The 72,089-nt window shown below is 31.1% G+C and overlaps 2 protein-coding genes, 1 long non-coding RNA gene and 1 pseudogene across 4 annotated transcripts in view; 2 read left to right on the top strand and 2 right to left on the bottom strand.

The window, feature by feature from the left end:
* Window positions 1-2,859: 2,859 nt before the first annotated feature.
* On the top strand, window positions 2,860-18,386 carry LOC139521068 (ubiquitin-like protein 7). Its single transcript, XM_071314319.1, has 10 exons — window positions 2,860-3,036; window positions 6,388-6,507; window positions 9,619-9,698; window positions 10,441-10,525; window positions 10,744-10,801; window positions 11,983-12,089; window positions 16,021-16,088; window positions 16,840-16,932; window positions 17,206-17,286; window positions 17,918-18,386. The coding sequence occupies exons 1-10, from the start codon at window positions 2,895-2,897 to the stop codon at window positions 18,041-18,043; spliced, it is 960 nt and encodes a 319-aa protein (XP_071170420.1). The 5' UTR covers window positions 2,860-2,894; the 3' UTR covers window positions 18,044-18,386.
* A 3,854-nt stretch (window positions 18,387-22,240) lies between these two features.
* Window positions 22,241-46,810, top strand: LOC139521069 (uncharacterized). Of its 2 annotated transcripts, XM_071314320.1 has the most exons (21): window positions 22,248-22,483; window positions 25,693-25,783; window positions 27,093-27,180; window positions 29,065-29,161; window positions 30,502-30,522; window positions 31,228-31,336; window positions 31,604-31,672; window positions 32,203-32,455; window positions 32,613-32,706; window positions 33,734-33,832; window positions 34,058-34,148; window positions 34,799-35,000; window positions 35,516-35,612; window positions 36,773-36,909; window positions 37,298-37,423; window positions 37,799-37,851; window positions 38,675-38,776; window positions 39,317-39,503; window positions 42,146-42,261; window positions 43,205-43,298; window positions 45,834-46,810. In XM_071314320.1, the coding sequence occupies exons 1-21, from the start codon at window positions 22,381-22,383 to the stop codon at window positions 46,116-46,118; spliced, it is 2,514 nt and encodes an 837-aa protein (XP_071170421.1). In that variant the 5' UTR covers window positions 22,248-22,380; the 3' UTR covers window positions 46,119-46,810. The 2 variants fall into 2 exon arrangements, with proteins under 2 accessions (XP_071170422.1, XP_071170421.1); XM_071314321.1 differs by lacking the exon at window positions 30,502-30,522 and having other exon boundaries at window positions 22,241-22,483.
* An 8,719-nt stretch (window positions 46,811-55,529) lies between these two features.
* LOC139521614 (uro-adherence factor A-like) lies at window positions 55,530-60,008 on the bottom strand (annotated as a pseudogene).
* Window positions 60,009-62,764: 2,756 nt separating this feature from the next.
* The window catches only part of LOC139521079 (uncharacterized), a 17,790-nt gene continuing 8,465 nt past the window's right edge, over window positions 62,765-72,089 (bottom strand). Inside the window, exons 2-3 of the long non-coding RNA XR_011663989.1 lie at window positions 66,257-66,361; window positions 62,765-63,769 (exon numbers count right to left, since the gene is read on the bottom strand). This is a non-coding gene — a long non-coding RNA (uncharacterized lncRNA). The remainder of the gene's footprint in view (window positions 63,770-66,256; window positions 66,362-72,089) is intronic.

Genomic DNA, 72,089 nt, shown 5'->3' on the forward strand with positions numbered 1-72,089 from the left:
ATATGGATTAAATTTTGAATGAGGTTATTTGATTTTTGAAGGTTTCAATCATTTTATAGGTTATTAACTGGTGATGTGTACATAGCCCCCTGTTTATTTAAAAATCTATGGCTTTCCCACATTTTGAATCATGTAGAGAATGAGGATGTGCATCAGAAAACAATTGTTTTACAAACTTTAAAATCATTTTATGTTTATATAATATGTTGATGAAGCATTCCAAAATAGGTCAGTTTCTCAGTTACTTTAAATGATAGGTAAATTATATTTGGTATTTAGGATGGTTGTTGGAGGTATTTGCCCTTCTGACTGGATTCATCTGACATTCCAATACCGGTATGCAAGCATAACCTTATTTCATAGTTTATGATCAATGTTGATCTTTTGGGATTTTACAACAGATTCCCAATAACTATGAGTTACATCTCAGTTGTATTTTTGTATAGAACCATAGTAAGGTGTAATTGGGAAAAAAATTGTATTAAATTTCATAAGTCTGAATCACTTTAACATCTAGTCCTATAATAAAAGACTGCATGTTCATATCATTTACATTTAATGTTTTTTATCAGATTTTTAGCTCACCTGGCCCGAAAGGCCAAGAGAGCTTTTCTCATCACTTTGCGTCCAGCGTCGTCTTCGTCGTTCGTCATCGTTAACTTTTACAAAAATCTTCTCCTCTGAAACTACTGGGCCAAAATTAAACCAAACTTGGCAACAATCATCATTGAGGTATCTAGTTTAAAAAATGTGTCCGGTGACCCGGCCAACCAACCAAGATGGCCACCATGGCTAAAAATAGAACATAGGGGTAAAATGTAGATTTTTGGCTCATATCTCTGAAACCAAAGCATTTTTGACGGTGGCAACTCTTCAACTACAGTACTATTATTCCTTAATTTTAACGATATTTTGCCGTTTTGGGTTATTATCTTCAATACTTTTATAGATAGAGATAAACTGTAAACAACAATAATGTTCAGCAAATTAAGATCTTCAAAAAGGTCAAAATCACCAAAATGGTCATTTGACCCCTTAAGGAGTTGTTGCCCTTTATAGTCATTTTTTACCAATTTTTCGTAAATTTTTGTAATCTTCTACAAAAATCTTCTCCTCTGAAACTACTGGGCCAAATTTAATCAAACTTAGCCACAATCATCATTGGGGTATCTATTTAAAAAATGTGTGCGGTAACCCAGCCAGCCAACCAAGATGGCCGCCATGGCAAATAATAGAACATGGGGGTAAAATGTAGATTTTGGCTTATAAATCTGAAACAAAAGAATTTAGAGCAAATCTGACATGGGGTAAAATTGTTTATCAAGTCAATATCTATCTGCCCTGAAATTTTCAGACGAATTGGACAACTGGTTGTTGGGTTGCTGCCCACCAATTGGTAATTTTTAAAGAAATTTTGCCATTTTTGGTTATTATCTTGAATACTATTATAGATAGAGATAAACTGTAAACAGCAATAATATTAAGCAAAGTAAGATCTACAAATAAGTCAACATCACCAAAATGGTCAGTTGGTCCCTTAAGGAGTTATTGCCCTTTATATAGTCAATTTTTAACAATTTTCATTAATTTGGTATTTTTGTAGTAAATTTTTACAAAATATTTTCCTCTGTAATGAAAAGGTTCAAGTTTATTATAGATAGAGAAAATTGTAAGTAGTTAGAATGTTCAGTAAAGTAAGATCTACAAACACATCACCATCACCAAAACACAATTTTGTCATTAATCCATCTGTGTAATTTGTTTAATATGCACATCGACCAAGGTGAGTGACACAGTCTCTTAAGAGCCTCTAGTTTTGGTTCATATCATTTACATTCAACAGAGGTTCAACATTGATATTAAAAAAAAAAAAATCTGATAAAAAATGAATGTAAATGATATGAACCTGCACTGCAGAGTCTTATATTATAGGACTATTTAACATCAGGAACGCTCATATCCAAATATTGAAAATGTCTATCTGAAGGTTCAATGATAATGTTAAGTTATTGGGATACCTGAAGTAAGATCTTGATTTTAAAGTTCATTAGCACAAATGCTCAATCCTTATCAGTAAGATAGATGAGACATCTGTATGTAGCAGGATGATGATAGGGTACAGAAAAATAAGAGATCACACAGAAAGCAGCATGAAACTACATACAGTAAGACTAAAGAGTGTTTAGTTTTAGAAGAAAACATGAAATTAAAGATACATTGTAGTAGGCTGAAATGAGATATTCTATTGAATATATCTATTAAACTATTTAATATAGTTGCCTATTGATTTCTCTCAGATAAATTAGGAACACACTGAACAAAATCCCTTATTGAATCATGATAACTTAAAGTATAAAGTATATGACTATCAATAGAAGAGAATATTTAATTTTAATTAATGGTTCAAATGGGATGTACAATAAAGCTGACATTTATTTATAAACACAAATACTGTATGTAAACCATATAGATTTTAATGATAACAGGGCCCAGTCTTCTTATATTAAGGTATGTACAGATCCTCTAAAAGGGGTAATTTAATAAAGAAAATCTGAAAAAGATGAATGAAAGCGGTGGCTAATTTAGCAATAATTAACTTTTATGCTTTTTAATTTTTAGTTGTTTGTCACCAGAGATAATGATGTGCTACAAGGCAGCGCTCTAACAGACTGAGCTAAAGAAGAATTTCCCCATTAAATTTTATTGTCCATAAGATTTTTTTAACAATACTGTCCATCTTTGAAAAAATATCAAATAAGGAAATTATTCTTATGTCGCCCGAATGAAACCGGTACTACAATACTTTTTTTTTAAATTACTGGTTCCTTTTTATTTACTTTGATTTTGTAACGGAGAATAGACCGTATAATACTAAACCAGTTTACAAAACAGCAATGGCGTCCCTAAAAATTTGTAACCGAACTGTACAAGGAAAAACTGACAAAATAACACTTAATTTTGTTAATCTGAAAGGCAACTCCTTGTTTTTAAAAGAGGAAGTTTCTAAAGTCATCAACTTACCTCCCTCTGACATCGGTAATGATGAGATTTCATTGTTTTGATCACATTTCTTCACTTAAATTTTCATGCTATGCCAGCCTATGCAATAATTAAAATAAATAAATATGATAAACACGGTGCCATGCTATCTAACACGCACAATAGTAGCAATTAACTGAAACCCTGTTTGGCACAACTTCAACCACAATTCACCAAATGTGGAATAATTCCATAGTCTGGCGAAATGATTACGTGTAAATTTTATTCAAATAATTATGACATCTTGAAAGGCTATAATTTGTCCTTGTAAATATTAAACAATGTAAATATGTAAGGGACACATCTCCATTAATCCCAAAATGGATTCCACTGTACCCTCGCAGCTCTCAATGGGTGCTCTGTAAACTGTTTTTGTCCCAGGTTAGGGGTCTGGGTTGGTTTCTTCAAACTAGTTTAACCCTGCCACATTCTATATGTGCTTTTCCCAAGTCAGGAGACTGTCATTCAGTTGTTGTTTGTTGCTGTTTCTCATATTTGTATAATTTTGTTTCTTGCTTTGTACATGAATAAACAGGTCAGGAATAACCACCAATTGGTGGATTATACCTCAATTGATGTATAATCCACCAATTGACGTATAATGATATAGACCAATTGGTGTATAGTTCTTTGTTTTTCAAAGCAAATTATTCCACCAAAATGGAGCATTGTTTTCTTAAAACCATATTATGGTATTAAAACTTGTCAAACATTCCTAGTTAAGTATAGTCACATAACATATTGCATTTAATCAATAATTGTATTTGCAGTTTCTTCTATTGTTATCTTGTCAATTCTTGATTGGTAAATTAACCACTAATCACCTGTCAATGGACATCAATACTGTGTGCAGTCATGTGATCATGAGTACAACTCCACAGGTGAATGGAGCTCTTTGTTAATACCTGACTTTCATTATCAAAAGTCAATCATGGTCAAAAGTACAAATGTTTTAACAAAAGAATTGTTGCACACATGCATTCTCAAGAGATGCATCAGGCTTTGACAAAACTGAAACTTTTGGAGCACTCAATAAGGGTCATAAAATAGATTGCAAGTTGCAAAATCATGCTCCTATCTCATACAAGCATTTTATTACAAAAAACCTGCATAATACGTCAATTGGTCTATACCCATATATGTCAATTGGTGGATTATACGTCAATTGAGGTATAATCCACCAATTGGTGGTTATTCCTGACCTGATAAAAGAGGGACGAAAGATACCAGAGGGACAGTCAAAATAAGGTTGTTAGTTTTAGTTTGAATTGATTTTCATTTGATTGGCTTTTAAAGCTGACATGTGATATGAGCTTGGCTCATTGTTGAAATAGGTACAGTGACCCATTGTCTTCAATATCTGTGTCATTTGGTCTCTTTTGGAGAGTTGTCGAATACACCTTTTCGCTATTTGTCCGCCATTACTGGATATCACACAGGTTCGGGACCCTAAAATTTTGACATCATAATACTAAATATCTTAAGCCACTATGAAAAAATTGATTGTTGTATGATGACAATAGTTCAAGCAGGACAGATTTTCTGATCAGACGTGAATAGCTATAAGATTGATCATGAAGATGTATTGGTAATCATATCAAATTTTTTTATGCCCCACCTACGATAGTAGAGGGGCATTATGTTTTTGGTCTGTGCCTCCGTTCGTTCGTCCGTCTGTGCGTCTGTTCGTTTCAGGTTAAAGTTTTCGGTCAAGTTAGTTTTTGATGAAGTTAAAGTTACATCAACTTGAAACTTAGTACACATGTTCCCCATGATATGATCTTTCTAATTTTAATGTCAAATTAAAGTTTTGACCCCAATTTCACGGTCCACTAAACATAGAAAATGATACTGTGAGTGGTGCATCCGTGTACTCACAAACTTGAAATAGAAAAAGGTCGTTATTTTAATATTAAACTAGAAAATAGAATATGCAAACTCTGTAATGAGGAAATAGAAGATGAGATGCATTTTCTTCTAACATGTAAAACTCTGGATAATGTTAGAAATCCCTTTCTAAGCAAAATATATAGTAAAAATAAAAATATTTCAAAACTTGATAACAAATCTCTTTTTATTTGGCTAATGGGAAATGAAGATAAAAACATTTTGATAATAATTTGTCAGTTATTAGAGGTTTTAAATATAAACAGAAATACAATATTAAATTAGATTTCTCTATATAAAATTATGTATGATCAAATATGCATTTACATAAGTTATTTCTTTTACATTTCATAAATTATTAGTATTTACTACAAGGTGTGCTGTCCAATAAAGGGACCATAATAACATACTATTGGTCATATTGTATTATATATGTTTATTATTTACAAATTGCCTACTTCATTTTCTTTAATATTATATCAATCAACCAAATCAAAATCAATCATATTATGTACTTTGTTTAACCTATTTTGAATTTACTCTACATTATGTTTGAAAATTATATTATAATTATTCTGCTCATTCTGGGCGCCGTGATTGGCAAATAAAATATTTGTTGTTTGTTTGTTTGTACTATGGACACATTCTTGTTATTTTTATATTTAGCGAATTTGTTGTTTCAGAATTGAAATACAGGCAACTTTTTTTTAAAAGGGAAGACTAAAACCTTGTGCTTGGCTTTAAGTGTCTCAAAAAATTGGAGACAGAAGCCAGGAAAATCCTGAAAAAAAAAATTCTTTCACTGAATCCCCCCAAAATAATCAGTTAATCCCAAGTCTTTATTTGTGTAAATGTGGAATTCCTGTGGAAATAAATGCACAATCCAGATACCCTTCCATTGCTAAGTATTGAATTGATTTGTACAAGAGATTACTGATAAAGAAGGACAATTAATATCATCATTAGAATTGAGGGATTGTTTCTCATTTTGTGGAATGTGTTTAATTTGATAAGTGACAACAGGAATCGCCATAAATACAACACAACAGCAACCAGCAACACCCAATCTACCCGTAAACATTCAAAAACAAATTTATGCTAACTATGACAACTTACAAATAGCTTGAAACTGTTAGGGAAACAAAATGAGATTTAAATTTGATGAATTTCTAAGGGGTCAGTACCGGTAAGTTATTATAATCATCCTACCATTGTCATGATTGTAAAGAAAGAACATTTGGCAATAATATTGCCAGGTAAAATAATAAGGAAGATTTAAAATCAGAAATGTACTATAAACTAAAAATAATAAGGAAAGTTAAAAATTAGTATTTAGCAAACATTCTGAAAAGATCTTGGATATACATGTACATACATGTATTCATGAAATTTATGATTTTTTTTCATGAAATTTCTCATTATCTTTACATGTATGTTTGATTATATTTGTTTATTTTTCAGAATTAATTTACTGTGGTAAAAAATTACAAGACAGTGAACCACTAGAGGGTGCTGGTTTAAAAGCTGGTGCTACAGTTTTTGCTTTAAAGAAATTTTTATCCGAAAAAGATGACTCACAGGGTAACTTTTCTTTAGAACATTACATGAAATGTGTAGATTATATCACATATATATCATTGCATGCAATGTGTAGATTATATCACATATATATCATTGCATGCAATGTGTAGAATATATAATTTTATACAATAGGCCCCTTCACAGTTACTTAGGCCATTTTGGAAAGGGGACAGATTTTCATAATGGATGTTAAAATGGTCTGAAAATAATGGGAAAAAATCATTGAACAGAGCAGTTGCTTGGAAAAGTCATGCATAGGATTTCTCTAAATATCAAACTATTTTCACCTCTTTCAAAAAAAAGATTTGCCGGGGCGGCCCCCTAGGCTATTTAATATAATAAATAATTTTATGTAATATATCCATATATCATTAGTACTGTAAATTGCAAATTGATTTATTTAAGGAATGACTGTAATATTTTTTCTGTCTATGAAGAAATAACATAAAAAATGCGGTGCACACTGAATAACGCGCGTAGCAGGTTATTTAACAGTGTGCACCATATTTTTATGCAGTTAAGCTGCATTATGCGAGCGCCCTAGATTTGTGTTCTACCCAATAAATGCTGAAATACTTGCCATTGTTATTATCTAGCTCGCTACTATGTTATATATAACTAATTGAACTCTTTTTTAATACTTTTTATTCTGGATTACAAAAAATATGACCAGAAAAACCTTAAATGATCGTCGATTTATCCAAATGTTTTGAAGTTACACATAGGAAGTAGTGCTTATTAAGAATACTTGTGTAGTTCATTATGACTTGTGCTTTTAGCTAAGATGTCAAAGAACAATTGTATGAAATATTTAATCGCCGAAAATCTCTTAAGACAAGTAGTTTAGATTTCCCAAATGGCAAAAGTCGTAGGGATATTGTTTGTCATCAATACGTAGTACAATTACGTCAGTAGACTATTATATAATAAGTTCAACTGTTCACGCTGTTGGCGGCAATTTCAAATTAGAAAAAGAAATTTTCGTAGCTTTTCAATTTGGAGTCAGGTGTGCAAATTAGCGGTGGTCCGAGGTCCGCCACCTTCCACTTTTGCAAGCAGAATTTCGACTAGGATAGTTGGTTTCTAGCTACGCCCGACGTAGTCACCTTCCACTTGAAAGAAAATAAGAAATTACTTTGCAAACCTTCCATGCAAGTCACCAAAGTCTCCAATTAAACGAGCTAAAAACTTATTTTTATCATTATTATTCATGACAGCGATGTTCATTTTGTTCAACCGCTAGCTTTATACAGAAAATCGCCGACAAATATTGTATAAATTCGAGTAAAATCGTATCTGATTGACAAAAACAACATTGTAAACACATAACAATGGCGGCCGTGAAGACAAAATTTTACAATATCGGATCCGATTCCGGAAGCGGATAAGGATAATTCCGGGTTTGGCGATCATTTACAAAATAAATCAAAGCAGGTGAAAAAATAAATCTATGCATGGTAAATGAATATAAACACTAGAATTGTTAACCAAAAGATATATGTAAAAGAAAGAAAAAGCAGAAAAATATTTTATACAGAAACTCAAAATTACTTTTTGACAAATTTTAATGTAAAAATCCAATACAACGTGACAGCTGGGAACAGTATATCTAACAATATACATGTTCATGGTCACAGTCGATTTTAATTCAAATGAAAGATAGGGGGAGTCCCTGAGGTCACTGTACACCCTTCTGTTTGAGAACTTGGAAATGGTCAAGATCCTTACCCCTAAACCATATATACTCATGTATGGGACAATATAACAAATCAAATAAAATATAGAGGAAGTCCCTGTGGTCACCCCAACCCTCCTGTTTGAGAACTTGGAAACGGTTGAGATCCCCACACCAAAACAATATATATTCATGTATGGGCCAATATAACTAATTAAATGAAATATAGATGGAGTCCCTGGGGTCACCCTACCCCTCCTGTTTGAGAACTTGGAAACCAATGAGATCCCCACCCCTAAACCATATATATTCATGTATGGGACAATATAACAAATGAAATGAAATGTAGAAGAAGTCCCTAGGGTCACCCTACCCCCAGTGGCGGATCCAGAAATTTTCATAAGTGGGGGCCCGCTCCAGTCACGCTTCAGTGATTCCCTATATAAGCAACCAATTTTTTTCCCAAAAAGTGGGGGGCTGCCCCCCTAAATCCTCTGCCTACCCCTACCTGTTTGAGAACTTGAAAACCGTTGAGATCCCCACCCCTAAATTATATATATTCATATGTATGGGACAGTCAGACCTCACCTTTGATCTCTGTTGTAGTGAACATTTGTCTGATTCGTGTCTCATAACTTTTGTACTATAGAACACAAACTCAGTTTTCTTTCCAGGGAAACCAGTCCATTCATACTATTACATGTTCATACTAAGTCAACTTGAACTTCTAGCAGTCAAATAAAACCAAGGTTTATAACTACCAAGTAGAACAACTGCAATCATTGGGAACTTGTACCACTGCAGACTCACCATAAAAAAATATACATTGATATATGCATTGCTTTTGAAACCTTGATAACATATAAATTATTTGCCTTAATAAATAAATCATTAGATAAACATGAATGTATTTTATACGAATGTTTAATGTTGAGGCAACATTGCCACAGTTTTCATAATAACGGTTGGCTTGGTTTTTGGTTAACTGCCTTCAGCGCTTACAGCGCTTTGATTTATGTTATTACGAATAGACACAAAAAATATTAGTCATTTCTTATAATTAAATTCTAAATTCCTTTTAAACTGGAGTAAACCATGAAAAAATGTTGATGACGTCACGGTTACATAACAATATTATGTCTATGAGCTGATAAACTAAACAACATCAGCCAATCAGAAGACATGTTACATCCAAAATTAAATTATTGTCAAATGTTTAACGCTTTAAGTTTATTTAAATTTATAAAAGCTGTAGAATAATCTAATATAAATTTGTGTAGCTTTGTACACCTACATTTGTACATCATGTACATTTCATAATTTTTTGTTGGAAAAAGTAAAGAGGTGTAAGTAAGCTTAAGAGAACATATGATTATATTTGCAATTATTAACAGTTTCTTACCTGAATGAAATAAGTGAAAATATTTTTTTTAAAGATATGATGGCAGATGTAGATGTTAGACAGTTGACACAAACAGTTAGAGCAGCATTGGTGACACAAGACTATTCTGCTATAGTAAGTATACATGTATATTATGTCATTGTTGCATCTGTCCAGGAGCATAAAAAACTTCCTGATTATAAATTTATGTGATTTGATCAATATTTTCCACTATTTTAACACTGGTCAAGTTTAGTTTTTTTAAATAGTACACCTAATTGCAAAATTAACTATGTCACTGATTTTTCAAAAATTTTGCAGACAACTTTGGCTTGTTAAAAAAAACTGTAACTGAAAATTGAAAAATTGAAAAAGTAATGCATTCATCTCTTTAGTTATCTGAAATATTACTGTCAGATTGAACTCTTTCAATATACTTGAACAGCCAATCACTTTAAAAAAAAAAGTCAAGTCTGCTGAAAATCCATAACATTTAAATTTTCTGCCTAATATTTGTTTATGTGAACAGTCATTATATTTTTGGATTTGATTTCTAAAATTGATGTTAGAAATAGCAGACTTTTTTATCAGGATTAAGAGCTTGTGCAATGTTAGAATTTAAAAAAATGTGTCATCTGTGTTAAATAGTAATAAAAGGATATTTGAGGTATACATCAATTAGGCAGCATTTCAACAACATTTCCTTTAAAACCCAGTCTATTTGATGCAAAAAAGAGGATCATCTGTTGACAGTGCAAACTTTTTGTCATACAATGCAAGTTGCTGTTATAGTAAGACCATTAAATAGTATATAAGTACTCGGGTGTTATTTTATACAACTTTTTTGTTAAGATTGATTTAGATTTAAATTTTGTAGGTAGAAAGAATGGTGAACAACCCAGAGACACTAGAAAATGTTATTGCAGCTTCTCCAGGCTTAGAGAAAGATCCAGTAGCTATTGGTACATTATCTACTAAGTTAACTAGTGTTAATTATACTTAAATACTGCTTATTATATATATGTAAACATACATTATATATAACATTATAATTTCACGAAATGAATAATTTCTTTAAGAACCCTTTTGCTTTGGTTATATTCTATGGATATTAAATTTCTCAGGTTAAATGCATTAATTATTAAAAAGAATTATTTATCTGTATGTTTCTTTTTTACAGCTATGCTTCAAGATAGGGCTTTGTTAGCTATTTTAGCTCACCCAGGAAATATAAGACAGTAAGTTTTGTGAAATAAAATAAAAGTGTTTAACGGTTGAATGGGAGTAATGACTTTACAGTTAAGTTTTTACGCTTAAGACTTGTCAAAATCTAGTTTATCTCATGTTATTTTCATAGATATAACACAAAAAAATCATTTGTGTTTTCATGCTAGAGATTGGGCAAAATTTTGATATTAAGTATGGATTTTATATGAAAGAAGTACAGTATTGATATTTGATTATAAAGAAAATTGATAGACAGAAATTTAAAGAAAATAGGAATGGTTAGATCTTACAAAATACTATCAGAAAAATAATTGCCTCCACCATTTTCTTGCTACATAACAGAAAAGATATTATACTGTACAATCTGTTATCGTTATGTACACACAAAAAAGTTACTACCATAATATTTATAAAAGACACGAATTTAGGCATTTATTTATGAAGCCTTCTATTATAGAATTGGCATTTTTCCCCTATATATTTTTATGCCCCACCTACGATAGTAGAGGGGCATTATGTTTTCTGGTCTGTGCGTCCGTCCGTCCGTCTGTTGGTTCGTCCGTCCGTCTGTCCGTCCGTCTGTCCCGCTTCAGGTTAAAGTTTTTGGTCAAGGTAGTTTTTGATGAAGTTTAAGTCCAATCGACTTCAAACTTAGTACACATGTCCCCTATGATATGATCTTTCTAATTTTAATGCCAAATTAGAGTTTTTACCCCAATTTCACGGTCCACTGAACATGGAAAATGATATTGCGAGTGGGGCATTCGTGTACTGAGGACACATTCTTGTTTAAAGTTTCATTGAAAACTATTTGTGGTCTTTTGCAATCAAATATTGTTTTGAATAACATGACATCTTACTGCATTTTTGTCTTCATCAGGTAGAGTTGGAACCCCTCATGTTTGGTGTAACACAAAACTAATGTTTTAGTCCAATTATGGAGCATTTTACTGTACCTGTTATGTTCATGTTTAATAGCGAAATATGGTCAATACAGTCCACAGAATCAAAATATTTCATTCAAATTTAACTTATGTTTAATTTAAAAGCAAACATAAAATTCTTTGTATGAATTACCACTCTAGTGGAAGGAAAAAAAAGATATGATGATAATGCTCCTTACTTCAACAAGGAATACATTTTTTTTGTTCAATCTAATTTGCATAAATTCATTTAAAAATATATTTGCCAGAATTTTAGAGAAACATCCAGCATTTGGCCAAGCAGCAATGATGGTAGCAGCAGCTGTGTGTGAAGAAGGTTCTAAGATGGAGGCTGGTGCAGAAAGATTAGCTCCTGGTAATTGTTTTCACTTTGAGCTCACCTGACCTATTAACCTACTGTCCTGGTATCCCATACTTTCTCATTTTCTGAAATAGATAATTCCATTATCTTGCTTAAGGGCATACGATACAGTAGAGATCCCTCGTTGATTTTTTCTTAAAATTTTGATAGAAGGTCAATTTCAATGTGTACTTTTCAAATATGCAAAGAAAAAAGTACCTTCATGACTTACTTTTTGAGATAATTTGGTTCGAAATTTGCATATTTGGAAGAAAATCCCTGAAATTTCATTAATAATGACTTTTAAAGAAAGTAACAATACTTTTGAACGAAAAGTCATAACTTAACCGGGTTTTTTGTAAAATATTCCCTTGATTCATGGCATCAACATGCTGAAACAAGTATAAGGTTAAATCAAATCATCATGTTCCGGATTTTGATTGCTATATCCGAAATAAAGAAATTGACCATCTTTTGTGTCTTTTCGGAAGTGCAGAAAAAATTTTGATCGTTGATTTTTTCCTGAAATTTTGGCGGAGTGTTCTTGAAACAGTACTTGATTGATTGCAAAAGAAAAAAATTGGGGTCCATGTGCTTGTTTTTTCAATAAAAGCCATATACCTTAATTTTTTACGACGTCTGTCAGTATGGCGCTAAATTACGTAAAATTAAGTTTTAATCGCAACAACGTCGTGTAATCATTCCCGCCGTACACGAGTTCGCTGTCAAGTATATGCAGGTGTTTTTCAAAGAGTTCATACAAAAATTTATAAGATGGTTAATCAAAAAAAGGGAAAAATATTTTTGCTAAACATTTACGAAACGAAATTTGGACAGGAACCTTTTCATAATATATAAAAAGACTATAAAAGGATTCTAGCAGATTGCTTTATCAGATATACGGCAAAAAAGAAAATCTGATAGAAGTATAAAGGTGCATCTCCGTCCGACATTAGTTCTAAATTGCTTCATGTACTGTAAGGGGATAGATAACATTATTGACATGACAAAATGTGAACCAACTATACATTAAGTGAGGCGATACCATAAATTGACAACAGTACAACCTTCAACAATGACAAAACCGATACCGTATCGTCAACTTTAAAAGGTTCCGACGTACTTTGATTTTCTTTTTTTTACATTCGAAAGATAGTCATCTTTCAAATTTGAATTATAAGCAGTACTTCTTGTTTTATAATAAGAGCTGTTTTGTGCAATTTAAATCATGCCATTATTGCCTCAATCGACCGAAAATGAAGTTGTAATATACTATTTCATAGGAAGTACAGTAGCCGGTATAAGAGAATAATATTGAACGATGTCTTTATCAATAGATAAGTTGCATAACCTTTTTTACGGCTTATACGTATGAATATTGGCGTATTTGTTTGTCTAGAAGTAGAGCTATATTGAAAACACTTTGTTCGTCTGTCCGATCGTCTAACTATACGACGAGTTTTAACGTGTGTACACTTTCTTATCTGTCTGTCTGCAATTAGTATACATTTGCCGTACTTCAATTTTTATCTCTCAATACATTGAAGTACAATAGGGACATGCTTATACAAATAAGTAGATGTGGTATGATTACCAATGAGGCAAATCTCAATCAGAAACCAAATGGCTAAACGACTATAGTACATCGGACGGCCTTCAACAATGAGTAAAACCCATACTGCATAGTAAGCTATGAAAGGCCCCTACATGACAAATGCAAAACAACTCAAACGGGAAACTTACGACCTGATTTAAGTACAAAACAATGAACAAAATACAAATATGATGAACGTGATACCAAAAGACACCATTTAATTACAAGCCCTTTGACAGTTTTTCTATATACACACACAATATTATATGTTTTTAAAATATCCGAATTAAAATCGGCTATTTTTTTTTATGAACCAATTTCAAGTCTAGAACAGGATGAGACACTCTCTTTATTTATTATTTTATTTACCCACCAATGAGGGTCTCACACATGCAGTCGGTTTTGTTATTTCATTGATAGTCTGTTAAATTTGGCCTTACAATGACAAGTCTCCATAAAATTTGGAGGCTGCCAAATGCTAAACAAGAAAAGAAAAAAAAGACACAAACTTAACTATTTTAATTCTGATGTTTTTCAATTCAAGATAGTATTATTTACTTCGAATTCATTATCAATAATTGAAAATAACTGTTCTCGTCATTAAAAATATTTCACAGCTGTACAACACGCCGTAGTTATGCCTTTTGTGTATGGATTTCAACACCAAACCCGATTCGGTCACCCAACGCGCCATACATTTTGTTAAATTTTTCTCATTAATCACGGGTTCAAACGTTAAGTTTTCTCATTCTTTAAGTTTCATTAAAATAACATTTGAATGTCATAAATATGCAATTATATATTTGCCGCTGGATGTTAAGCAGCTACCAATACTCATTATTAAATATTGCAGGTAGTTTTGTTCCGAATTGTGTTATTGGTAAAATGTTTTTCAGCATGTTACAGTTTAAGCAACGAATAGTAAGATAGACCCCAATTCCTTGAAATTTTTCTTTCTCTACGTTAAGCAGATTCCGCAGGTCCATGCTGTTTTGGCAGTTATTCAGTGCCAGACTAAAAAGCTCCACAATGCTTCTTCCGTCTTTCCATGTTATACTGTCAGTACTCTATTCTGTGTCTATCACCATTTCTTCAATTTCGTCATGCAAAATTGTATTTGATTTATTGTATTTCCTTTAATCTCACTGCTTTTCGGCGGATTTCTCCACCTTTTAGAAACGGCATGACCACTTTTTTAGCAGGTACTTTTTTGAAATTCGCGCAATCGAAATTTATGACGTCAGTCCGCGAAATATGACTTCTTTTTCAAGCAAAGTCGCGAAATGTTAACGTTCTGATTAGAAACATCGCGAAATTACAACGTTCTGGTTACAAACGTCGCGAAAACAACATGAACAGTTTTGAAAAAGGTTATTATCTGCCCCTGCTACTGTATCGTATTCCCTTAAGTGCAAGTTATATCAATAAATTTTATTAAAAAACGACCTGGTAACCTTTATCTATTAAAAATGATGAAAAATTGTTGGTTTTAGAGGATTATTTTTCCATGCATCCTAGGATAATCCCATTCTGGAGTTCAGATTTGATGATCCTAGAAGATATAATTCAATCTTGGGAGACAAAAGTGTCATAAATCATAAATGGGATAGTAAAACATGTAGCGTTTATTTCCTCCTCGCAATACTTCTATAAAAAAGAAGATGTGGTATGATTGCCAATGAGACAACTCTCCACAAGAAACCAAAATGACACCAAAGTTAACAACTATAGGTCACTGTACGGCCTTTAACAATGAGCAAAGTCCATACCGCATAGTCAGCTATAAAAGGCTGTTTTTGCGCTAGTACATGTCTGTATGAGTCAGAACAAATATTATATTTTCTCAAAGTTACCCAAAAAATGCATGAACCATTATAAAACATTTCTTAAATATCAATGCACTAGTCTAAGATTTCCATATTATAACTAATAACTATTTAATTTTGTCACAAAATATAATTTTAGCGCAGTGCATTCTTTTGAATTTGCTATGGAATATATACTGATATGTAAGATTGATTAATTGAAAGTATTTTGTTGTCTCTTTAATACATTCCCCCATTTCCATTTTCAATTTTATTTGATAAGAAACCATACAAAATAACAGTGTAACTATCTGAAACAAAGGGAAAACAAATTACAATTGTTAAAACTATATAGCTATAACATGTGAAAAGTTAAATAGTTTTATGTGTACCTGAAGTGAAACCAATCTTTGTACATAGATCTGATAGTAAATTCAATACATGAGCTCAGATCACAACTTTTATTTCATTTTAAAATCATTATTATCTGCTTGCCTTTCTGTATCAAACCTAATTTTATATAGAATATTTGATTTGTTATTTCCAGGTGCCTACTCATTTGAACAAATGTCGGACGATGAAGATATGGAACCACAAAACAGACAAGGAACTTCTGTAAGTATTATATGTCCGGGAGACCAAGAAAAATCCACAAGGAATATCTGTAAGTGTTTATATGGGGAGAACCACAAAATAGACAAGAAACTTCTGTAAGTGTTTTATTTTGGGAGTCCAGAAGACCAAGAAAAATCTACATGGAATTTCAGTAAGTGTTTACATGGGGAGAACCACAATATAAACAAGGAACTTCTATATGTATTAAATGTGGGAGAACAACAAAATGACAAAATATGCAAGGAACTTAAGCAATAATATCTATGTATTTTATGTTGGGGATACCATAAAATCAAGGAGAAACTGTTTATGTGAGGAGAAGTATGTATATTGTGGCCACAAAATTAATGTAAAAATAAAAGGAAATAGTATGCAAATGCTATTAAGACATCTGCTGAAGTTTATACATATAAATAAATAACTATTTAACTAATGAAAATAATATTTGAATTCAATCAACATGTAGATTCACCATATAATAGCAAGTGATTTATACCAATATTTCTTTGTTCAGTTGCTTGGATAAAATTTGAAACATTTTTGTAAAAATCAAAGTTTGCTTACAAGTTAAGAGATCTCATAAACTGACTACTAAGGGACGTCCAACACAATGTAAGGATACAGCCAGGCAAATGTCAACCTCGTTCAAAAGGCAGGTTTTATTGCTATTTGTTTTGTTTAACAACTTGTATGACAATCACATAAGGTTTTTGTAAATAAACAGGTGACTGGCAATACTTTGTTTTAACAGGTTCCAAGATCAGCAATAACACCAGCACAGTTAGCAGCTGCCCTAGCCTCAGCAGGAGGCCCATCTCAACCAGAAGCCAGTCCGCAACCCCAGGTATTGATCTATATATGTTTTCAGATTTAAGTTTACATATGAATATCGAAATGTAGTCTTCCTATATTTGTATATATACAAAAATTGAGAGGTTTAAAAGTGCAGCAAATTATGAAGTTTTAGATTAAGGAGTTACATGTAGAAACAGTAAACCATTGGTTAAGTTTCTAAACTTTACAAATGAGACTGTTTCAGATAAATTTTATACAAAATTTGTATAAGCTTGATTGAAAGTAATGAATACACCACTAAAATATTTGTTAAATATTTCAGGGTGGACCACCTATCATCTCTAGTGATTTCTTCTCACAAGCCATTGACCAAGCACAACAAAGAACGACTGCACCATCTGATGTAAGTATATCAGATCTATACCATGTTCAGTCACACCATGACCACTTATAAACAGCAATTTGGATGAAAGTAAAAAATTTGGACTGATTTTTATGTGTTAAAAAGTATAAGTATCTGATAGAAATAAAGACTTAATGAAAAATACAAAATTTGTTCCAAATTCCCATAGATCATTATATTGTCTATGCTGATGAAAGTTTGAATTATGAATATTTTGGTTTTTATCAGGGGGAAAAAAGAAATTGTGGAAAATTTGATGTAATAATTAGATGTTTAATATATTTTGTCATTAAAAAAACCTCATCAGTGATGCTACATTCAAATTTTGTACAACAACTCAAGTATACATTAATTGTTTAGAAAATTCAGCACAAAGTTTCTGTTTTAAATTCCTCATATAGGCCCTGGCCCCTGGATTGATGTATAAAATGTCAAACCAACATTGAAATAAGGACCAATTTAATTGCAAATTCGAATTACTCTACACTATTCTTATAATGTTGTTTTTTCTTTTAAAATTCCATAGATAGAAAAATGAATTGATAACCTTTACTGTTTCTGTATTTGTATATTATTGTAATAATAGATGAAAACTACACCCTTTCAATCAGATCATATTTGTGTTTTTCAGGATCAGATACAACAGTTACGTGATATGGGTATAACTGATGAAGCTTTAGCTAGGAGAGCACTACAAGCAACAGGGGGAGATCTACAAGCAGCTCTTGATCTCATCTTTGGAGATGGACATTTTTAAAAACTGTGATATTTATAATTTATTTTGTTGGGTCATAAAACTGTTATGTTTTGGCAAAGGCACAGGAATTAAGTACAAAAAAAGCTAATCATTTTCAAAAATTATTAAAATATTTATACTCTTTTGGTACGACCAAATTAGAAACAGAAACTTGTTTTGTTAATTTTCTTTCAATAGGTTTTTTTATGGAAATCGTCCAGGAAAACATTTTATATTTGACAATTATTTCCAGGGTGTATGTAAAATGTTTGTTATTTTGTTTATTTGTGTAATATTTGCATATGTAAAGTGTTTTGGAACAGAAAATATTGTGATGTCTACTTCATTAAAATTCTATAATTTATAGCTTTATTATTTACAATAAAGGCAAAGTCCGCAACTTTAGAATTATTTTAAGGAATATCTCTCAGAATAAATAAGATGCACACCATAGAGTCAATTAAGTGTGAGATGTTTTTCATATTTATTATGAACACATCAAATCAATATCCTTCTTGAAAAAAATGAAGCCAAAATAATAAGCTATTTAATTATCTTCTTTGAAACACTTTGGAAATCATCATGTGTTTCAGGGCTGAAAATGTTTAGTTTTGTAAATGTGAATTTTTCACTTGAAAAGTCTAATAGGATGACTAAATTTGGTATATGATTTCATTGCAATGTCAATATGTCCATCAGACAGAGTAAACCAGACCTCAACTTCATTTGATGGATCAGTGATTTAAGTAAAAGTTACATGAGTAGGTCTGTTTCTCATATACTATAATGGTGAATGATTATATACAGGTGTACATGTCTGACTGGTAGGTATCATCTGTCCATGACCTAATTTTCATGGTTCATTGATCAATGTCTGTGCATTCTTGTTTTTGTGTAAAACATAGTCTATATGCGGTGTTTATATATCTCAACTTGTACGATTCGCTCGTGTATGTAACAATGTTTTAGATTTTGATGAGAGAAATTTATGTATTACTGAAAAATTATTACACCAGGGTTTTCGATATCACAAACTAGTCAAAACATTTACTAAATTTTATCATCGGTATAAAGACATCATTCGTAAATATAGCTCAACATGCAGACTTCTAATACGTTCAGGTATTTCACATCCAATTTTTTATGGTAATATTCTTTATAAAGCACAAAGGTGTCAGTATTCACCTCAGAAACTTACAAAACCTTTGAATAGACTTATTAAGAAGGGATATAATTACGATACTGTTGTCAAGTCATTAAAGATTGCATATGTTGGCGTTAATATTGAGTCACTGATAAGGTCTTTGCATCGGAACTAAACACATTTATTCTAAAAACAGTTGTTGGCATGACACGGGTTATGTTCTTCTCATATATGTTATGATGGTATGATACTAAACCCCTAACGGGAAGGATTGTGCCTGATGTTCATATGATGAAATCATAATCTTTCAGTCAGTTTAATTAAAGTCTGGAGCTGGCATGTCAGTTAACTGCTAGTAGTCTGTTGTTATTTATGTATTATTGTCATTTTGTTTATTTTCTTTGGTTACATCTTCTGACATCAGACTCGGACTTCTCTTGAACTGAATTTTAATGTGCGTATTGTTATACGTTTACTTTTCTACATTGGTTAGAGGTATAGGGGGAGGGTTGAGATCTCACAAACATGTTTAACCCCGCCGCATTTTTGCGCCTGTCCCAAGTCAGGAGCCTCTGGCCTTTGTTAGTCTTGTATTATTTTCATTTTAGTTTCTTGTGTACAATTTGGAAATTAGTATGGTGTTCATTATCACTGGACTAGTATATATTTGTTTAGGGGCCAGCTGAAGGACACCTCCGGGTGCGGGAATTTCTCGCTACATTGAAGACCTGTTGGTGACCCTCTGCTGTTGTTTTTTATTTGGTCGGGTTGTTGTCTCTTTGACACATTCCCCATTTTCATTCTCAATTTTATAGAGAAAAACTAAAAACACAAAAAAATATCAGCAATACTTGATCAACTAAAAATAAAAGATTAAAAGTCATGAGTTATATTCTAGTCTAAAATATTTGAAAGGATCTAGTTGAAGATGCACATATATCCAGGAGAGCCACACATTTTACTCAGCCAGCATAGCAAGACAAAATTTGGTTTATTAACAATTATTAATGCAAATTGATTAAAAAAAATACATCAATGATAAATGTATTACTCGTGCAACTTATTAAAAAAGATGCCATGGTTGAAATAGAATCGGAATGAAATTTAAAAGGGACATGGACACAAATCAAAGGGGATATTGTCACATTTTTAATGCATAGGAAATTCATAGGTTAAAAAAAATTAACCTGTAAACCATAACAGTGAGTGACCTATTGCATGGCATTTTGTTCTAGGCAGGTAAAACTTTTCACAGATAAAAGAAGATGTGGTATGAGTTCCAATGATACAACTCCCCATCCAAGTCACAATTTGTAAAAGTAAACCATCATAGGTTAAAGTATGGTCTTTAACACAAAGCCTTGGCTCACACTGAACAGCAAGCTATAGCCTATAATGGGCACCAAAAATGACGTTTAAAACCATTCAAACGGGAAATCCAAGTCTAACCTATATAAAAAATTAGAAGAGAAACACTTATGAACCAAATCAACAAACAACAACTACTGAAAATTAGATTCCTGACTCAGGACAGGTGCGAACAAATACAGCCGGTTTAACAAAATAATACACAGATTTCATATTTAATACCAACTCAAGAGCATTCTTGGAAAGGTAATTATTATTATAATTATACAAAGTGAAAGATCAGTTATTGGTTGTTCCTGTTCACCTATGGAAAGAATGTCACATCTTCCTGTCTCCTTTTTAAAAAATATAATAATTTACCAGCAGATTTTTTTTTTTTTTAAAGTAAAAAAAAGTAAAAAAAGTAAAAAAAATAATTTCCACTGTACTATTAATGAACTGAAAATCATTAACTTTTTTTTCTAACTTTTATTTTCCCCCATTTGCACAGAAATCTTTTTCTTTTGTTATAGTTTGAGATGAGACTTTGAGTAACAACAGAACCAACATCAGAAACATTACATTTGTTAACGTTAAAACATATAATATTAGAATTGAAAAAAGGAATTGATACCCAGTTAGCATGAAATTACAGAACTTTTTGCTAAAGTTATGCATTATATTACAATTACATGTAATGCAAAAATTGCTGCATTACACACTTCATGCATATACTTGGGAAAATGTAATGCATTACCATGCATTACCATGCATTACAATTACAAAGGAGTAGGTTCAGTAAGACCCCTTTTTGGCCCCAAAATATAGCAGTTTTAGAAAATTGTGAAAATGTAATCTTTAAGCTATATTTTGGAAAGTAAAATGCTTCTGCTACATAGATATGAGCTGTTTTGGAAACTACAATGCACACATATCGCGTTCTTGCATCATTAAGTCATGCTAAATTACTGAAATCTTCAAAATTTTAGCATTTTGGTTAATTTTTAGACGATTTCCGTCTATAAAAATGAAAATGGCCGCATTCGTGTTCATTCATAACATTGAAATGTAAGTTGTATTTGATGATAATACAAAACATGTATAAAGGTTGAGGATGAACACGGGTGCGGCCACTTTCATTTTTGACAAAAACCATCCGAAAAGTGACGTTTTTTGGCATATTTGATAGATTTTTCATATTTAAGATTGAATCAGAGCGTTTTTAATGACTAGATCAGTTAAAATCTTTCACATAAACTTTTCGAATCAATTGAAATAGACACTTAAGTGTTTAAAAAGTGTCCAAAAACTTGCGTTAGATGAACCGGAAATTTGAGGCCAAAATCGGCCCTTACCGGACCTACTCCTTTGCATTACTCCATGTCTGATACTGACTTTGTCCCCTTTTTCAGGTAACACCTGCCTCATATTAATCTGTAAGACCAAAATTTGTGTTTCCTGAATGAATCATGATTGTTTTAGTCTCATTCTTATTTAACTAAACTATTTGAACATATTTTTTTAGCAATGGCTATTCGTTTTCCCAATTGATTCTTAAGATTTTAATCATTTAGTTGATTTCTTCAGTTTTGTTGTCTTTTGATTTTAATTTATGTCCGTTGCATTTCATTTTGTTATTAGTCTATTTGCGTTATATAGCTATATCTACCGATTTGTTTTCGACCGATTCGTCAGTCAAATCATCCGGAAGTAAATGCTACATATGCGCAGTTCAATGTTGTCAAGAAATACAAATATGGTGGAAGTTGACAAATATTTGGCGCACGCTTTTGGATTTTTGCATATAGCACTATTATGAGATCATTTTGTGAATTTTAGATACAAATTTACACATTAAACTTCAAAAATGGCGATGGAAAAACTGTATTCGATCCGTGATACTCACTCTCGGCCCATCACTGCAATCGGTTACAATCCTGCACGAAGGGAGATTTTGATAGGCTGCGAAGGTAAAGAGGGACGATGACAATGATCGCATTAGTTATGCAATTTATAACGTTAACGTCATTGTCAGCTGATCTTGGCAATTGACAATTTTATCACTATTTAAAAATAAAGATATTGAGCTATTTGTCCATCTTCTTTTTGGGATCTTAAGGGTTCCTTCTTCTTTATGTAACCAGAGGCAGCGTCAGAGAGCATGCATTATATTACAAAATTGCTTTTGTCTCATCTGGAATCTGACTCAGAACCTCATCGTTACAAGGCAACATGATCTATACTGTCTAAATTGAAGAAGTACTTCCTTAGGCCTAGCTCAAACGCTTACGGCTGACTATATATAAGTATCAATCACATTAACTAAGAGAAGCAATCCCTTCACACTTCCCCCACCTCAAAGAGTCAGTCATATTATTCTCTAATATGAGGCAGGCATTACCTGTGAATGGGGACAAAGTTAATAAAAGAAATGGAAATTCTGTTGTTAGGGATATGTTACATTATGACATCATATTCAATGTAAACAAAGGAAGCAAGTTAACTCGTACCAACGGAAACTCGTACCATGTTAACTCGTACCAAAAAAGTTAACTCGTACCAACTTAAAGTCGTACCACTGGGAAGTCGTACCATTAAAAAAAAAATTTTGTGGTGTTTTTTCTTTCTAAAATTAATAAAAAAAAAAAGTTGAATTACTGTAATTTTATACTGGATTTTAATGAAAACTTGGACAAAAATACGTTTTTTTTTATTAAGATACTAATATAAATGGTCTTAATTACCTGAATACCCTGCTAATTAATATACGATATTTCTTTGATTGTGTGATCAAATTAATACATTCCTTTGATTGTGTGATTATTGGTTGATTATTAACTAATCAACTTGTTTAATCATATTCTATATGTAACAATAGTGCCAATTAATATTATGTAACAATAGTGCCAATTAATATTATGTAACAATAGTGCCAGTTATCTTTGAAAACATTATTGTATTAATTTAATACCATGTGAAATCTCAAATGTAAAAGGATGATATAGATGTGAATAAAACATAAGGTGTATGTGTATCTCTTGAGAGAAAAATATAATAATAATTGATGTTTTGTTAATTTTTTATAGATGATTGTTATTGAAATTGTGGTAAATAAAGCATCAAAATGCTTTTTCAAAGCAATGCATATCTCACACATTAAATGAACATGACACTACTTAAAATCTTAATAGAAGTTGTCAGTTTCTCGGAGAGTAATAATTATCTTGTGCAAAATATTATATATAAAAAAATTCATACTTTTAACATGTTGGTCATAAACAATTTACAACCTTTAAAACACACTAAATTAATTCTTTCAGTGAATAAAATTCCTTCGAGAAACAAAAGAAAAGTACCCAAATCTATTCAATGTAACTGATTTGGAATGATTAAAAATAAAATCCAATGGTTATCAGCATAAGTTTAAAAAAGAATGATTCAAGGGAGACAACAAATCAAATCTGCCAAGGTATTGTCTATATCTAATACACATGGAACATTAACTACAGACTGATCATTTTACTTTCAAATTATATACATTTTACAAACTTAAGAGGTATTGAGAAAAATAACAGTATATATTCATAATCAAACACCAATCAAATGCATTTAAATAAGTTGGTACGAGTTAGCAGTGGTACGAGTTTACATTGGTACGAGTTATTTTTTAGTGGTACGAGTTAACGTTGGTACGAGTTTACATTGGTACGGGTTAACTATAATTCGTAAACAAAGAAACACTTTCATCAGGTAACATTTTTTCATATCAAACAGTTATTAAAAATGAATTGATATTGAGTTCCAATCCTATATTATACTAGACTGATAGATATATATTTTATTCAAAGTCTCATGCCAACAAGCTCCTAAAAGGAAGTAGATTTCAGCGCATAAGCGGGGATTTAAAAAAAAGTCTGAAAATAAAAAAGTTAATGATTTTGAGTTCATTAGTATATTGAAAAATTCAGAAAATTTTTCCAATTTTTTTTTTATTGACTTTTCTAGCTTAATAGGGGACTTCATCCCCATATAATGTTGATATCTTTGTTTTTATTGTTGGGTGCCAATGAAAATGGAGAGCATGATTCTTCTTACAAAATCTTTTGCTTTCACTGGAACTCAATACCCAGAAACTCTGTGTTTCAAGACAGCGCCTATAAAGACTGAGCTCAAGAAGTACTTCTATAACTCAACCGCTAACCATTTATAAATTTTAGCAACCCTACAGTGTACTGATGATATGATGCCTTGCACTGAAGTTGCTATCTGCCACATGCATGGTATCTTATTTATATGAACACAATTAAACATACAGGACACTCCCCAGATATTTCAAATACATGTAGCATCCTGGTAAAAAAGGAAATTTGAAATACCGTCATGTTTTTAAAATTTATAGCATCACATACATAACACAATCTATAAGATTATCAATTCAGATAGCAACACATTCAGAAATATATACAGTATGCATCACAATTATTATGACGCTAAAAGGTCCTGGGGAGAACACTAAACATATTCATGATATTTAAAATTAAAAAAGATACCTGGTAAATGATATTTACTTAGACCACCTTGGCATTCACCGTTGGTCAGCATCCTTTAACTTTTACCAAAATTTTTTCCACTGTAACTGCTGTGCCAATTGGAACCAAACTTGGCGACAATCATTATTTGAGTATCTTGTTTAAAAAAAGGTGTCTGGTGACTCTGTCTGTCTGTCTACCAACATAGCTTCAAATAGAACATACATGTACATGATGTAGGGACATTTGTTGTGATTGTATAGTGTACATGTCTGTCAGACATGGTTCATCTGACCTTATTATCATAGAACATAAGTTTATGTGATACTTGTATTGGAACCCTCATATTAGCAACATGAATTCAATGATAAGTTAGTAAAAGGCCAGATATATAAGCTTGTGATTTTTTGCGTGAAAAGAGATGGCTAGTTTTTGTTAATAGATACATATTATTGAAATTATTAGGGCTCCACTCATTCATTAGTAAAAGGCCAATACTTAAGTTGGAATTAATCTTGACTAGACGACTATTGGCCAAGGTCCAATAAAAAAAATTCTAAGGAGAGTATGATTGTTTTGGTACAATGTAGATATCTGCTATTTGTAGCATTTCATTTTATGCTAATTTCTGGTCTTTTATTATTTTTCAGATGGTGTTATTAAGAGCTATGAATCTGAAACAGGAAAACTATGCTCTGTGCAGCATGAACATAAAGGCTGGGTTACAGACTTTTTATACTGGTAAGTGCAGTGTTCTGCAAAATACTGTTGTTTGTAAATTAATTATTAACCATGAAACAAACTTTGCTTACTGACAGAAAATAGCATGAAAAAGTACCACCTTGGTTTGCTCTCATCTAGTTATATATGTAGATTTTTTTCATTAGTATCAGTAAAACTTAAACGCATTCAATGTCTAGCAGCATGCTTGGTGGCATCAAATTTGCTTGTCTGTTCGTCTTGAAATTTGTTTACCTAGAACTCTAACTAGTTTGCCATAAGTTGGGAAATTTGGGTGACATAACTTTCACCAGTCTCAAGTAGTCCCTCTTTATAAACGAAAAAAAAATGTGTTTTCTTCCTTCACTTTGCAAACGCAAAATCGGGAAATCGAAAAAGCGAAATCGAGAAATAGGGAAATCTGGAAATCGAGAAAGCAAAAACACGAAAACGAAAACACGACGCAAAATGAATTTCTCGATTTCGCGTTTTTGCTTTCTCGCTTTCCTGATTTCCCGATTTTGCTTTTTGATTTCCCAATTTCGCGTTGGAAAAGTGAGAGGAGAAAATGCAAAAACACGAAAAGTGGAAATGGCCGCATCAGGCCACCATAAGAAAATGATGTTTTCCCTCTATAACATCAGTTTACTGTGACCAAACAGTACGAAACTTATACACAATTCTTATTACCATTGAACACAGACCAAATTAAAATTTTGGTGGTATTTAGATTAAAGATAACTATAGTGATCATGAGTTACATAAAAATTTTAAACGTGGTGTCATTGTTGAGAGAATTATCCATCAGAGACCAAATGACTTGTATGATGTAATCTAAAGGTGACAATACAGCCTTTAACAATCAGCAAAATCCAATACATCATAGCAAGCTATTAAAGGCTCTGGCTTGACAACATGTAAAACATTTAAAATGAGAAAAAAACAATGTGATGAGGTTTAACATGTTTCTGGGTGGCCAACCCTTCCCTAACCTGGACAGTGATAATTTGAGAACAAACTTAAAAATCAGATGAAAAAAGTAAAATCACAAAATCAGATGAAAAGGACTTGACTGACTAGATTTACACATTTCACAAAAAACAAATGACACAAATCTAAATGTAAAAATTAGGATGTGGTATCCTTTTGTAATTCAAAATTAGAACATTAACAAAGCTACTGAGAACAGAAACAAACATGAAAAATTAAGGTACCTAGGTTCTGACTTGGAAGGATGGTAGAACAAAAAAGTAAGAAAACAGAATAACTTATAATTGTACAATTTACATGTGATATTGCTAGAATTGATACCTTTATATATTTGTAACAGGACTTCAGCCAAACTGATGTTGTCTGCTGCTAACGATGGAGACATTATAGCATGGTCATCTGGTGGAGGGGTTTTTGATATAGTTCCTGTAAGTTGATTGTCTTCAAACTCTCAAAAGAGAACAAGAAGATGGATCCTGTGAATAGTTATCAGTGACAAAACTTTTTTAATGAATCTTCATCCATTTTCTGCTTTGAAGTAACCATCATGATATATATATCATCATAAGAAAAAAGTTAAAAAAATTGTCAATGCTATTTCAACATCATCTTGAACAATTATGATCTATATAAGATACCAAATTTGCTGTCGTAACAGCTTTTTACAACTGACATATCATATGACCATCACTGATTGATGTTTTCCAGAGCATCTTTTTTCACTCATAATACAGACTTATTTTTGCCTTTCATTTTTTATGAAAAATATGATATTTATTCAAATATTCTACACAGGTTACTGTTGCTAATTCCAATCTTTATTACAACTTGTGTGTAACAGTGATGGTTCCTAAAATTGAAATATTAATAATTATATTATACTAAGGCCATACCAGTTTAATTTCTTGTTCTACGGATTTTTGGACTCCAAAATTTGGGGCGAGCGAGCGATTTGAAAATTTTAATAAAAAAAATATTTAATTTGCAAATTTTTGAGGCGAAGCTTGAAAAGTAAAGGCGAGCGATTATAATTTTTTTTTGTAAACATAAAGTAGTAGGTTTTGACAATATTAAAGCTTGATTTATCACTTGTACTTTGACATTTCTTTAATTTCTGAAGTATTTTTTCCCTGTTCACCAAGAAATAATTAAATCTGGGTTATGTATGTGTGACTGACAATAAGACAATTCTCCTTCCAAGTCATAATCAGTTTGGGGACAACCCCTTAATGTTATAAATATCCCTTTTACATGTTTTATGAGGGATCAATATAAGTTATAATATATTTGTTTGTACAAAAGGCTCATATTTTCTCAAAGAACTATATATCTATCTGGTATTAAATGGTCAAAACATGTCCAAGAATTTTGTAATATTCCTGGACTTTAACCATGTTAACACATTTACTTTAACAGTTTAATATTATTCAAAATAAGTGGACCCCTCTTTTAGAAAAAGTTGTTTAAAATATGATGTAACTCTCCTCTTTTTGAGTACAAAATTCTAAGTTTTCAAAGGTTTTTTTATAGAGGAACTATACAAATCCTTGGTATTTCTATTTTCTTTTCTACATCAGTAAAATGACCCCTTGTCTGAGGGAGGGTTGTTCTCAACCTGATAATAACAAACACAGGTCAAAGTACAGCCTTTTACACAAGGCTTTGATACAGACCAAACAGCAGGCTATAAAGGACCCCAAAATTATTAACGTACACAATTCGAAGAGGAAAACCAATGATCTAATTTATATATCATGTATATCCAAACGGGAAAATACCAATGAACAACATCAACAAACGATAACTGCTGAACGACAGGCCCCTGAATCAATCAGGACAGGTGCATAAACATGCAACGGCTATGGATAGTTTTGTTTCGCCAGCATACAACATAATTGCAGTTGAAGGCAAATCCTTCAGAAGTTCTTTGTACTTTATTCTAAAAACGAATATTTTTTAATAGGGAATATAAGTAAGGGGGAAAGTAACCAATTTTTTGTTCTTTTTATAATATTTACAAAAAAAACGGTGCGGGAAATGGACATGATTACATTTCCGGATGCGGGAAGCGGGAATAGAAAAAAAATAAAAAAATTCTGTTTTGAAAAAAATAGGTGCGGGCGGGTCGTCGAACAAGGAATCAAATTGGTGTGGCCTAAGTATTTACGAAAAATTGAATGAAAATATTAAAATATCTAGTATATAAGGTCATCTGATTCTAAAGTAGATAAGATATGGAAATTATTTCAAAATATTTTTTTATTGAGGTACTACATGTATATAGATTTTACAAATGCATTGTTTCTCAACAGATTGGAATACCAGTATACTGTATGGCTATGAACCCATGGAAAAAGCAAATTGTCTGTGGTTTTAATGGTGCTATTAGAATATATGGCTTAGATGAAAGTAAGTTTGATAAATGTGTTAAGACTTTAGTCTTGTACAATTTTATTTCTGACAATATCCCCATTATAACTTTATCAGATATCTACCAACATGAGAGACAAACTTTACTGCATATACATGTATCAGTAATTAAAATGATTTGATGTCTTAAAGATAAAACTATTCTTAGCCTAAAATCGTGGGCACCTTATGCCGCATGGAAGAGATCTGATAACTGAACTTATTATTAGGAAATTGATGCTAAATTCTTTAAAAAAAACAGCCCCGTGCAAAGGAGGTAAGATACAATCAATAGTTCTAAACATAAAAGTTGCTTTTCAGCCACCAGTATGATACATTTAGAAGATAAAGAAGGTAGAATATTGACAAATTTTAGGGATATTTTGTCTTTATTTCTTTATTAAACATTTTGGTAGTAAGTTAAGGTGTAGACTTAATAGATATAAGATATATGATTGGATTAATTAGAGACATTGAATGTTGTAGAATAATATCATAACTACAATTTATGGCATATATTTGGAGGGGTAAACTTTTGTTACATAGTGCATGTAGTAGACTCTTATTCCTGGGTGTATGTTAAAGTTTATAAATTTGTTAATGGAGTCATTTCTAATCAACTAGATAACCTTTTGTCTGATTTTTTTAATGAACCACATTTAATTGCTATCCATTAGATTAGAAATATATGTCTTGAGAGAATAAAAAAACTATACTTCACAGTTCACAATCATTCTCAAGTTATGATGACAAAAGCATTTGTTTAAATCAACAATAGTTAACATTGTATAATTACATTAAACTTTTCATACTTTGTACCTAAATAAACTTGTTCATCCAAACTGCTATTTTTTCTACTCGCAAACTTGGATAGAAAAATTACCCGCTCATAGTTTTGGTGCCTTTAGTGTCTAATTGTTTGTCAAGCATTTACATTATTTGCGACTGACTGTTCATACCATGATGGCATCTGTCCTCTGGGCTGATTAAGATTGTCAAGTTTATAAAACTTAGGCAAGTTTTATTACTCTAAACTAATTCTTTCATAAAGTAAAATTTCCCTCCTTTCGAATTTGGTTACAGGACTGAGACATTACCTGAAAAAGGAGGTCATACAGATGGTGCATAAATATTTAAAAGTCTGAAACTATAATGATTCAGTTTAATGATAATTTAGCAAAATTAAAACATAAAATATAATATCATTTCTGATGAAGGTACATGTAGGAACAATGGCAAGGTAAAGATAATATATGCATGATATGTTAAATTTAAATAATCAAAAAGTAAAAATTTTACTATTACCGGTACAATATTTTGATATTAATATTACAATTTAGTCAGTCTTTTTCAAGTATTTGGTGAGTATGTGTTGGTTTTTGTTCATTTTTTTCTGTTGATATAGCATGATATAAATGATGAAATGTGTTTTAAGCAGCCACATTTCTTTGGTTTGTACGCATAATTTATGTGAAATTCAAGCTTCAGTTTATTAAATTCAGAAAGTTAGATATGGACAATGGTATTCTCCTTCTTTGAACCTACATTCCTTAGCAAACTATGTGTAGAAAGGTACAAGTTCCTGGTAGATAATGTCTTTTACACTGATATTCATCAAATTGCGACCTTAAATTGTGAAAAAGTATTCAAAGACATTACATTCTATAAAGATTTCCACAAAAAGGATTAAAATATACCTGTAGAAATACATCCTTTTACATTGTATGTGTCACCCCAGCAAATAATTCAAACCTGGTAATTACAATTTAGAATTATTTTTGAAAAGCAGTCTGTATTAAGTGTCCTATACTACTGGTACTAGACAAAGTTATTTCTGATAAAATCAATGTTTCAGCGTTTTCTGTCTTTTATTATGTAAGCCTTTCAATTTCTACGGTTTCCAAATCGTATTAGTCTTGCCATTACATCTTTCACAAATTCACAACCAATGCCTTCCTCTCCACTGAAATATTAAGGGATATTTAAACATTGTACGTACTACATGATTGTTCATTATAGATTCAAAATTCATATTTATAATAGGCAATAACTTATTATTTTTTCAGGTAAAGAGATGGGTCATATCATAGATTTACATCCTGTGAATATTTTTGAACTTCATGAAGATATAGTAAGAAGTATAATTTGGCAGGATTCCAAAATATATTCTGCAGGGTAAGTTGTGGTCATTTACCAATATCATTAAAGTATTTGTAGATGTGCAAACATCATGTGAATTATATTGTTGTATAGATCTACATTGTATATACAAGATTGATTATGATGCAGTAATGTAGTTTGATTCTCTTCACAACAATCCTCATGTTTTACAGATTAAGAATGGAAATAATTATGTATTATTATTATAATACTGATTTTACTTACCATTATAATTGTTATATCATACTTTTAAAATAACATGTAGGTCATTTTCTTTTACAGTTATGACGGTAAATTAATAAAGTATGATATATCAGCTGTGAGGAGTGAAGATGGAAAGAATCCAAAAGTGTAAGTCGTCCGTTAAATTGAAACAAATCTTTTATGAAATAACCTAAGCACTCTTAAACATCATAATATCTTTTAAGCACACCTGGTCCTATTGCAAAATTGACCCAGAGAGCTTTTATCATTATTTGGCATCCATCTTCATCGTGTAGTCTGTTAACTTTTACAAAAATCTTCTACTCTGAAACTATAATAAGGCCTTATTTTCCCAAACTTGGCCACAATTATCATGTTATAATTGAAAAATGTGTCTGTTGACCTGGATATAGCTTATATTATATTGGTGATTATTGGTGAACAAATTAAAAACAACACGCTACAATTTACAAACAAAAATTTGAATCTGTTCCAAGTGATTTTTATTTTTAATGCATTAAATTCGCATGAAATAAAGCCGTAAAATAGATAAGCAAGTTCTGCAACATTTTGAAATCCTGAGCAAAATTATCCTGTGTGAACTAATTATTGTACAATATATTATATTAGGCTTTATAAATGTGTTTTTGTCATAGTGATTGCTCATTTGTTTTTAGAAATCACCATGCTCATGATGCTGGAATATCTTGTCTACTGATGGCAAAAGACAACGAAAATAACACATGGGTAATCACTGGATCATTTGACAAAACAGCAAAGATCTGGACTGTAGATTTAGACTTGGTACATAGACTGGACAACTTCATGGCAACAGTATCAGGAATATGTTATGTACCTAGGAACAAAACACTGTGGGTGGCTGGTGGCACATCATATGCCACATTGTTTGACCCAAAGTCTGGAGATAAAGTAAGTAAAAAGAGTCATAAGTATTAAGTTTTTGATATTTTACTATTTACACAAGATTTATTATTTCTTTGTTTTATCAATTTTTGTAATATTTATTAAATATCTTATCAACAAAGAGTAGGTTGCTGTCTCCCTGACTTTTGTTTTATTGTTGCAGGTTTCAGAATTTATTGGGACATTTCAGAAAGAGGAGGAAGAAAAATATTCTTTACAAGTTTTAAAGTATTTTAATGAATTGAATGAAGTTGTGGGTAAGTGTTGGCTACATTTGTTTAAACAAAATTGTATTAGATTTTTTATGCCCCACCTACGATAGTAGAGGGGCATTATGTTTTCTGGTCTGTGCGTCCGTCCGTCTGTTCGTTCGTCCGTCCGTCTGCCCGTCCGTCTGTCCCGCTTCAGGTTAAAGTTTTTGGTCAAGGTAGTTTTTGATGAAGTTTAAGTCCAATCGACTTCAAACTTAGTACACATGTCCCCTATGATATGATCTTTCTAATTTTAATGCCAAATTAGAGTTTTTACCCCAATTTCACGGTCCACTGAACATGGAAAATGATAGTGGGAGTGGGGCATTCGTGTACTGGGGACACATTCTTGTTTAGAGAATGTACAGTATTGCTTTTAACTTTAATTTTCTTATAATATTTCAAAGATAAAAGAGACTAGGAATTATATGACAAGTTGTCTTAGAAAATAAAAGCTCTGAAATCGGTAATGGAAAAAAATGAAATTAATAAACTAAATCAAGGATTTCCAAATATTGGAGAAGTTTCCATTATAGAATAGATTTTTCCCTAATTACAGTAAATCAATTTTGATATTTTTTTGACATTTTTTTGATTTCTTTAAAATTGAGAATGGAAACTGGGAATGTGTCAACAACCCGACCAAAGAGCAGAAATCAGCTGAAAGTCACCAATGGGTCTTCAATACAGCAAAAAAATCTCAGCTGGCCTCCAAACAAAAATGTGTACTAGTTCAGAGATAATGAACGTCATACTAAACTCTGAAATATATAAACGAACTAAAATTAAAAATGATACAAGATAAAAAAAAAAAAAAAAAAGGCCAGAGGTGCCTGACTTGTATTTCAAGGTAATTAGAAATGAATACATTTGGATACTAGACTGGTACTTTTCATCTCACAATCTTATTTTGTCAAAAGTACAAAAATTGCCTTTGCCTAAATTGAAGTAGAAAACCGAATCAGTGTAAATATTTGAAACAGTTTACTTCATCATTCATATGTTAATACGGTTTGTTTGATTTTATTGTTAGCTTGTACGAGCAGACGGCATCTGATAGTATGGAAGTATAACACATCTGGTTGTATAACTGCATTGAAGTGTAAATCTCCACTAGAAAGTTTATGTTATAGTGAGTAACATTACTAGATTAGCATTCAATCTCCAAATATGAAATGTATCGCTTGATGATATAGATTTAATATCTTTTAAATTGATAAATATTCATGACAATCTTTGCAATATCACAAAGGAACTTTAAAGTAACGGCTGTTTTTCTTTCTGGAGTAATACCTTTCTCTTGTGTGCCATTTTCCAGCTTTTTTATTGCTATAAATTTGTAAATGATATTTTGCAGCTAAGAAGGTGCCAATATTGATATTTAGTGGAGACCATGAGGGTGTAATAATGAAATGGGAGAGAATGCAATCTAATCATTTTATGTACAGGTAATTAATAATGTATATTATCAGATGTTATTATTTATTTTTCACTGGTTAAGTGTAATGTGAGCTTTTTCTGTCTTTTCCTTATTATACTTATTCAAAACTGCTGAATCAATGTTGAGGGTGACAAAACAATCCAGAGGGTCTAATGTTTTGACTATTTCTTCTCTTCTGTTGATGTAAATTGTTGTATGCAGGACACAAAAGGCAAATATAAACAGTTATGACAGTAGCTATAAACATGAGAGTTCTGTCAAATATATTTTCCTTCACTTTTTTTTTGTTAGAACTGAAATATAACATATATTAGATGTAAGTATTTATGATATAATCATCACAAATGGTCTCCACATAAAGTTATCTCTATTTTCAACGATTAGAATTATTTTGGTAAACTTTTATCCTGTAAATTTAGTTGGGAAAATTCACAATAAAGACCTACGTTCTAACTAAAAGTTTGTACATTCAATGCTGGCAGTCTTAAGAGGCAAACAAAGATATGTTCGAAAGGTTGGATTATTTGTCATATTGTCAATTTAAAGAATTCAATTTAGTGGTAAAGAAAGGTGGTTGACTAACAAAAAACAAAACTTAAAATTTTACGTCACTCAAAACAATATACTAATATGTATAGTTGTGTTTATTATTTACAGTAATGAACCTTACCAAATAAGTGATACACAGCTAAAAAAGAAGAAGAAGGCAGGCAGTAAAGCCAGGGAATTAATTTTAGAACAACAATTATCTCAAACATCTTCACTGAAACCATTGGACCCAATCAAAGTAGATTCTGCAAAAGTCAACTTTAAAAATATACAAAGTCACTATGCTTATAATAAACCGAATCTTCAACATGTGAGTACTTTATAATACATTATTTACAATTTTATATTATATCCCTATTATCCCTTTTTTTTTAGGGGTACAAATTCCCATTGTTTATTAACACTTCAAAGGTAACAAGTCATGTGATCAGTTTGACAGTCAATTAGGTTATCAGGGATGTCTATTTGTCTAAGATTTAATAGGCAAATAGGCAGGTGTGAAACCACTTTCAAAATTATAAATGAACCATTTTGGTGAAAAAAATATACTCAACCAAGGGTATTGAAATGTAATATAAAATTGTAGAGGCAATAGTTAATCATTGTCCATATGACAGTCCCTCAAAAAATTGTTTTTTCACTGTGAGCTTAAAATTATGCTTTCAAACAAAATTAATGAATAATAAAAGATATTGAAGACATCATCTCAACAAGTAAACTGATATGAAACATTGTAATTTTATGATTTCATCAGCATAAGTCCCTAATTGGACTAACTGTTAAAACATTCCATAACAATTGGCCTCAACTACAATGTACTTTCAGACATCAACCCAAGATGACCAGAAAATTACCATAATGAAAGTTGTCTTTGTTGAATATTTAGATTATATTATAGCTGCTTCAGAGGATAGCAATATTTGTAAGTAGATACACATATTCATGATTTCATTTGTAAGTAAATACGCATATTCATCACATGTTTTAACTGCATGTTCCATGCTTCCCACAAAGAAACCATACAGAATGTTTGTGGTTCATTACTCGTGGTTTAAATACAGTTGCATGTCAGATAGCATTAAGATATTGTTCTTGCTCTCACAACTGCTACTTTTAATATTCAAGTTTATAGTTTAAAATGCATCATAAAGTTTTTATCCTGCCTGGTCATTAATGAAAAATGTGTTTTGGCATGATCTAACTACTTACCCATTCAAACAAATATACACAGATTTCTTTTATAATTTTGCATCCATTTAAATAATCTATAGTATAATGCTTTTTTTCTAATTTGAGATATTTCTTCTAATATTGATATTTTAAGCAAGGTTATTATTTTTGTAATGGATGTATATGAAATTTTCAAATAAGGTAGATTGATACCAATGACTCGTTACCAATTGTTTAGGGTCATGTTTTAAAGATCTGATAGAATTTTTTGGTTAAAAAAAGTGCATTTTTTCTATAGTTCAAAGTTAATATTTACATAAGATTTCCAAATAGCTTTATTGATGTAATCTGTGATCCACTTGAAAAGCTGTTTTCTTGCTTAATGCTTTGTAACATTTCATACAAACCTGTAACCCATATGTCAGAGAATGTAATTATAATTTTGTATCATTGCATTGATTGGAATAATTTATCTAGCTTTTATCAGATATACATGGAAAATTCTTAAAGCAATTATCAGTATTCCCTTATATTTCAGTGGCTTGAAATGTCTTTAAAATGGTTGAACAACTACAAACACTAAATTTATGTCCTTTTGGAATTTCTACACAAAATTATGTATTTTCTAAATTTGCAAAAAATATAAATTTGATGACTGTTTAAAAATAACCAGCTTCAATAGTATATATATTTAAATAAACACCACTATATCTATTTATTTTTCAAAAGTGCTAATTCTTTAATTATATAGATACAGTTTTTCTTCTTCTTACCTTTGATAAGAATGATGTAAAGAACATTGTATAGTAAATAGGATATTAACATGGATCTAGATATATCTTTACTTACACTGTCTTTTTTTAAAGATTTTGTTTTCTTGGTGATTTTATTAAAAGTATCTTATATATTCAGACATTTGGGGATTTGATGATGATGCTGTTAAGGCTTTAAAGGATATGAAACCAGAAGATTTGGATAAACTAATTGAAAAGTATAGTATACTGTTAGATCCTGACTCAGAACTACTGCCAAAGAACAGAAAATTCAATGTTAGTACTATAGTAATAGCGACAGTTATTTATTAAAAGAGGGCTTACAATACCATAGCTACATTCAAACTGATAAGTAAAAAAAAATGACTAAAAACACCATGAAAATTAAAGAAAGACTTTATAAACTACAGCCTACAAAACTTATCATAGAAAACTAAACAATTATCAACAAAAAGTGCATAATTTTCCTGATTTTAATTCTGTGGACCAACCTTTTTGCATTCATTTGGTATCAACACTTCTAATTGATTAAGATTTTCTCATTTTATACTTTTTTTACTTTGATAACATTTATATATTTGTATATACATAGCTTTCTCTTACAGGACAATAATTCTGTGACGAATAGAGTAGCAGGAATTATTTATGTGTATTTTTCTTGCAGGACAATGATTCTGTGACAAATAGAGTGGCAGGATTTATCTGTAAATCTGTATTTGCTGAACACACTAGTTGTGTGACCAGTTTAGTTGTTGTTGGGAGAGAACAGGGACTAGACTCTACTTATCTGGTTCGTATTTATGTTATTCTTCTTATATATATTAATGCAGAATTGACTTAAAAATAAATACTGAATTTTAATGTAAACTAATTGTTTTTCTGCAGAATCTAAAAAATATGTGTAATTAGCACTTGTTATAACTGGTTTTTTTTTTGCTTGTGCCGTTGTCTTCAGCAGTTCTGAACTATATGCAAACCATTTTGAATATATTGAAATATTATTTGTGGCTCTATATTTTTGTTTCACAGCTCATTCTACATTTTGTTATATAATTTTTTTTCTTCATTTCGGGTAGATACTTTTGTATATTGTACACATTATAATATAAGGCATTACTTTATTTTTGTTCAGTCCTGTTTTAATTACTTTTCTTTATCTTTGTAGCTAAGTGGTGGTTGGGACAGCAGAATATGCATATGGGATTTAGAAAAAGGAAGGTATGTGCAAGTGAACCGTTAATATAGTTTTTCTGGATTCACCTTCTTTAGAAATGTTCAAACCGAAATATCTAAGTTTATATAAAGCTTTTAATAGCAAACACATTCTACTACAAAGCATGGTTCATATTTATATCAGATTAACATATTCTCAAACAAAATATGCATCCAATTTGCCACTGGATGCTGAACAACCATCGGTATTCATCCTCTGTCTATTGACATGTTTGTTATAAATGGGATGTACACAAAACAAGGTACTTTCCTTAATTCTTTAGTTATAAGAAGGATTAAATATTTGATACTACACAATTGAGCAAATGTCTACCTAACAAGGCCACAAGAGCTATTGACATCACTTAGTGTCTGTGCCCGTCTTCTGTCTTTATAGGTTGTTGTAAACTTTTTTCAAAAATCTCCTCTGGAACTAATGAGGCAGTTCAAACTTTGAGGTGAATGATCCTTTTCGTATAAAGTTTGTGGTTGTTTTTGTTTTTTATGTCAGTCAACAATCTCACTGGCACTCATACCACATCTTTTTATAACTAGGCTGCCATGGCTAAAAATAGAACATAAGGGTATAATGCATTAACTGTCTTATATTTTGAAAATCACTATAGATTGAGAAAATCTGACCGTAGCAAAAATGTTCAAAATGTCAAGTCTGATTATAATTGATGTTTTTTCATTGTATCTGTTTATCTTTTGGCAAAAATTCCACAAGAGTGATACAGGGTCCTGGGAGCCTTTTGTTTTTAAAGTAAATTAAAATTAGAATAGATGTAATGGTAAATTTGTACTTTTACTGGAATATATGTTTCAGACTTCATGACACGTTTAGAAACACAGCACCTGATCCAAAGGTAGATAACTTAGAGCTAGCTTGTGATGGTGTTATTATGGAAATGGATTTCTCTCCAAAATAGTAAGTGTCAAATGTGTTGAGGATAATCACTAATTTATAAATAAGAACTATTAACATTGAGTTTTTTTTGTACAATTACACATATGTTTACAGAATAATGGAGACAATGTGCACATATTTTGGATTATTTCCAGTCTTTTGTAATTAGATATGCCAAGGCTCCGTGTTAAAGGCCGTACCTTGACCTATAATGGTTTACCTTTATAAATTGTTATTTTGATGGAGAGTTGTCTCATTGGCACTCATACCACATCTTCCTATATCTATGATAGAATGCTCTCAAATAGTCATGCTGATCTAATGAATATCAACTGCACACAATTACTATCAAGATTTACTGGAAAGAGTTCTGAACATTCATAGTGGGTGTACTAAAGCTTGATAATGGAAATTAATTTATTATTTGCATTATACCATCAAATTGAAAAATTGGCCAGACATATCTCTATTATTATAGAATAGAAAAGAAATGTAAATGTAGTTTAAACTACGTTCATATTGAATGTGGCATTTCATATTTGATAAAAATCTGTTTTTCAGTAATGAATTTGCATATTCATCATCAGACGGTATGGTATATATCCGAAAGTTTTCATTGGATGGCTCAAAGATGACCTTACAGAATACACTGCAAGGTCATGAAGGAGAAATAACATGTGTTCGATGGAATCCTCATGGCAAAGGATTCTGGGTAACTGGTTCAGATGATGCAACAATCAGGATTTGGGTAAGTTATGTTTAAAATCTCATTGATATTAAAGTGCTTTTTGTACCAGGTATACAATAAGGTCTGGGTGAAATGTGTATGCATTCATCGATTAAAAATGTAAACATTCCATACACTCACTTATATTACAGAAGCATATCATTTATAATAATCCACTTATTAGGTTGAGGAATATCACATCACATGAGAGACAATATTTCAAATTTTTTTAAAAATTATCAAAAATTTAATTTAATACAACAAAACATTTTTCTCAATTGTTCATTTATTTGTAAAAGCATTGAGCTGCACACATTTTTATTATTAAGTGCTTCCACACTTTTAACAGGTCCATGCTTTAACATCTCCATCAAAGGAGTAGGTCCAGTAGGAAGTACACCACTAATTCATGGTCCCATTGCTTTCTATGTTAAATTCCTCCGTTTCAAGCAGGCACACCTCTTTTGTTTTAAGTTCAAATAAAGTGGCAATCATTGCATTTCAAAGCAACACTTTATGGTGTCTTGTACTGAAAAAAATCAACATACCTTTAATGGCATATAAGAAAGAACTGGTTCCCAGAACTTCGGATGTACCAAAACAAGTACTTGAGATCTGACAAACAGACAAAATGTACCCTCTTTTTAGAATTTGGTACAGTTTTTTTTAATATTCAAAATTAAAAGTCCAAAAGTGTTCTACAATGATCACCAGTCCTTCAGCTTTCATTTGATGCTGAAAAAAACTAATATTCTACATATTTTGAAAGTTACAATCATGCGATCATGCGTAGGAACTATTTTGTGTTACTGTGCTTATCCAATGACCTTTGGGGTTCACAATAGCAATGGCTCAAACAGTTTACCAAATTGCAGTTAGATTTCTTCTCCAACTAACTGATCAACTGGTAAAATATTTTAGCGGATTGCTCAAGTGAAATATTGTTAGTATGAAGTGAGTGCTGTAAAATCAAAAGTAATATCCAGTTAGTTGATATCTTTGTCATTTGTTTCAAACAACAAAATGACTTACTATAATATGAGTCACTGAATAAGAAGGTCTAATTTTGACATGGAAACTTCTATCATAAATAGATTTTATAAATAAATAGTTGAAAACATTGTTTTGTAAGTCTATAATTAATAGCTCCGTTTTCCAACAATAAGTTAGTGCATAATTGTAATTTGGATTTTTTTTTCTAAAGCAATTACTTATCTGCTACCATTAAAGGGAAATAATTTACATTACTGAAAATCAGCAAAAAGTTGTCAAAATTTTTGTCTGACAAATATCAACGTTCCTCATTTAATTTGTTTGTAACATTACTTTTATGATTATTAAACTTTTATCCTCTGTTTTGAAAAAAAACAATGAAATTTATTTTTGAGATGATTAAAATTTTGAAAAAAATTGTAGGCAAAATCAGAAGCCAGGTATCATTGATTAATTTTTTAGTGTACAATAACTCAATAAAAATTATTTCCCTTTAATGCCAGCAGATCAGTAATTTGTATAGAAAATATTATACGAATCATAATTACACAATAACTTTGTCTTAGAAGACAAAGCTATAAAATATACATCTACAAAACAATGGTTTGAACTATTTATTTATAAAATCTATTTATGATAGACGTTTCCATGTCAAAATTAGACCTTCTTATTCAGTGACTCATACTATAGTAAGTCATTTTTGTGTTTGAAACAAATGACAAATATATCAACTAACTGGATCTGGATGGTAAGTATTACTTTTGATTTCACAGCACTCACTTCATACTAACAACATTTCACTTGAGCAATCTGCTAAAACATTTTACCAGTTGATAGTTAGTTGGAGAAGAAATCTAACTGCAATTTGGTAAACTGTTTTTGCCATTGCTATTGTGATACCCCAAAGGTCACTGGATAAGCACTGTAAATATTTTCTACTTTCTGGTATGTGCTTTCTGGCCGTGGCCGGAATTAGTGGTGTTACACCAGTAAGACTCCTTTTTGGCCCCAAAATATAGCAGTTTTACAAAATTGTTAAAATGTAAACTTTAAATTATTCATTTGAAAGTACAATGCTTTTGCTACATAAAAATGGGCTGTTTTTGACAATACAATGCACATATATCGGGTACTATCATCATTAAGTAATGCTAAATGACTGAAATCTTTAAATTTTTAGCATTTTAGTTAAATTTTAGACGGTTTCCGTCTTAAATGAAAGTGGCCGCATTTGTGTTCATTCTAAATATTGAAATGTCAGTTGTATTTGATGATTATACATAACATATATAGAGGTTGAGAATGAACATGGATGTGGCCACTTTAATTTTTGACAAAAACCATCTAAAAAGTGACAATTTTTGGCTTATTTGATAGATTTTTCATATTTAAGCTTGATTCGGAGCGTTTTTAATGACTAAATCAGTTAAAATCTTTCATTTAAACTAATTGAATCAACTGAAATAGACACTTTAGTGTTTAAAAAGTGTCCAAAATCTTTCGTTAGATGAACCTGAAATTTAAAGCAAAAATTGGCCCTAACCGGACCTACTCCTTTTTAAATTAGCATTCAATTTTTAATTCAAATCAAAACAAAATGTTGAATGATGAATGAAATATTAAACTATATTTTTGTATGGCAATGATGCTGTTTTTCTATTTATTTACAGGCTGGCCATGGATTAAATAAATGTGAGGCAATATTGTCAGCACAAGGTGCTGTTAGCTGTATGTGTATAGATCAAATCAATGGATGCATAATAGTTGGTGTTCAAAATTTTATCAGGTAATGTATGTCAGAAGGGGTCAACACTTAAAAAAAATTAGAGGTGGTATGATTGCCAATGATTGCAACTATTAACCAAAAATCAGACGAAATGGATGTGAGCATATAAAGTCAACCATTCATCCTTCAACATTGAGAAAAACCCATACTGTGAAGTCCGTCTATGAAAGGCCCTGCAAGAAAATAATGAAACAATTTCAGTTGAAAAAACTAAAGGCATAATTTATAACAAAACAATTTTCGAAAAAGAAATATTACAGACTTGAACCAATGTCATTGACTGAACTACAGGCTCCTGACTTTGGACAGGCACATCAGGAATGTTGGGGGGATTTTCATGTTTAACATGCTACCCCGATGTAGTAACATCTGAATATTATAATTTGGAGCACTGTAAGATTCAAGACGTGTATTTTTAAATGTTGAAAGTAATTGACAAGAGCTATGCAGGAAGTTTGCCATTTAATTATATCAAATTCCATAAAAGAAAATCTGATGCAAGACAGAATAGTTATTTTGAATTAAATATATAAAAAATCGACAGAAACCTTATATTGTTCAAAGTGCCAAATTTAATCTCAATTATTAAGGGAGTTATCTAAAGTTGTAACTTTACCCTTGTCTGTTTTCTAGATTTTGTATTCTATTGATGTTAAGGTATTTACAGATGACATAATTTGTTTTTGGGTAGCTTTTGACCAAGATTGACAAATTGTTGTTACAAACACTTTGTATGGTCTGATATTGAACTGTAATAGGTAGTCACAGATCAGATATTTCTTTGGTTGTGGTTGATATATCTTTTACAATCTTTAGATTTAAAAATGATATAATTGTATTGCCGATTTGGTTTGTGTGTCATCTGATACTTGTTATATCTAATGGTTAATCAAGTGCCAATTAATATAGAAATATGATATTTAATGTGTATTTTTATATTCAGGGTATATGATCCAGAGAATTATAGACTTGTTCAGACTAATGAAGGACACACAGATTCAGTGAGAACAATCATGCATATAACAGAAAGAAATCAGGTAGGTCTATTTACAGGTATTTTTAGTCCTCTACTGACAAAGTGGAAAGGGACTTGAGGTTTGCATTCCGTCTGTCAGTCCAGCAAATCACTTTTCAAGACTTTTTTCATTCTTTAAAGATATTGATTTGATGTTTTTTGTATTGATTTATCATTACAGGTTACATGTCAAGTTCAAATTTTGTTCATGTGTGATGATTTTGTGCAGAGTTAGGGTCCTTAGATAAATTCTCTTCAATAAAAAAAATTTCGTCATGCTTGAAAATATTTACTTGGTATTTGTTATAAAGTTTACACAATGACAAGTTATAGATCAAGTCAGCATTATTCAGGGATAATGAATTTTAATAGGTAGGGGACTATATATTGCCATGCTAAACTCCCAGAATGCTTGTTGTTTATCAAGTTAAAATGTTAACTTAGAATTGTCAAATCATGCTTCAGAGTAACTTCTTATCTTCACTTTGTTGTTGCCTCACAAAACATCAATGATTTAAACACTCATTTTAATACCAATCCTAAAACAAACTAGTGATGTTTTAGTTTGACCTTGATCTAATTAAATTGTATAGTCCTTACCTGTAAATAAACTAATTCTCAAAAGTTCACAAAAGCCTTTTTCTGGGACAAAAACAGGCTTAAATGTTCTTTCTTCTTGGTAAAAGACTCACAATTTCCTAAAAGTATCCCAAGATGATCATTTGTCATGGTATGAGGCTTAAATTAAAATATTGTTTGTTTGCAGTTTACCGACCGACCCTTGAAAATCCTCCCGACTGTGAAAATTTTAATGCTTTAAATTTGAAGAATTTTTTTTTTATTGACGCGATCCGGAACTTTGGGCCCTTCTGGAAATGATTTAAAGTCTGGGTCAATTACGCATTTCATGTTTGATTTTTCTTAGCTTCGTTAAGCGTTCATGTGACCATTTAATGATAAAGCACATGGAAATTGTTTACAGGTATCCATGAAGTCACGGAGGAGTACTTTACGCTGTCGTCTCGTGTCAATTTTAAGACAAATAACAAACAATAACAAAAGTTTATTAGTAAACTGTTTATACAGATTCAGGCACATGTAATGATGTGTGATGATATCATTGATGATGATGCAGCGGATATTCATAACTGACACGATAACCATTCTGTCTCAAACAAATCGGGTACAGAATCTGTGGAGCCTGACTTTATGGAACCAATTTCAGTGGTTAAATAATTCGACAGCAGCTTGAAGTATGGCATTTTTTCTACAAATCGTTGTGAAGACAACAAAGATGAAACCGCTCCTTCGTGACTTAAATCTTCATGGATATTTGTAAACACGCCTGTACGGAGGAAGGGCTCATTTGAAATGTTAATGGATATAGATCATGCCAAATCAATAAGAAGCAAACCTAACTACACAAAGATGTAGAGAAAATGAATGGTTAGCTTGAAAAATAAATATACTCTCTCTATATTAAATCTATATTCGATTAGTTTAAACATATTTATTTATAGTGGATTGGGAAACAAGTTTTGCAACTTATATTAATCCCTTTCCACTTTGCGGGTGCGAGTGCTGCCTTGTAGCGGCATTAGCCTGCTCTTTTTCGAAATCTACAAGGGTGTCTTTAACGTGCAAGAGATATGGCTCTCTCTTAACACGGGTCAGCCACTTATCGTCCCCTTCCGACGGACTATCATCGTTTCCTCGAGACCATACTCGCAAATGGTGTCAAGGGAGAGCCGAAATATATTCGATTGCAATGAGTATGCTCCTTTAGGATAAGGGGGGCTGCCCCACTCATTGCAATTATTCTCTTTCTTACAATATTAAATATACCCAAACTGTGTGGCCTGTGTGAATTCAATTAAAACATGTCCTTAGGAGCTATGCTGCCAATTTTTTTTATGCATTAAAAACATTTCAGTACAGACCATTTACTTTTAATGGGGTGCTATGGATTTTGCCCCAAACTTGAGATTTCTTTGGTTTTCATTAAAGCCTGGCAAAAATATAACCTTATCACATATGATTAAATATTGTTAGAAATATGAAAACAGTCGAATACGAATACTTTTTTTCAAGTTGCCTTTTTTAAATTGAGAAAGATTCAATGGTTATTTTTTTTTATTAAAAACACACTCTTTAATACATTGTTGTAAGTTCAAGTCATAATGACATTCCTTGTTTATAAGTGTTCCAGTATTTAATAATTATACCATATTTTATGTCATAAATTGGATAATTACACTATGTTAAAGTTTCAGTTTTGGTTAAAAAGTTTTTTATCTGAAAATGCCTGTTCATTTGATGTTGGTTTTCAGCATGTCAAGTGTTTGTTGTTTTAAAATGGGTTTTTTTTCTTCACAAGAAACTTGGTTTAGTGTAACTGCTTGTTTAAACTGTGTTTTGGCTGATAAAATAAAATATTTTTCCTACCTACCGACCCTTCAGTCTGAAGGTACAGTCAGAAAACTGCAAACAAACATATTTTTAAGGTTGGCCTGATGTTTCCTACTTTTTCTGATAGTAGTACACATTTACATTTCAGTATGTGTCGTGTTCTTGGGACAAAACAATTCGTGTTTGGAATGCATACAGGAAACCAAAAAGGAAACACAGGCCAAGTAAAAATGGAAGTAAAACTGCTAAGGACACTATAAGTGACAGTAGGAAATCTTCTACAGGGTCAGAGAAAAAAGTGGGGTTTGTTGACAGTGAAAAAGACACTGAGAAAAAAGAGGGGGAAGAGGAGGAAAGTCAATCAAAACAAAATGGAGAGGTTGATGGAGATTATTTTGAGGAACAAGAACAATTAGATGTTGTGTCTGAATGAAGCAATAGATGTACGAGAACATTGAATTATTAGTCAAAATATTATTGAGAAAAATATTTTTGAATTCTTGAGCACTGTGGTAAATTCATTAAACTTTCCCCATGATATGAATAATTTAAAATAATGAAATTGAAGTTACAAAAAAGTGTAAATGCTGATTTTTTTTCAGTGTTATATTTCTTATCAAGACAAGTTCCTTTTTGCTTTATCTAAAAGTTTTTAAAATTGTCCATAAAAGCAAAAAACATTTATATACTTACATATCATTAGAAAGTCAGTCATGAAAGCCTTTTACTTATGTTTCTTTTATTAGAGAAATGAGACAATGAAATATCAAGACATATATGAGGGCTTCTGATTACTCTAGGGGACCCTGTACACAAGAATTCAGACAGGGTTTGTTTTGGGTAAGAATTATGATTAAAGGTTGGGCTAGTGTTTTGTATGGGTTAGTTCAGTATAAACCTATATGGGCTGGTTCTCCTAAAGTAAATAAATATTAAAGGCCTATATATTGATGAAATATAAAAGAAAAGAAAAAAGAATGCATTTGAGGCATTTTGAACTAGTCATACTTTTTAGATTCCTGAATCATAAATCACACATTGTTGAACATTCACATGAACTTGTAACTATGGTAAGAAAATGCAGGCCATTTATCATTCTGTAATGTTATCACTATTGTTATAATAATTTTTTAACTCGGGCAGTGTTCTCCGCAGGGTCTTTTAGCATCATGGTTATGCTATATTTCTGAATGTGATGCTAATCTGAATTGATTTTCTTATAGGTTGTGTTATGAATGTGATGCTATAATTGTTAGAAACAAGATGGTATTTCAAATTTCCCTGTTAACTGGATGCTTAATGAAATTTCTGGGGAGAACACTGACTCAAGTACACTTTATTACCTAACTGTGATATTTCAGTACTATTTTTATTACTGTGGATTCATTGTTATTCTTTGGATACCAGTTTTCATGGATTTAATGGGAACCACAAATTCTAATTTACAAAGAATTACACATTATCTATTAAAATGTATGTAGACTTTGACAAAACCACAAATTTAAATAACCATAAAAATACATGTGTTCCTCAATCTATGAAGATAACTGCATCCACAGTAAAGATAATCTTGAATTTTCAGCTTGACTAAAATTTTGTCATGACACCTATCACATCTTATAGGACTTGAGTTTGCACAATACATTGAATTGCATTTATTGTTACAATATGGTGCTCCATACGATAGCTTTACATGTAGATTAGAATTTTATAGCATTTATGAATCATTATATTTGAAGACTACTGGGCTTTTCTAGTGGGAAAAATTGTTTCTTGTATTTTCTTTACTTATTACCTTCTCCAATAGCTTTAAAAGATAAATGGTACGAAATGATTGCATTCCAAATATTTATATACATACTTTTATTTTATTGAGTAATTAACTATGTGAAAAATATGCATGTTATTTTGTTTTTAATTGAATATCTTATCATGTGTGGTAAATCTCAAATGTTAATGTTGACTTGGATTTCAAACACATATTTTACTGTTAAAAAAGATATGCTGTGGATAAATATAAATTTACTAAGGAATAACCAATAAACAAGTAAATAGGGAGTTTATTGTTGTTCTTTGTCTTGATAGTTGATTGAAGTTTTATGTACTTTTGTTAATAGAAAATGGCATTTTTTTAGGATATGATCTGACCACATGCGACGGGCCACAGCTAAGGAAAGAAAAGTAAATTTATTTTTGTTTGTATCTGTCTAAAAGAACTATTTAAACTATTGATAAAGATAAAGATAAAATTTTGCAACTGTGGCACTTAACCATTATGTTTTGTTAAAACATTCTGATTTTTGAAGAAAAAAAATAATAACCGTATAAAATTGTTAAATGGTGTGGTTCAGAAGCTTTTTCTTTTTCAAATTCACAAATTATAAGCCGTTTCAACAACTAAGATTGCCATTACTGCACAGTTTTACATTGTTCCCCATTAAAAATTTACATGCAAAATGTTTTTTTATAATTAGTGCTAAATGAAAATTATTAAATTCTGAATTTATGTTTTTATTGTCATTGATTATTAACTGATTATCGAGGACTTTTGGTCTTTGTTATATGGTGTTACTTATGACAATGCATTTCAGGTGAAATTATAGGGTAACATATTCTAAGCATTTGAGAAAGAAATTGTTACATGTACTGTAAACATACATGTCTACTAAGGCTTTTATAGAGATGTGCAATGACAACCATCATCCATTACTATGGATTAATTACTATTTATGGGATACTAGTTTTTGTGAATTTCCTAGGGGTAGCTAAAGTTTAAATTTACTTAAAGCTTGCATGCAAGAGTTTAGAAAATCAGGATAAATACAACTTTTCCTTATTCTATTAAATTAGTACCCATGAAAATAAACGAATCTACAGTATCAAGCTTCCTTGAACATCATGCTTTTTTCTGTCATTATTGGATATGTATCAGTAATTGTGAAAGAATATCATATTTTTAGTATGATAAATAGAAATTATTTAACAACATAAACTAATGTCATGGAACAATAAAAAATCTGCATGACTCAGTGGTACTGCAAATGTCAGCTTTAAAATTTTGTAGGAATGTTGATTGAGTTTATTTTTATGTTGTGCTATTTGGTTTGAATTGTTTTTGAGACTTTCTAAAAATTTGATATGTGTTTTATGAATGATTGTGAAGGGTACTTGAAATTTAATTATAATAAAACTGACACTACAGAAAAAACATTGAAAGCACAATGTTCAACATTTTTCATCACATTCTCCATCAAGTGCAATTTTTCATAAATTTTCCAATTAGTTTCAGAAAACACAGTTTCATATTTATTTTATCATTTATCCTTAGTATATATGAATATGTAATAAGAAGCAAGCTTTGTCAAAGACCAAACAATACTAATGAACAGGAAATGTTTTATTGGTATTTTCTGTCATTATATTTTTTTTTTAATCCTAAAAGGAGAAACTATTTGTGAATAAGAACTATTATCTGAATAAAACTATAAAAAAAAATCACCATGTGTGCTGTTACCATGTTTAATCAACAGTGCTAGATTTGAAATCAATTTTTTGTTCACTGTGTGTAACCTTCAATGAGATAAACAAATTTTAAAAAGAAAAAAGCTTTAATGAGATTTAAGTCTTCATGAAAAAATAATCAAAACATTGTGAGGAATTAGCACCAAGACTTCCAGATGTTTGCTTTATGAGAGGTTTTGTTATTTGTGAATACTATTTTCAGGAGCATTGCTGTGATTCGTATTGTTCTGTTATTATATTTCGTAATATTTTCATATTTTTCTATATGTTGTTTTATAAAAATTTAATATTAAAATATTTAGATAATAGTTTGTGTCTTATTTATGTTCTCTTTGTTTGCCTGGACATTTTTTGTTCATCTTTGTATATAAACATGACATAACCATAATCTTTCCATCCCAACATGCAGTCAAGTATCTCCTGCATGTATTCAAGCTTTTTTTGTGACATCTCATTATCAAATTGCCACAGTATTTTACACATTTCAAATAAATGAAGAGTGTGTCCATATGGCATAGATGTCATTCCTTGTAAATATATAACAAGTTCTGCAATTTTTCAATTAAGAAGGGAACATAACACAAGAACTACAAAAGTGATGCCACCCAAATTAGATTTTGATCTATGTTTGGTGGTAATAATCATTGTGGATAGGTTATATAACTTTTGGTTGAGGCAAACTAAAGTGACTGTGTGTGTGAATGGCAAATTTAACAATTTTTACATTTATAATAGGACATAACTCGTGGAATGGTATAAGTACTGTCACACAAATTCAAACTTTATCTGAGTTTAGTTGAAATAAGCACAACATTGAGCAAACTAAAGTTTGAGAACGAAAACTAGTTTTAGGACAGATGGACAAGGGTAAAACTGAATGCCTCCTACATCTAAGCAGGGGCATACAAAACATTGAATTTTTCTGCATTCAGCTCTCCAGAAAAAATTATCAGAGAAGCAAATAAGTGCATCAAGTCTCTCCATCTATTTGACAATTTTTTCATCTGAAATTTACAGTTCCTAGAAGATAACTTTTTAATAGTACCTTATAATATGATTTTAATTCATAATTTAATTGATTATAAAGGAGAAAGTACTTTTTGATTTTTAAAACATATGACAATATTACTAGCCACATTTTAAAGAATCAGAAGATGAATATTAGCCAAGCCTTGAGGACATCAGTTAACAAAATGATGTCAAAGGTGAGATTTTGCAGATCATCAACTAATATGAAGAATGTTTTTGCTATCGAATTAACATATGGAGCACAAGAATTAATTAAAACAATATTAGATTATCAAAAGAAAACACACATGTAACATGAAAGCAGGTAATGTTTGGTGTTCACTTATGCACATTTACTTTTCTAGATATATGCCCATGAAATATATCAAAATGGTGAAATCACCTTCTGCATTATATGGTAGGTTTGTTTTGAAAGTAGGGGTTCATCACTGCAAATTTCTACCTACCAGGAAATGCAGGTCGGTTTTGATTTCAACTGTTTGCACAGTAACTGGACTAGGGCTGTGTCATGACTTATATAGACATTTATATATAAATGTTGTGCAATTGAGTAAAATGCTATTAGTTTGCCACGATGTAGGATACTAGAAAAAAATAAAAAACAAAAATACTGAACTTTAAAGCAAATTCAAAAGGGGAAGTCCATAACTGCTGACAATATTAAATAGTACCAATCAATGGAACAAAAGAAAAACAAACTGCCATATTCCTGAATTGGTACAGGCATTTTTTTCAAAGAAAGGAGTAGGTTCAGTAAGACCCCTTTTTGGCCCCAAAATATAGCAGTTTTACAAAATTGTTAAAATGTAAACCTTTAGTTATTTATTGGACAGTAGAATGCTTCTGCTACATAAATATGGGCTGTTTTTGACAATATAATGCACATATATCCGGTACTAGCACCATTAAGTCGTGCTAAATTACGGAAATCCTCATAATTCTAGCATTTTAGTTTAATTTTAGCCGGTTTTCGTGTTAAACGAAAGTGGCCGCATTCGTGTTCATTCTTAATATCATGAATATTGAAATATAAGTTGTATTTTATGATAATACATAACATATATAAAGGTTGAGGATGAACACGGATGCGGCCACTTTCATTTTTACCAAAAACAATCTGAAAAGTGACATTTTTCGGCATATTAGGTAGATTTTTCATATTTGAGCTTGAATCGGATCGTTTTTAATGACTAAATCTGTTAAAATCTTTCACATAAACTAATTAATTCAAATAAAATAGACACTAAAGTGTTTAAAAAGTGGTCAAAATCTTTCGTCAGATGAACCTAACATTTGAGGCCAAAATCGGTCCTTACCGGACCTACTCCTTTGTTGGTTAAAACCATCAAAATTGCAATGTTATCTACCATGAGCCGAAGTTCAAATAAGTTTCTGTAAGTAGTTTTTATCAAAGTGGTAGCTATTTTGAAACAACAAGGAATCCTATAGAATTAACTTCCTTTGGAATCCTACAAGATCACCGAGTCAGATCATTTTACATCAAGGTAGTGTTTTCCTTGCTCCTCCACACAATCTTAATTGTATTTTGTAGTCTTGTTTTTCTATCAGTATTTTATTTTTACTGTACCAACTTTTATAATATTATGTTAGTTATACTAGTTTGAGACAATGCATCTAAATTAAAAAACGAAGTTTTTTACTTTTGTATTAACTAATTTCAGTCTACAAGCTATCTGTAGTTTAGTAAATCATATCTGTCTAAGGTGTCCAAGAAAGTCACTATAAGTTTAACGTGTACAAGAAGGTCATTATTTATATTAATACAACATGTACACAAACAGTATTGACTTTAAAAAGTTGTTAGCTTCTATGTCATTTGGTATTTGGTAAAGTTTTGCAAAGCAAAGCAAAGTCCTGGATTTCTTTAAACGTCAAAAAGAGAAAACCCAACGACCGCATTCATGCAAAAAGAACAATAAACAACAAATAATTATCGAAAAATGAAACAAAGGACAATCACTGGATTACATTCTTCTAGCTTAATTAGAACACAGCATGTCGGTATAATTTATTGTCGAAACGTACATAGATGTTAATGAGACAATTTACATCTTGAGTCATCTTACCACAGTTCCAGCAACTATTTCTTGCATATCTTTGGTTTTCATTATAAAAGGAAGCTTAAATGAAGTGGAGAGGTAATCCCGTCATTGTGTTATTATTCTATGATATTTTTTGTATTCTTGTCTTTCATTTTTGCAAATGTGCTTTGTCTTTATGCCTTTTTGTATTTCTTTGATACACATGACGTGGCTATGTACTTTTACATCCCGTACGTCATTCCGTCATTGAAAATGTTTGTATTCTTGTGTTACATTTTTTGCTAATGTGCTTTATCTATATACCTTTTTGTACTTCTCTGGGTTTTTTATAGTAATTAAGATTATAACACAATGTTGACTGCTGTACCCCTATTTTTTGACATTTGTACCTAACGTGTCTGTTTGTTTGTTCACACATCGTTGTCAATATAATTGAATTTGATGTAACTGTTATACAAGTGAGAGATATAGCTAGCAATAAAACCAGCTGTGATCCACCATTTTCTACTTAAGAAAACGCATGTACCAAGTCAGGAATATGACAGTTGTTACCCATTCTTTTGATGTGTTTGAGCTTTTGATTTTGCTATTTGATTAGGGACTCCGTTTTAAATTTGTCTTGGAGTTCAGTATTTTTTTTTATTTTACTCTTCGAAGGCACTTGCCACTAACATATTACCTACAATGTATATACCTTATTATTTATAAAAGTTTACATAGGTTTTATTCCGAGACAAGTGCCTGTGGTAAAAGCAAATAGATTTGCAATCATATTTTACAAAACACCATATTATAAAGTATACAATTTAATTATGTTGTTCTATTTCATCAAAGTATATTAATGAGACATGCCTCTTTTAAGACAACTTGTTGCGTTGTCGCCTACTATATATCAGTTTTTAAAGTTTAAGAAAAGTTAGTTATATTTGTTTGTTAGTAGTTCTGATAGAAGCAATAATCCTAACTTCGCAAAAGTATAACTACTGCTCCTATATACGCAGTTTAAAAAGGAGAACCAAAGTCATTAATTGCTTTTAAATGAATAATTGGTGCAAAAGTATACTTTATTTTTGGCGCAAACAATATTTAGTATTTTCAAAACTAGTTGTGTAAATGTAGCATTAGTACAAATAAGTTGTTCTGAGGTGGAGAAGACTCATCTTTTGGCGCAAACAGATTTCTACGGTCGTTCAAATATTGCTTTCTTATTTTAGTTTGTTTATATTTAATTTTCTAGCAATATCTTCGACTCCTCTTCTTTTGGGGATGTCATGGATATGTATATTTAACCTGTTCAAATGATTGTTTTTCTTATAAACCATATATATATATTATGAAGATAAATGTGAACAGTATCATACAAGTGTTATATTTGGCATGCTGCAGCAATGCTGATTCATTAGCATTCATTCACTCTACTTACACACAGTTTATATGTTTTTTTTAAGAAGACAAACAAGTTCCAGAATTTTATCTGAGTTATTGGTTAGCAAAACTTACTGATAGAAAATTGCAAATACACTGTATCTCAATTTACCTCAAAAACAAAGAATGTGTTTTATATGTAAAAGCATAGAAGAATAAAATCACTTTCTACTTTACTGTCAAAATAACAACCCAAAGATTAAAGTATTAATAAAACTTTTGAATCATATCGCTATATAAATAGATCATCTTTCATTTCCAAATAGATATATAAAGTCGGCAAACCAGTATATCAAATACAAGCGAAATCAATGACTTTCTTCACTGGCTTGACCTTATGTTGCACAGTATATATATCCAAAACATATATATATATATTTTCACAAGTATACATATGTATACTTATATGAAAATAAAGACTTGTTATAACATGCTCCTCTGTCATAATCCAGTAAATTTAAAATGTTCATTACATGTATATACATTCTCCTAAATTATTTTTATGTTTTTTTTGATAAGTGAGGGCCCTCATGGGGTTTTTGATTATGTGATTACTTGGCCGTTTTTTTAATGATTATTTGATTATTAAGCCAAATATTTCATGATTATTTGATTACCTAGGACTGTATTTTTAGTTTATGATTATTTGATTACTAAAGATAAGCAAATATTTAATGATTATGTGATTATATTGGCAAAAAAATGGTGATTATGTGATTACTAGGACCCCCCATGAGGGGCCTCATAAGTTACTTAATTGCATCAATATTTGTAATGCTGTCGTTTTTTATTCTATATATCACGTTCTCAAGCAGAACTTTGGGCTTTTCTATTGAGCCATTCCCAATCACATTAAAGTAATCAGATAAATCGATGTAAAGTAATCAGATAAATCGATTTAAAGTAATCAGATAAATTGATGTAAAGTAATCAGATAAATCGATGTAAAGTAATCAGATAAATCGATTTAAAGTAATCAGATAAATTGATGTAAAGTAATCAGATAAATCGATGTAAAGTAATCAGATAAATTGATGTTAAGTAATCAGATAAATCGATGTAAAGTAATCAAATAAATTGATGTAAAGTAATCAGATAAATCGATGTAAAGTAATCAGATAAATTGATGTAAAGTAATCAGATAAATCGATGTAAAGTAATCAGATTATAGTATAACTAATCGCCGTATTTGAATATCAAAAATAAGACAACGCGTGACCGAACGACGCATGGATTAAACGAGTGCGCAGCACGAGTTTAATCCATAGCGGCGTTCGGTCACAAGTTGTCTTATTTTTGATATTCAAATATGGCGATTAGTTATTCCTTTTATTACATTGGCAAATGGATTTTTTTATGAAATTAATGTAGAAAATGTAAGGAACTATATCTTTTTCCTACGCATTGACAATTTGTTTTGATCCGACGTTATCGACGTCTTGACAACGCCTATTGTTGTATGACGTCAGAGAGTGAAATAACCACGTTTATTTCACATGTGAAATTATCGGTTTTTATCTAACTGGGAAATCAATGTAATTCATTGCAACCAATGTAATAAATCGATGTAATGTCCTCTTGTAACACGATTATAGAAATATTAGTGTTTCGTTTGGTTTGAATGAATTATGATATTTTTCTCTTTCAATTTGTTTCACGCAGATACATTCAGAATATAAAGATAGAGCTTATAAAAATAAGCAAAACTCATTTCACATAGCATTATACAAAGTTTGCTAAATTACTACAGTTTCATGCATCTATAGTATTGTGGCTGGTGTAAATTATTCTTTTAGTTTAAAGTTTTATGTATGTTGGAGTTTGTTTTTGTTACACTTCAATGTTCCTGTCGGGAGTTTGTTTTTGTTACACTTCTGTGTTCCTGTCGGGAGTTTGTTTTTTGTTACACTTCTGTGTTTCTGTCGGGAGTTTGTTTTTGTTACACTTCTGTGTTCCTGTCGGGAGTTTGTTTTTGTTACACTTCTGTGTTCCTGTCGGGAGTTTGTTTTTGATACACTTCTGTGTTCCTGTTGGGAGTTTGTTTTTGTTACACTTCTGTGTTCCTGTTGGGAGTTTGTTTTTGTTACACTTCTGTGTTCCTGTCGGGAGTTTGTTTTTGTTACACTTCTGTGTTCCTGTCGGGAGTTTGTTTTTGTTACACTTCTGTGTTCCTGTCGGGAGTTTGTTTTTGTTACACTTCTTTGTTCCTGTCGGGAGTTTGTTTTTGTTACACTTCTGTGTTCCTGTTGGGAGTTTGTTTTTGTTACACTTCTGTGTTCCTGTTGGGAGTTTGTTTTTGTTACACTTCTGTGTTCCTGTTGGGAGTTTGTTTTTGTTACACTTCTGTGTTCCTGTTGGGAGTTTGTTTTTGTTACACTTCTGTGTTCCTGTCGGGAGTTTGTTTTTGTTACACTTCTGTGTTCCTGTCGGGAGTTTGTTTTTGTTACACTTCTGTGTTCCTGTCGGGAGTTTGTTTTTGTTACACTTCTGTGTTCCTGTCGGGAGTTTGTTTTTGTTACACTTCTTTGTTCCTGTCGGGAGTTTGTTTTTGTTACACTTCTGTGTTCCTGTTGGGAGTTTGTTTTTGTTACACTTCTGTGTTCCTGTTGGGAGTTTGTTTTTGTTACACTTCTGTGTTCCTGTTGGGAGTTTGTTTTCCTCTTACAGTTTCACTTTGTTACTCTCAATCGACTTATGACGTATGAGCAGCGGTTAACTACTGTTGCCTTTATTTAGAATGAAATTCAAAACAGTGTAGCTGTGGCCATTGATTGACACATTAAAATCATCCATTGACTGGGACAATTTAGGTGAACGTTTGTATGTAACGACCAATGCTCACTATGTACTTTTTAAAGACACTTAAACTATGGAGTCACCAAAGGTTCTCAACACCTAAATAAAGTAATTCGAAAAATTAATCAGAAATAACACGATATTTTGATTTATATCAATTATATAAATCAAAACACAAAGGTTATTCCTGATTAATTTTTCGAATTATTTTATAATTAAAGGCGTTAAGAAACATTTGGTGACCCCACAGTTTAAATGTCTATCGTAGGTACGTCGTGAACAGTGGTCGTTACAGACAAACGTTCACGTAAATTGTCCCAATCAATGGATGATTTTAATGTGTCAAATCAATGGCCACAGCTACACTGTTTTGAATTTCATTCTATTGTAATTCAATATATTTCTTATTTGGTTGGAGTACATTTAATTGTTTTTGCTGTTTTGTTGAAAATAATATTCTGATAAGTACAATACATTTGAACTTTTTTATTTTGGCTTTTAAAAGTGCGGTTAAAAGTACAATTTCCACAATATTGATAACAGACATATTAAGACAAACGATACTAAGATAAGTGCTTTCTAAAACTTAATCAGCTGATATTTTAGACAGTTTTTATAGCAAACTACAGATATTACCTATTTTCAAAAGGTGCAAGAGAATAATATTGTGTCACACATACATATGGTTTATATGGTTGATAACAACAACAAAAAACACACAACACTTTTTGAAATTTTGAAAAATACAATGAATCAAACCACGGTTTGCACTTTTATTTGTTACTTCTTAAACTGACTACACTAACTGCCTTATTTGTCTGGCTTGGTTCATCAGAAGTTTCGTTAATCATGCGCACAAAAATGACCATTCTGACTTACGGTTCATTACACTCGTCAGTTTTGTCATTACCCTCTTTATGAAATGGTCGGTGATTGATGTTCTTTACCTTCATACACCAATTTGTAAAGCTTTTTCTCCAGCCTACTCCAGGAGTTTTCGGTATTCAATTTTTTTATGATGATTATCGGGAACTCCCAAAAATCCATGCATTGCTCCAAACCAAGATCCTACCATAACTCCTGTGCTGTCGTTATCTCCATAATGTAAAATACCTCTTTAACATATTTCAATCCAACTATCACCCGACTCGAGCATAGCATCATATGGAATTATTTGAGCATCATGCTGATTAGCTCCACCCGAACCAGAAGAACTTACAGATTCGTAAAATTTATCACGTGCCTCGATTCCATAATCAGATGGGAAATTCGGAAGAGTTTTCCCAGATGTAATATTCCGTGTTTCTAAATAATTTGTATTTTAAATGTTAAGAAGTCAACTCCAAATTGTATTATATATGGAGAACTAGGTAGATATCCTATTGATGTATTTATTAAAAGTAGGATGATTGGTCTATGGAAAAGATTCATGTGTAGTAAGCAAGATAAGATTTCATCTATTTTGTATAAATTGTTATACACCATGCATAACAGAAATATGTACCATTCAGAATGGATACGTTGTGTTGAAAATACTCTAAATGAATGTGGTTGTTCTGAATATTGGTTAACTCAAAATGTGTCTAAATCTGTCAACCTAGCTAAGATTGTAAAGCAAAGGTTATGTGACCAATTTAAGCAGAAATGGTGTGCTACTGTGTATGAATCACCTAAATGTCTCAATTATAGAATTTTTAAAAGAAAGCATTGTTTTGAAAAATATTTAATAGAACTTCCTACAGATTTAAGGAAATCTTTATGTAATTTTAGATGTGTTAATAATAAACTGCCAGTTGAAAAGGGCAGGTTTTGGGGAATAGCAAGAGATGATAGAATTTGTGATATTTGTGACTGTAACTCATTAGGTGATGAATTTCATTATTTATTCCAATGTTCTTATTTCAAAAACGAGAGGAAAATGTTATTGCCAAAAGAATTCACTACAAATCCAAATGTTGATAAATTTCATGCTTTGTTTAACTCAGACAATTATAATGTAATATTCAAAGCTGCAAAATTTTGTAAAATCATACTTTCTTTAGTAAAATGATTGAAGTTACTGTTTATATAATATGTTCGTCTTCCATATATTTGGAAATGTATATCATGTATATATGTTAACTTGTTCATTTAATCAACCTATTTTGTTATATTGTGTTAAATTGTATTCAATTGTATTTGTTCACATACCCTGGTTAAGGGTCTTGAGAAATAAAAACTTGAAACTTTGTCCATTCATTTTCAAAATATCCCCATTCTTTTAAATTTTCATCAACTGCACGACCTGTTTCTTTATATACTCACTAGCAAGAGGTAGAGTTTCCATTAAACCTGCACCCCACTGCTCTACTGGCTTGTTCTGAATGGCGTAAGATGTAAACAAAGCAGCAGCTAAACTGCCTAAAAATCCCGTTGGGTTGTGATGAGTCATGCGCCTGGATTCTATGGCATCGGCGATTAAATCGGATAGATTTTCAGGATTCGGATATCTAAGACCTATGCACATTGCCCGCATAGCAGCACCACAGCCACGCCCTCGCGGATTAAATGGAATTTCTTAAGGTTTCAGCGTAAGACAAGAATTCATTGTTGTATTACCAGGTGCCCTTCCACTCATGTCCTTCATACCTTTTATGTATTTTTCTGCAATTTTCTTATATAAAGTTTCTTTGTCTTTTGTGTCTTTAGTTTCCTGAACTTTATCAATGCAATATTTTCAGATCGTCAGATTCTATATACAGCTAGGCCAAGTCAGATAGCATGGGGACTATCTAACCCCATTTGCTGATTTCATTTAATCGAGAGAAAAAAATCTCGAATTAGATTGATTGATATGGGAAAGGCACATTAAAATGATGTGGGTTAATATAAAATAAGTGCTATGATTACCATAGATTCTGCAGTATGATTGTCAATGAGACTGAGACAACTGATGTGGATTACAGATTAAAACGAGCTTAACTATTTCTGTATAGAAAGTTATAAACATATAAGATTGATAATTCCATACATTAATAGTATTCGTTGTTAAAAATTATTCAAATTCCAATGTAGACGCTAAATAAGGCATATTAAACGAATATCTGGAAAAACGGAAACATCAAAATATTTATAACGTAATGTACAACATCACCAGATACAAAATACCTCTTTCTATCAATTTTAAAGACTTGCAGTTTAGTCTGAAACAAATTGTTTCCAATGTTAAAATATCATTACTTATGAAGATACAATGTATATTAAATCAAAAGTAAATTTTATATACATGAATTTTACTTTGAATACAGTTACTCTAACTCTTACAGAGTATCACCAGCCCATTAGTCAGCAATTCTGTGTTGACATGAATATCAATTATATGGTCATTTTTATAAATTTACTGTTTACAAAAGTATGAATTTTTCGAAATACTTAAAGGATTTTATAAGTCCAGACTTAGATTACCTTAGCCGTAGATAGATAGATAGATAATTTTATTAACCAATCATGGTGCCCAAAATTTGAGCTATACAATCAAATGAATTACAAAATAAAGCACAGAAAATGATTAGAATGATTAAAGTACATTTGAACAAAAAACCACATGAATACACATTTACACTAATTAACCTGATATAAACCAAGTTATTGACAAAACATAGTTGTTATGGGTGCCACTGTGACCTGGAGAAATTACATAAATCTTTATAGTTCTAGGTCTATGGGAGACAACTCCTGATCAATTTTATTTCCTATATATATGTTACAGTAAATAGGTGAAATTAGGAATTACATGTAATTACTAAAATTTAGGAATTACATGTAATCCCCGATGTACTTAGTAAATACAAGTAATTCCTGAAACGGCCCAGTTATTACCAGTAATTACTAATTTTAAAATAAATTTTTACACCTATTTACTAATTGTTCAAACAATGTTGTAATATGGTGAGCTGATCAAAAGTTATGGTATTCTAGCTATAGAAGATCAGTGAGTACTCTTAACTAGAGGCTCTAAAGAGCCTGTGTCGCTCACCTTGGTCTATGTGAATATTAAACAAAGGACGCAGATGGATTCATGACAAAATTATGTTTTGGTGATGGTGATGTGTTTGTACATCTTACTTTACTGAACATTCTTGCTGCTTACAATTATCTCTATCTATAATGAACTTGGCCCAGTAGTTTCAGAGGAGAAGATTTTTGTAAAAGTTTACTAAGATTTACGAAAAATGGTTAAAAATTGACTATAAAGGGCAATAACTCCTAAAGGGGTCAACTAACCATTTCAGTCATGTTGACTTATTTGTAAATCTTACTTTGCTGAACATTATTGCTGTTAACAGTTTATCTCTATTTATAATAATATTCAAGATAATAACCAAAAACAGCAAAATTTCCTTAAAATTACCAATTCAGGGGCAGCAACCCAACAACAGGTTGTCCGATTCATCTGAAAATTTCAGGGCAGATAGATCTTGACCTGATAATCAATTTTACTTCATGTCAAATTTGCTCTAAATGCTTTGGTTTTAGAGTTATAAGCCAAAATCTACATTTTACCTATATGTTCTATTTATAGCCATGGCGGCCGTGTTGGTTGGTTGGCAGGGTCACGCCACACATTTTTTAAAGTAGATACCCCAATGATGATTGTCGCCAAGTTTGGATTAATTTGGCCCAGTAGTTTCAGAGGGGAAAAATTTTGTAAAAGTTAACGACGTTAACAACAAACAACAAATATTTTATTTGCCAATCACGGCGCCCAAAATGAGCAGAACAATTACAATGTAATTTTCAATTATAATGTAAAGTAAATTAAAAATAAGTTAAAAAGGACATATATGATTGATTTTGATTTAATTCATTAATATAAAATATTAAAGCAAATGAAGTAAAACACTGTCTGGTTCAACTTGTCAATTTTCTGATTTGTCAAATCTCAAGGGTTGAACTGATAGTAGATATCTTATTCATTATATTATACCATTTAACATTCAACATTGTATGCAATGTGCATAATTTCATTTCCATTTTATTTAAAACGGATTAAAACGTCAACCGTGGCAAAGAAATATTTTCATAAATACTTTATTAGTATTATCAACTTACAAAATATGAAGAAAAAAATCATTGTGTTGTTATTATTATTCGAGTGACTGAATTCGGTTTCATCTTTATATCAAAGAATTCAATCAGTATATTAGAAAGTAGCATAACTCTTATTTGTACTTGTTGCTTCTTAAATAAAACCCAAACTGTAAATTCAGATAAAACAGAAATCGGATTACAGATTAAATACAAACAACATATAACAGATTCTAATGCAACAACGTTTGTAACGTTCATTTTGATTGGATAACGTCACTTTCTTACATGGCATCAATTGACAATTGATGCTATGGGACGTACGCGCAAGCGCAGACGGCATATAACAGATTTTAAATACATGTTTTAACGTTGTTTTCTGTCAGTTTCATTAGAATGGAGATAACAATATTGTATTTTAAGCTCCGACGGCATCAATTTGGGATTTGATGGTCGCAAATACCCGTTTACTGTCTCCGCTAACGCGTCGCCAGTAAACTTAATTTGCGACCATCAAATCCCCAATTGATGCCGTCGGAGCTTAAAATACAATACAGTTATCTCCTAAATAACAGCTAAATGAAATTAACTTTGTATCCTGTTCATTATTTTCACAATATGTTGACTGAATTCAGTCACACAACATTTGAAAGAAGCTACAAGAAATTGAACTAAATAAGAGTGTTTCATAAGACTTAAATTACACCAAGTGAGATTACATAGTATTAACATCTATAAAACAGATGACTGAATTCAGTCAACACAAATTCAGTAAATATTTGTTGAAAAGACCAATTCTGCAAAAGTAAAAAATAGAATGACTGAATTCAGTCACAAAATTAGGTTTACACAGTTTAATATATTCAATATCTAGCAATACATGCACATAGTTAGTTTACAGGTCGATGTTTGTGATTTGGTCAGTTTAAGGCTTAACACTAACGATGATTTAATTTACATAAGATGTACTGTATAGACCGTTATCTTTTTCAATTGAATTGTTTCATATTTTTTTTTTATGTCGGGGCCGTTTATAGATGAATAAACGGTATGGCTGTTTCTTATAATGTTGAAGGTCGTATGGTTGCCTTTAATTGCTCGCATTCACCTCATCTGAACTTTCGTGGATAACTGTCTCATTGGTAATCATACCAAATAGATCCAAACTTTCAAAAACTTTTTTTTTTAAAGTATTTATAATTTTATGAAAATGAGGAAAGTAATGATGTTTCATTTAGAAGAAATAACTTCACAGGTCTGCACGTGACATACTGATATATCTAATATTATTGATCTATAAAAATGGTAATATCTCATTGAGTAGAAGCAACCTTAGAGATAAACAGATGATGAATTTCTCCTAGTTTTTAAATTAATAAAAATGGTTTTTCATTGTTTAAAGAACAACAAAATCAAGCTCCATAAAATGCTTAATAAGTTTTATTGATCAGAACACAATTTGCACGTTCACCAACAAACAAAAAACACAAAAAACATTGAAAGCCAGAATATAACATATGAAATGTGACAATGTTTAAAATTGAGTGTGGAACACTAGAAGCATCAAGAAGTCTTTTTTTCTCACTTACAAATATGCTAAGATTTGATAAAAACATGGCAAAAACAGGAAAATAAAATGAATTTGAAATCAAGTTCAATATTTTATTTTGATGTCTTGATTAAATTATCTTTTAAGGGAAACCCCTTTTTAAACGAAAAGCGGTTAAAAACTGCATGAACCACACTTGAGACTTACGCGTTCATATTTAAATAATACTTGCAGGTCATCAAATTATTTAAAGTTTATAAAAAAATAAAAAGTTGAAAATACACAAAATCAGAAATTGTCTAATTGCAATGAATCCTTGTGTTAATATGTGTCATTTTGAAAGTTCTTTCTTCAAACTATCCCATATTAATTTCTGGCATTTAAAAAAAAATAGAACAATCCTACTTGAAAGAGACAAAAAGGTGTTCAGTTGTTGTTTTGTCAAGATTTTGGAATCAATGCACCACAGTCTGCTACTCCTGTCCAAAATCTATCACACCAATCGAAACAAACGTGTGTTGCTGTCACTTTTGCTAATTTTCTATTTACGGTAAATTCTCCTGACTGTCTGGTCTGGATTCAATAGCCATTGATCTGCTTAAAGATTATGTGGGTACTCATAGATAGTAAGGTCTAAAAAAGAAAACAAATTATGCTAAAGACCTATTTCAGAAAAGAAAAGATCATTTAAATAGTAAGAATAATACCATTCTTTGTAAATGCATTTTGTCGAGCCTTCGACTTTTGTCGAAAAAGCGAGACATAGCGATTATACATTCAGTCGTCGCCGTCCACAGATATTCTTATATTCAAAATATTTATAAGATATCTCGTATACTTTATTAGATATCTTATAAAGTATATAAGATATCTTATTAACTATATGAGAGATCTCATATAATATAGGGTTATTGCATGAATATTGGGGAATATTGTTCCGAGTAGAATTTTATATTGCACGAGCTTGCGAGTTCCACGAGGGGCAATATTCCCCAATATTCATGCAATAACCCTTTTATTGTATAACAATAAAATATTTGAGAGTAAAAATTGGTTTAAAATAAGATTTTGTCGTCTATGACGTCAGGAATTTTGAAGATTTATTGCACTAGTGGTTACTTTCTGTGGGAAATATTATTTTGCTATGCAATAATATAATATATCTCATATAATATAAAAATAAAATTATATAGAGATATCTAGAAATACAAATAAATAGCAAGACGGCTTGCCATAGATATATCTATAATTATCGCTTTATCAAAGCTACGCAAAGGCATTTTAAACAGAGACGGATTGAGAATGAAAATTTCTGGATCCGCCACTGTTAAATGCTGGAAACCCTTGATACATAATTGATAATGAAGTTTAGAAATACGCATTTTAAAAATCAGTGTTAAAAAGTCCAAGTTTGATATTAGAAAAGGTAACAGAAGAAACTAAACAAAATGACAATGATACATCAATTTAAAAATGACTACTAGCAGTTACTGACATAGATATTAGATGATGTGGTATGAGTGCCAATCAGACAACTCTCCATCCAAGTCACAATTTGATGCGTTTAATGAGAAAAAAGCAAAATAACAACATATTTGCAGTCTTGAGCCTTAATACAATTTGCATTTTGTAGTTTTACTAATTTTTTAAACATACAGGTTTTTTTAATCCTAATTTTGAGTAAAATTGAAAAAAGAAACCTTTAATTTGCTTCTCTGAAATGATTCTTTACAATGATATAGAATTATGATACTTAAACAAGAGATTGTCCTGTCATTATCCCAGATTCAGTACAAGGTTAATCACCTGATATGACCGGTCATCTTTTAAACACATGTGTTTTTTCTGATAATCTTAGCAACGTTATATATATAATAGTCCTTCTGTCTTTAGTATCAAACAGGATTCTACTTCGTCAAAATTATCTTCCCATTACGCCGGTTCATTTTCAATCGTAGAAAAGGAAGCTATTGTAGGGATGACGCGCTGCCAATTTTGCTCTTGAAAACCGATAAATTTATCCACATAGCACCATTACGATCCTTATATGTCAGTTGTATTTTAAAAGACAAATGTGTCTATTAGCTAATGAGCATAAGTTAATGATCTTGTCGGCATTGATTCAACTTTAAACTATTGTCTGATCGGTTGTCAGGTGGAATTTTCGAAAATTCTTAAACATTTAAAAAAATTCTAATTAAATATTTCGTGGAAGGGCAGACTAAAAATTTTCAGTGGTTGTAGATTATAAACCCTAGTTATCACACACACAATTTTTTTTTCTTCAAAGATATGCATTTTCATTATCCAACTTAAAAGACTGTTGTCAAGTACATTAAGTAAAAAAAAAATAGCTATTCGAACACACCTACTCTGTTTTTGCGATTCATTAGATAGGTACATGTATTTCACTTGACTCATATATTTCATCTTTTCGTACTGTGATTTTATTTTTATGTTACAAAGTCAACATGTAGCTTTGATATATAAAAATTAGATAGAATCTGAAGCGAGATGATATATCAAATACTCTTGCTTTGTACGTTTTAAAGACAAAATATACACCTCAAACACGACCTAACATAAAAAGGTGCTCTCGATTTTCTCTTTTCGATACAATTGTTAAACCATTTTTGGGAATTTTTTCTCGAGCCACATAAAGGAAGGGCAGACACGAAAATTACTGAACTAATAGATTGATATGTTCTCCGTCCGTGGTAATTTTTTTTTTTTTTTTAAATCGGAGGTTATGCATTTTCTACATCCAACTTGATAGATACCCATTTCGTCGACTTGATATCGAATTGTTCTGCGTTGGGTCTGCATTAATATGTAGATAAATTGAAAACTTATGCAAATGGTGTTTTTAAAATAAAGCACTTCGTTATTGAGAAGAAAATTGTCGTTGTGTTTGTTTGCATTAACTTTTAAAAATTTTGTTACTATAGTAAACATTGCAGTAAGCATTTATCGCCTTCTGTAACAAAGAGCTTCGATTTCAACTGGGTTTCCGCCTGGTATGATATATTTAAAGCTACAATAAAATGTGTCCCCTGACTGTTAGCAGTGATACCTTGATGTTATAAAGTATTGTTTGCAAATAAAATTTTGTAACCTCACCTTTTTTCTTTCAAATTCTGTATTTGAGGATCGCTGTTGATATTTCGAATTCACTGCACCCAGTCCACCAGAACTTTAAGTTATTCTTTTTCTTTGGTGATTCGTCTGTTTTAATACAAATTACACAGTTTTAAACAGTGTTTCACAATAAGTTAGAACAGTGCATACAACAAGTAATTGTATATATTTTTTTCTGTAAAAATGTATTGAAAAAACAGGATTGTCTTTGCCAATATGCAATCATACCACATCTTCTAATTGTATAGTTTGATCATATCTAAGCATATAAAGCAGGTATTGTCTATTTTCACCGTTTATATGTTTTTAAATGAAAATTAAAGAAAAAAAATCGTAATACTGCTTCACATTATTACTTCATTATAAAGGAGAGTACATTAATATGAAGCATTTTCAATAAGTTTTCCAAAAACGAATCGACCCTATAGGAGAAAGAATGTCATAACAACAATATACAATTCAAAATATAAAGAGCTAGCAAAATATCGTAACATTGAAAATTTATGTACTTTAAGTTGCTTTGAAGTACACATAACCAATAAGGATAGGCAGTGGAAATATATAAAGTTATAAGTATTAATTCACCCACAATTATGCTTATTATATCTGTACTCATCATATTGACCACTTCTCATTTGAGTACCAGAGAGATATATAAAATTGCACAAAAAAACTGGCAAATAAATGGCAGTAAGCTTTAGAAATTATCTCATTTAAACTAAGTACAAGTATGGTTACTGACTGGATCGAACCTTATTTTGGTAAATAAATTACTTAATCATGTTAACAAATATTTTCTTATAGTCTGAGGGTGAAACAAACAATTTTTTTTTTCTCAGAATCAAAAACAAATTATTTTTTTCTCCAAAAACTGGAAACAAACTTTTTTTTCCAAAAAAAACAATAGCCCCCCCCCCCCCCCCCCCCAGAAAATCAAATGGTTGCTGCCTAACATGTTTCCGCAGATAGATAAACTTATATATAACATCCCAAACTGTTTTAATAACTGCAAGAAATTAATAAAACTGGGCACTTATTGTACTAAGTTATCATGCTAAGTAAATGTAAAGTTTAATAGAATATCCTTTTTGAATGTCAAATAGGCTTCAGACACTTTATTCGTGGTCAAGGGATATAGATCTCAAGTACTGTTTTGTTATATGTGTTTAATTTTTAAATGGTCCTATCAGTTGCATATTACTACCCGTAAATAAGAAGTACGTAAGTCATTATTCGTGTTATTTTCTATCTTCTTATGTCTATATTATGGTAAATAAAACCATGGTCATATAACTAACATATGACAAAATGAATCATGCCAAAGGAATACAGTTAAAATAAATTTGCCCATCAACCAATGTTTTACTAAAGATCTCTAAAAGTTAAGAGTGTTGTCTGTCAATATAAATATGAAAATTTCAATCGACTAGTATTGCCGACTTGAGTATTATGACATAATTCTGCAACATCTTAAAATCCGAAGTGATCACATGTACCAAATGCCTGTACCAAGTCAGGAATATGACAGTTGTTATCCATTCGTTTGATGTGTTTGGACTTTTGATTTTGCCTTTTGCCTTTTGATTTTTGATTTTCCTTTTTGAATTTTCCTCGGAGTATTTTTGTGTTTTTACTTTTTTTTTTTTATAGATCCAGCGCGGCTGTATAAAACAATGTCAGAAAAACATTTTCATATTCTAATTGAACTTGGGCAAACCTCGGTTTTTCATAATCATATTTTAAATATCAACACAATTTGGTTTTTTTTTCTCTTCATATTTACTATACTATAAAAATATTAATTTTCGCGAACCATTTAGGTCACGGAAATTCCAAAATATGGCATCAGTAAGGAGAGTTGTACAAACAATGAAAACCCTTTCATTCAAAAGGTAAATTTCCATGTTTGCTGGTCACTTGACTAGAAACTGCATTCAGTGATATTGTTTGTCTCAATTTACGCCTGAATTTCAGATTTTTCCGAATTACCAATCACTAAAATAAATGTTATTTAATACGTATTAAATACATGTAGCATTGTATGTAACTATCATATTCATGTTTTTATTTGACATTATGAAAGTACTATTGAGATCCAGGATTCTGACTTGAATAAACAGTGTTTGTAACACACATGGTTTTATCCGTTTCTTTCCCTTCCCTTAAAAGTATCTTTCAGTTTGAAACTACCTGACAATCATACCGAGTTCACACCTAATTTGAATTGGATTGACATTAACTAATTTGAATTAGTTTAATTCACATTTGAAACGGTTTACATTAACAAACACATAGTTCAAATGCGAATCGAATGCAAGTGAATTGTTTGTCTATCTATGGTCAACATGTTGGGGTATGACTATACCGCTTTTACCAATTTTAAGAAACATTGTTGAATTTTATTTATGGAAGCTTACTTTTCATTTATATAAATTTAAGATTAATATTTCTGAGGTTATGTATTGTCTCTACTTATAAAAGGGGAGGATTCCAAGTTATTTAATATATTTAATTAAATTGTATTCAGGCGCATAGCTCCCTATATGCCAACACGCAACTGCGTGCATATCAATTCAGCATGCAAAAAAAATGTCAAAATAAAAATTTATAGCATTCGGCATGCAAAAAAAAATGTCAAAATAAAAATTTATAGCATTCAGTATGCAAAAAAAAAAATATCAAAATAAAAATTTAAAGGAAACACAAATATGTTCTTTATAATAAAAAAATCATTTGAAAATTGTATGTTTTTCGAATATCATAAAAACAGTTGTGAAAATGAATAATAAGTCCCTTGCTTTAATGAAAAATCTTGCTTCAATAGTGCAGAAAATGAATAATTTGTCCTCTTAGATTACAAAAATAAATAACCGATCAAAAACAAATCCACCTGCCCCTCCCCCAGAATATCAAATGGTCGACCCCTAAGTCTATAGGATTTTTTTCTGCGACAAGTGCCTCAAACCATGTATTAAGATTTTTGGATAAAGGACCACAATAGGTAAAAGTCCAATTTAATATTAAATGTTTTAAGTTCTTAGACTACATTCATTCTGTGTCAGAAACCTATTCTGTTTTGACTATTTGATCACAATCCAAATTCAGAGCTGTATCAGACTTTAATGTTGTGTCCATACTTGCCCCAACTGTTCAGGGTTCGGCCTCTGCTGTAGTATCAAGCTGCGCCCTGTGGAGCATCTAGTTTATTTGAAGGGAAGATGTTCCCGACCTGTTTATTAGTGGAATTGTGAATCAGGCCATTTCTCTTCTCAATTGTATTAATGTATACTTTTCATGTTGGGACAGTTTCCCTCATTTTTGAAGGCTGTATGGTTGCCTATAATTGCTTTGTCATTTGAACATTTGTTGGTAGTTGTCTTATTGGCAATCTTATTACATATTTTAATTTTTATACGTATCCATCCTTCAGAAAAGTTGTTCCAAATGTAATGAATCCCCTCCAGGCTTGCCTTTATCTTCATTGGAACAATTTTTGGAATACGATTGCTTTCAAGCAATCTGTAGACTTATACTGGTGGCTCAGAGCATTGCCCTCACGTCAATCGTTTTATTCTAAACATTAAGGAACATCTCAGATTCTTATGATTGTCTTGCTTTAAAGGTAAAAACAAACAAAGGGATTGAACTTTAACAACTTTCCTATAATGTTCTTTTCATAATCTTCATGTTTGATAATTCCCTTGACTTATATGCGTGTTTTTAACAACACGGAAAATCAGAATTACGCAGTATTTATATTTAGTGTTTTTCTAAATTTAGAAACACGTTAGAGGGAATTCCCAGTTTGATAAAATGCGAGAGTTCTCTGAATTCCGATAAATCAATTTCTGTCATATAAGAACTGAAGTGGAGTTTTTCTTATATTTTACCTTTATGAAACTGATATTTGAGATTGTACTTCCATAAAGAAATAGAGAACTATCTAGGTCGTTTAATAAACATTTAATATACGTTCTTGCTCCAGGTTTTTTTTGGAAATTATGCGCATGCGTATAGTTTTCTTGACTTTGAGGGGTTTTCGATTGAATGGTTGCTCTGGATTCCCCACTCAATTAATTAATTTTAAACTCATGGGATCTTTTCTATGTATGTCTGCTATTGAAGGTTATTATTGTTGCATAATTTTAAATCATATGCATCATTTAAATGAAAATAAATATAGTCCACATCGTAGAACACCCCTTCAGGCAAAATGGAGTCTTCCATATTATTGTTTCCAATTGTCTCCCTTCTGGAAGTAACTTCCGTGAATTCTGAATTAAAACAATACGTCGAGTATTAGCTCGTTCTGTCAATAAAGTGTATTATATTAAAAATGATCGAAATTTAAACCGATAAATGTGTACGGAAAGGAGTCATGATCACTGACCGAAAGGAAATTAAATATTTAAAGAGTTAGGAATGGGGTTCCTCCTAGAATTAACGTAGGAAAATAGGTGATAAGATACGAAGTGAAATACCTTCTCTCACTCTGAGTCTCAGTGACTGCTGTGGAAAGTAAACTTGAAATTGATAGTACAAAAATAAAACACAATAGGCCTAATCGCATTGTTCATACACTTTTATCCGGGATTGGCTATTTTGTAACTATTTTACATGTGCAGTTGAATTAGTTTTGAAAATAATATTATCCAGCTACATGTATACATGTACATGTGTCAACGAAACAACGGCAATTGTATCCGTCAGAGCAATCTGCTCTTTGACTTTTTTGGGGGGAGGGTTCCAAACCTGTTGTTTATAAGTTGCAAATCAGGCCATTACATTAATTGTTGCTTACTTAACATGTCTAGACTGTTTTTTTCTCACTTATTGAGGCTGTATGGTTGCCTATAATTACTTTGTTATTTTAACCTCTGGAAAGCTGTCTCATTGGAAATTATACAACATATATACAGATTTTTATATGGATTGTAGACCTGAAAAAGATTTTCAAAGTTGAATATGCTGCAAACTTCAAACAACCTACTACTTATTTACCATGCATGTCTATCATGAAACTTTTGATCAGAACTATATATAAGTGATTTCACCATTTCTTCATATGTGTACCACTATCAATCAACAGAACAAATGCAAATTATTTTTTTAATATTTGCATATGGTTTCCTTTAATTTCTCACATCTATTTTATTTGAATTTAGGGAAATAAGTATTATGTATATAAACAAATCTCATGTCGATATATAACATGTACAACAATCAAACATCAACCCACACCAAACTGGCTGTAGTTGAAAAACATCAAAAGGGAAAATACAGTGAAATCTGGAGAATTTATATTATCACATATACATGCATTTGAAATATATTTAAAATATTTTTTTCAAAATTTTTAGTTTTAGGTTCCACCTAGCTACCATATTAGAAAACTGGGATTTAAATGCTAGTCTATTTGAGGGATATTTCCAGTGGCGAATCCAGAAATTTTCATAAGTGCGGGCCCACTGACTGCCTAAGAGAGGGCCCACTCTGATCATGCTCCAGTGGTCCTCTAAATAATCAACCATATTTTTCCAGACAGGGGGGGGGGGGGGGGGGCTCTTAATTCGCCTTTGATTTCATTGGTTGTAATTTTATTTTATCATGAATTAGATTTGAACAGGACTTGGGGAATGAAGGTAAAGACTGAATGTCAGTTTTAGTCTTATATATGTACTTTAATTTTAGTCTTACATGTATTTATGTGTACATATATCACTGATTCAGTGGCGATGGTGGATAGCTATATATAGACACTGACAAGTCTTGGATAACATTTTATAGTTTTGAATGTTTCTTCATCAGTTTACTA

The sequence above is a fragment of the Mytilus edulis genome, chromosome 4 (assembly GCF_963676685.1).
Source record: "Mytilus edulis chromosome 4, xbMytEdul2.2, whole genome shotgun sequence".
In the NCBI taxonomy this organism is placed as follows: Eukaryota; Metazoa; Mollusca; class Bivalvia; order Mytilida; family Mytilidae; genus Mytilus; species Mytilus edulis.

Coding starts and splice junctions, on each gene's coding strand:
- LOC139521068 (XM_071314319.1), top strand. CDS start 2,895: ATGGCGTCCCTAAAAATTTGTAACCGAACTGTACAAGGAAAAACTGAC. Junction 6,508..9,618: donor CGAAAAAGATGACTCACAGG/GTAACTTTTCTT, acceptor TTTTTTTTAAAG/ATATGATGGCAGATGTAGAT. Junction 16,089..16,839: donor AAAACAGACAAGGAACTTCT/GTAAGTATTATA, acceptor TTGTTTTAACAG/GTTCCAAGATCAGCAATAAC.
- LOC139521069 (XM_071314320.1), top strand. CDS start 22,381: ATGGCGATGGAAAAACTGTATTCGATCCGTGATACTCACTCTCGGCCC. Junction 22,484..25,692: donor GATTTTGATAGGCTGCGAAG/GTAAAGAGGGAC, acceptor ATTATTTTTCAG/ATGGTGTTATTAAGAGCTAT. Junction 37,852..38,674: donor TGGGATTTAGAAAAAGGAAG/GTATGTGCAAGT, acceptor TATATGTTTCAG/ACTTCATGACACGTTTAGAA.